The sequence below is a fragment of the Thalia democratica genome, chromosome 6 (assembly GCF_965202585.1).
Source record: "Thalia democratica chromosome 6, ktThaDemo2.hap1.1, whole genome shotgun sequence".
In the NCBI taxonomy this organism is placed as follows: domain Eukaryota; kingdom Metazoa; phylum Chordata; class Thaliacea; order Salpida; family Salpidae; genus Thalia; species Thalia democratica.
Window position 1 is genome coordinate 44,244,562 of NC_139170.1, and position 72,089 is coordinate 44,316,650.

The 72,089-nt window shown below is 24.2% G+C and overlaps 3 protein-coding genes across 3 annotated transcripts; all 3 read right to left on the bottom strand.

The window, feature by feature from the left end:
- Window positions 1-18,800: 18,800 nt before the first annotated feature.
- Window positions 18,801-44,629, bottom strand: LOC145839118 (uncharacterized). The gene is made up of 6 exons (XM_082946728.1): window positions 44,491-44,629; window positions 22,999-23,170; window positions 20,766-20,926; window positions 20,410-20,526; window positions 19,866-19,928; window positions 18,801-19,640 (listed from the first exon to the last, which is right to left on the bottom strand). Exons 1-6 carry the CDS (start codon window positions 44,627-44,629, stop codon window positions 18,955-18,957), a joined length of 1,338 nt encoding a protein of 445 aa, XP_082802854.1. The 3' UTR covers window positions 18,801-18,954.
- Window positions 44,630-45,128: 499 nt separating this feature from the next.
- On the bottom strand, window positions 45,129-49,368 carry LOC145839477 (acidic phospholipase A2-like). The gene is made up of 4 exons (XM_082947051.1): window positions 49,242-49,368; window positions 46,248-46,408; window positions 45,874-45,990; window positions 45,129-45,144 (listed from the first exon to the last, which is right to left on the bottom strand). Coding segments are annotated over exons 1-4 (405 nt in total). The 5' UTR covers window positions 49,367-49,368; the 3' UTR covers window positions 45,129-45,142.
- Window positions 49,369-63,815: 14,447 nt separating this feature from the next.
- Window positions 63,816-64,643, bottom strand: LOC145839119 (chymotrypsin-C-like). The gene has a single exon (XM_082946729.1). It carries the CDS (start codon window positions 64,641-64,643, stop codon window positions 63,816-63,818), a length of 828 nt encoding a protein of 275 aa, XP_082802855.1.
- Between the last annotated feature and the right edge of the window lie 7,446 nt (window positions 64,644-72,089).

Consider the following 72,089-nt stretch of genomic DNA (forward strand, 5'->3'; position numbering starts at 1 on the left):
AATGTTTGTTTTTAACTAAAACAAAAACGCAACCAAAAAAAAAAACTTGTGCAAAAAGATTAAGTGCTTAAAAAGCAAATTTTATACATAAGTGTTGATTTTAGCTCAAAGTTTTTTAGTTTTTGTATGATTCATCTCCTAATTATATTTACCAAAAACTAAGTTAAATTGTTTAACTCCAAAGTTTAGCTAATAATGTTCTAATAGTTGTAAATGATAATAAATACCCTTTCTAGCATACAGTATGCGAAATTGAAGCTTTGAAGAAACTGTTCTATACCAACAATATAACTTTTTTATTACTTAAATTTAAAAAACGTAATATTAAGAGGTAACTTGATAAAATTTGTATTAGAGAATAAACCATTATACATAATTTGAAAATTGAGTAGTACTTAAATTAAAATTGATGAAACTTATAAGAAAATATGTTGGTATTACATTTTACTGAAAGTAATTTTTAAAACTTTATACAATAACTTATATTAGGAGTTTTGTGCATCCTAAACTAAAAATTTAAGTTTATGTAATCAAACTCTTTCATTTGTAAGTATTTTTTTGAAAACTAGCAACATTTAACTCATACTTAATAAACGATAAAACACAGTTTGTATTTGTATTATAGTTTTCTTCTATATGTTAAGTCTCTTTTAACAATTAAGTTTTTAAACAATTTGTCCTTCTAAAGTGTGTTAAAGTTAACAAAATAAAATTCAGAAGTTCTAAAATTATAACAAGTAAGTGTGTTTTTTAAATCACAACATTATAGCTACTAAACATTTTTACATCGTCTTCTAAACAAGAAAAAGTAATTAAAACACTTCGCTAAAACATACTAGCTATAGTTTAACATATATTTCAAAACAAACTTCTACTTAAACTATTGCGCCTGCAACAGCTTTTTTTTTTTTAATAATTTTTATGACTCAAGGTGAAATTTTGTTACTTCCTTTAAGACTTTGATGTCAACTAATTAAAATATCTCGTTAACATGATACACTACATGGTTCATAAAACTTACATTTTCCACCTTTGTACATAGTAAAACTTTTAACTTTTTTTTTTGTTTTAAGTTCCAATATTTTGTTCTATATTAAAAAAAAACTTAAACTATTTTTCAGACTTCACAATTTAAACTTTATTACTCAAATCACTAATATATAGTTAGACTCAGTAAACTTATTTTTAATAAGCCAATAGTCATAACTTAGAAAAAAGCTTTTAGTAAGTTATTGAGTGTTCTCTTTTTCTCGATAAAGGCTTTATGTCTCAAACCTTGGTTACTTTATTTATTTTCTGATGTTTACTATTTAAATATTATATTTTACATTAAGCCTTACAAGTTTCATATTTATAAAACTTTATTGCAGCTGATTATATTATAAGTAGCAGATAGTATCTTACATATATTTTTTAAGCATTAAAAATAATACAAGAGTATTGGTCTAAATTATTAAAAAAAAATTTTTTTGAAACTTTTTTAGAAAATCATATACTTTGGTTTTAAGATGATAAAACCTTCGAGTTAACAAAGCGTTTCAACACCTTAAAAAATCTCTAATTTACTTAAAACATAGTTTTTAATTTGTATTTATTTAGTTGTACAAAGTTTGTTCTGAATTAAACAATTTTCTAACTTTTGTTATCGTATTGTGTATACTGCTTTACAACAACAAAAAAACAAAAACATTGTAATTATTTATTTTTGAAATCTTTTATTGATTTCTTTTTGGGATGTTGTTAAGGTCAGGTGAAAATAATTTCTGAACGCACATATTTAAAAATTTAAACAAAGCTTAACAAAGTATGTAATTACTCTACAAATATTATAACTTAAAGTCGTTCAAATAATCTTTCAACTTTTCGAAAAATAACCTACTTAAACTGTTTTTTAAAGTTTTAAGTTTTAAGGGTTTAAAACTCATATTTTATGTAAACTTTAAGATGAGTTTGAACACTATTTGTATTATATATAGTTAAGGATAAAATAAGGTCTAGACTTTAAAATCTAAAAATCTGGTCTGAACATTATTTCATAAAGTTATTTACAAAACTTAAAACTTACTATTAAGTTCACTTTTCACAGATACACTGGAAAAACTTAAATTTATACTTTCTCTGGTTTAATATGTTTCAGTAGTGTTTTTGTTTATCTTAATTGATTAAAAAGATAGATTAGGTTAACAACTCTGAAGTTTGACTAATACGTTACTGTTTTTCCTAATATGATATAGTGATTATAACCACATGTAAATTTTAAATTGCAGTTTACTTGAAAAATAAGGGTGTTTTTACAATAAAAAAAAAAAGGTTTACTTTAATAAATTTTTGATTAAAAAATTAATTGATATATCTTGCAATAAAAAAGTTATTTATACTCATTACAAACCTTAATGCTTACTTTGATTAAAACAAAGTCGAACAAGTTGAATTACTAATTTGTATTATATTTATGCACTGCCTGCTTATCAAAACAAAAAGGTGTGAATATTTCAAATATTTTATTAAACTCTGATTGCTCGCGGCTGTTCGAGTTTTGAATATCTCAATCAACAATGAACCTCAGGTAAATACTTAGCTTATTAAAAATAACAACACTGTAAACAGTATGTAAACTGCGAAGTTTATTCAACTAAACACGCATTTGTTTCAAAATTCTTATGCAAAGATTTAGTGCTACACTGTTACTAAAGTTCAACGGGAAACTGTTGATGAATCAAACTTTTAATTTTTTTTAATTGTTAACATAGAAAACTAAACCTACAAACTATTTTAAAAGTTTTAATCTACTACAAACCTTTTTTAGATACTTGTAAACTAAATTTACTTTAATAATTTGCTATACCATTATGTTGGTTGTGACTTAAATTACTTATCAAAGTTTTCAAGTAAATTTAAAAAACTTTTGTTTTTAAACTTTAAATTTTTGTAATTTTCTCCTTAAATATTTAACCATGTGCTAATAAAAGTAGTAGTACACTGAAAATATTTAAGAATAAAAAGTTATGACAGCTTAATGAAAAATTTCACTATACTAACATCAAAAAATAATAGAAAGAATATTTGATGTTTACCAAAAGCAAAAAAAAATATAATAAAACATAAACTAATCGCACTGTAGCGAAACTAAAAGCGTTAGAAAACCATGTAAAGTTATTAGTATGCTTCAGCAACATAAAACAAATTATTTTGTACTAAAAAGGTCTCACTAAAGTAACACACCTTTTTAAATACATTTCATCGAGCTATTATCAACGATCTAAAAATCTTGTGAAAGTCTTTTACGGTAGCTGTTGTTTTTATCTGATATTTTCAGTTAAAATAATTAAGCATAAACTTTGCTTTAAATATTTCTAATTAATTAAAAAGCTCAATTGTTGTATATTAAAATTAGTTCTAATAACTATCAAAAATAAATGTTGTTGTACTTTATCTAGTTATAACAAAACGAACAAAAACAAATTGTGTTTTACTCAAATTTGATTTTAAATTACTGAAAAAAAATACTTCAAAATATTTAAAACAAGATTTTTCAAGTTATATTGAATAACTTTTTGTAAAGGTAAATGAAAGTTACACAAGTTTTTAAAAGTACCTTTTTGCTTATATCATATTTCCTTTTACCATGTATTTAAGGAACAATAACTTCTCAATCAATACAGTTTTAATCTTTACTTTTAACCGTAAATAGCTAACAATTTGCTTCTATCTTAATTGATGTTAATCTATTAAACTACGATCACATTTGAACAATAACAAATAGCACGTTAAGTTAGAATCAATTTGAAATTAGTTTACAGTTTTATAATCTTCTAGCTTAACAACTAATTTGAAATCTTTTGTTTACAACAAACTTTATGTAATGTATTAAGTTTTTAATCGTCGTTTCCTATCCCTTACTTAACTTTTCAAACTTTTAAGAAAATTTACATTAAATAAGTAGATACTTAAAAAGTGTAACATCAATTTAGTTACACATAATTTATGTTTAACTTGAAAGTTGTTATTAAACATACTTTTGTTTAAAATTAAAAAACAATTAAAACTCACTTATAAGTAGATTCAATTATCACTTTCTTGGAAAAAAATACTTTATACTTGCTTAGTTAAAGATTTTGGAATACTTTCAAAAGTTTAAAACTTTTAAATACAAACATTTTATTAAAGCAGTATAAAACAGCTTTAAACGTTAGTCATCTATTTTAAAACTGTACTAATTTCAATCAAAGAATCAAAACTACTAATTATAAAAAAAAAAAATATTACTAGCTCATTTACTAGCTCATTTATTTATTATAGTATACTAACATAAAAGATTGATGATAATGTATTAACTTTGTTCCTTTACGCCTTAAATTATTATTATTATAGTATACTAACTCTTTTGACCATTTAATATTGCATAAAACAATTAAGCTCAAGAACTTTTTTAATTTACTTAAACTCAGGATATTACTCATATCGCATGTTTGCAACAAACTCAAAAAAGGTAACTGTAGCTCATTTAAAACATAAATATAGTGTTTCATTTTAACTGCAACTATTAAAAACTATCTTTTTAAGCTAAATGAACCTTTAATTGACCCGACGGGATACTTTTTGATGTGCTATACTTATTTAGATGAAAAAAAGCTTTTGTTATATGCTTTAAGCACTATGAGTTTGTTCAAAATTTTTATGTTATGTTTATTACATTATTAACAACATAAAAATGTTGTTTACTTGATTGCTATTGATGGTTACATAACAATTCAAACTAGGACAATTCAATTTCCGACAATTCAATTCCTAAAAAAATATTCAAAAGACTATTTCTCAAAAAGTAATAAAAATTTGAAAAAATAATAAATATATATGTTGATCTAATTGAAAAATACAAGCCTCTTTTTCTTTTTTGCAAAATCTTTAATATTTCTTAATATGTTTTTAAAAAACTAAAAATAACTTGGTTTTTTACTTTATTTAAGCCATATTTCGAAAAATACTTAATATTTTGCATAAAGAAAAAAATCGCTTGTAGATATCAATAGGACTTACATATATTTTTTATGATTGACAAATATACATTACTTCTTTAGTTGTGGCCCTTTCAAATTTTTTTTTAATTTGAATTGTCCGAAATTGAATAGTCGTGCACCCGTTATTGATAGTTTATTTGATATTAAGTGATAATTTGTACTTGACAGTTGAAAATAATGTCAGTGTATGCTGTTTCAAATAATGAATTCATTAATATAAACTTTGACAGATAAACATAACTAATAGATGCCCATCATCTTTATTTGCAAGTATGATTTAACTATAATGATTAATAAATACAGTTCAAACTGGTTTTAGTTAAAATAAACATAAAAAGTAACTGCTTTAAATGCTCTAATATTAATCTACTGTTACTTTAAAATAAAATAAATATACACCTGCAACTAATATTTTAAATTAAAATGTTTTAATTAAGTCAAAATTTCACTTAGATATTTAAAACCTAAGTTAACCAAAGAGCACCATTTGTAATTTTCAAGGTAAACAGAGCACATTTAAGGTGTAAGTATTGTTAAACTCTTTAGTTTGTTAGTCAAAAAATTTTTTATTAAACTTTTGGTTTAATGTCGTAATTTACACTATGTTATTAAACAAAATTTAGCTGGTATTGATCAAAAACATCTTTAAGTTTTATGCTTTATTAGTTTGTAAAAGGATAACACATTTTCTTTTACAAAATGTAAAAAGATATCAAAATTTTAGCTCTTAATGATAATTTTATAATTTATGCTTGTTTGTAAGGAATCTTAATCAATTGATCACTAATCTGTTTAATTAAATTAATCTTGATTAAACAAAAGACTATAAATAAATGCATGTGCTAATTAATTAAATTCCAATTTATTTTGATCTTTATTAGAAAAAGAATTATCAAAAAACTAAAATTTCATTACATTATATTAGTTTTCGGTAATGCAGTTATAAAGTTTCAAAACACGCATTAGTTAGATAAAAAACCAAAAAAAAAAGCTAGATTTCAACTAACGACTGCAACATGAAATAAAATTTAACTCAAAATACCTGACTTGACACTTAAACAATACTTGCAGCTTTTACAAAACCTTGAAAAACTGAAAAAAAATAAAAATAGCTTGCAATTTATACCTACTGTTGTTCACAGCTCTTTTTTCTTCAGAATGAAGGCGCGTAAATTTTTGTAAACTTATTTATGATACGTTACTTGAACTGCATGCAGACATCTGCATTTTGCTTGAAAACGCAGTTAAAAGTATCGGCTTTTATAACACTTTAAAGCACTTTAGTGTTTAAACTAAGCTTTTAACTGAAAATTTATCTAATTTTTGTAAGATTTAAATTTGTAAACAAAAATTATAACAAACATGTAAAATAGTTTTCACCACACTTTACTTATATGGTTACTTCTGGATTTAAACTACAGTTATGTTTAATTGTAGCTAATGAATACAAAAGATAGTAATTCATACAGCTAATCATGTTATATAATATCGTTTAACTGCTTTTATTTGATATAAAATAAAGTATTTTACTATATTAATTAAATAAAATCAAAACAAATTTTGATTTGTTTTCAATGTAGTATACTTGTTTTAATAGGTTAGTAACTATTTTGTTTTAATAGTTAGTGCTACAAAAAAGTTCTCAACTACCTTCTGTAATTAATAATGTATTTATCATTATTTTTATTTTGCTTGTATCAGCTTTTAGTCAAATATGAAGCTGTTGTAATAATAAAACAAAACAAAACAACACAAAATAAACAGCTACAAATAAATAAGTTGGCTAAAAAGTAGTTTACTATTTATTGTTACACTTCAAAATAAGGAGTATTTAACTTTTGCATTTTTCAAAAGCTAAAATTACTCTAAACAACTTTCATTAAATCAATTAATTAAAACTCCAAACAATCATGAAATTAAAAACATTAACAAATAGTTCCACTATTTCAAACCAATTCATATGATAATAAAAAAAATAAAATTAGCTTAAGACTTTAACACTTGTTGAAATGATACAAAACTACTTTAAATTTTTTTTCTTATTATATTTAAGATTCTATCTTGCTATTTAAAAAATATTTTCTATCTGAGAAGTGCTTGTAATTTGTTTGAATGCTTTAGAGTGGGTGTAACTTCTATAAAGTTTTGTATTTTATGATAGGTCAATTAGTGTAATTTACATTTATAATGCTCATAATATCTTATTTCAGATAATTTGAATAAAAAATTAACACTTTAAAAGCTTAGTTGTAGTTCTATAAGAATGTTCCCTAAAACAAAATGCATGTTATCTTTATATATTTTTAATAAAAAGTGTTTCTTGTTTTATTTTTTCCGAGTATTTTGTTGGTATTCCATAAACATACATTTTAAATAAAATAAATGCTTTCCATAACTTTTAAAATATATTAAGTTGTGCTTATGTAGGAGATAAAAATACAGTTGAAACTTACAACAGAAAAGTTAAATATACTTTAAATTATTTTTCTTATTAATACTAAACAAAAAATATCTTTGTTAATCCTTTTTAAGCAAACTTGTACTGCTTATTATAGAAATAAATTTTGTTTAAATTTTGCAATGCTTATTTGTGTTTGAAAACTCCTACAAAATTAAGCTTGCGGCTATACTTGAAGAACATAATTATAAATACGTCTCTATCAAACAACAAGTTTGTAAACAAGCAAAAAAATTTTGGTCAATGACTTGTTATCATAGCAGTTTTATAATGAAACAAAGCATTTCACACTTTTTTTTCTCATGTAAAACTATTCGAAAATAAAAACAGCCGGTCTAAAAATAAATTCTGTTAATAAAACATAACAAAACTTACTGATGAATTTATAAACTACATGCAGTTAAACTAAAAACAAAAATAAATTGAATCGTTGTAATGACAAGCGTTTTGTTGTAATTAAAAATATACTCTTAAACATTTTCAGATTTGATTTATTTTAGTTTTTACAAATCAAACACTTTTTAAATAGTAATTACTTTGCCTTCTATAGCTATCAGATCTCTAGAAAAACTAAACTTGTCATGAATATATCAGACATGTAAATTATTCAGTTTAAAATTAAAACTGAATTAATTAAAGCACATTTGTTACTAAATGTTCTTTTATAAATTTCTGTTTTCTTAACTATCGAAAGTCTTGATTTTTTCTGAAGTATTAAAATAGACCTTTGCTAGTGAGTTAATTATTTGAAAGTTTCAAACCCTTTCAAAAAGTATTTACATTTAAAAGATTTAATCTGAAACGTCATAAGCATTAAAAAGTCATTAATATTTATGTGCAAACTGTAGCTAGGCACAACTAAAGTTATATATTGTTTATTAACTTCTACTGCTTGCATTTCAAACTGACTGCGTTAAACTTTATAAACAAAAACAAAAAACAGCATAAAAGTTTAAAACAGCTTTTGCTATTAAACTAGAAAAAAAATACAAACGTAACTGTTAAGAAGAAAATATTCACCAGAATATTAAACTAATGAATAACTTAAAATATTGAGACTGCACCTTTTATTCGTATTCACTTAAAATTGTGTGCTTATTAAGTTCACTGTTTATACGAATGAAATTTGAAGTAAAATGTCAAACAAAACCTTTATCTTTAAAACAGCTCAATATAAGTTTATTTCGAACAAATAAACTTTACTAGTGTAAATTAATACTAAGCAAAATTCCAAAATTCTAATTCATATATTAATTCATTGCATTTTGCTGAATACGAAAGTTTTCAACTTGTCAAAATTACACTTCAAGGGTTTTAAACTTTATTTAAGTTTTAAATGTTTAACAACACATATTCATTTACAACTAGTAGTGATTATAAAATCAATTAAACTACTCTTCTTTGAAGTTCAACATATTGACTTTTTAATATATTGTATTAGATCCTCCTTTTCCGAGTTGTAACATAATTAACCTAATTAAAACTTAACTAAGTTAAGTTTAATACAATATGTTTCTTTCCTATTTTATACATTTTGTAAGTTACTGTTAATAAATCAACATATATATCAAAAACAGTTTTTAAACTTTCTTTAAAAATCATTTAAACAACAAACTTGCTTTAGAAACTTTTGAAGGTATCTGAAACATTTAAAATTTATTTAGTTATGGTAAAAAAACTGCGATAGCCAAAAATTTGCTTTTATATTAGTTTATTTACCTTTTGATTTTGAATTAATAATGAAAAAAAAAATTAAAAAGCACACTGGTGTTTTACTAAAAATAGAAACAAAAACTTTCTGAAATAAAGTACTAAACTATAAATATAAAAACATCAACTTTATATACCAAGGAAGTTAGTAAAGATCACGTTAACTTTGTAAAAAGTAACTTTAGCACATTGAGTAAAATATTTTGTTCTTTTCACAAGTGCAGTTTAATTATTACAATTTACAGCATACTGATTACATAAAGTATACTAAATAGTAAATATAAAGTATAATGATAAAAGTTGAAAGTATGAAACACTTTTAAAAGCTTTATGTTTCAATAGCATATTATTTGAAAACAAGTTTTCTTTATTAAACCAGTTTTGTACACTTTTTATCTGTTTTTTACATCCACTCATCTTCCTAAAGTTTATTTAACAAAGACTTTACACACATTTTTTTTTCGTAGGGAGCTCAAAATATATAATTTTAAACAGTGAAAAATTATACAAAAATAGTTCAAAGTATTAAGTTTAAGACCTAATCTAACAAAGTTTGAAATAGCTTATTATAAAATAAAAAGCTTTAGTTTAAAGAATACTACTTATATTTGTATAACTACAGAAACTTTTATAAAGTTGTAATTGCTGTTTTTTAATTTACCCTCTTAATGTATAAAAATTTCAACTAATTTTGAGTATTAATCATATAAATCAATAAAAAATCTTTTACATTTAGCAATAAAACTCAAGTAGTTGACAGGCTACAAATTAGAGATTTTAGCAAAATATTTCTGCTTAAAACAAAGCTGAACTAGTGAACAAAAAACTAAAGTTTAAATATAAAATTTACTACAAGCACATCTTTGAAACTGCAAGAAACTTACAGCTTAAACTTTAAAAAACGTGTTATAAATCACAGGATATTAACTAGCAGTTTACAGTTTACTTTAGCACACAGCTACCTGCTCAAGCGGAAGTGTTTTATGCCCACTTTTTTTATTAAAACATTAGTGGTTTTTCTTATTTAAGTACAATAACTATTTTTTAGATAATTGTTGAGACGGAGTGATGGATAAAAGTGTTTGTTAAAAAGAAGTATCTAAAGGGTAAAGTCTTTTAAATGTAGCTTGTTATAAATATTTGAAATAAAACAAAATAAAACGAGCAATAACATAAAAATGCATAATTATTTTACTATACCGTTTACAATGTACATTTTTGTTAATGGTAAGTTGTTTTTTTTTAAAGTTTATAAAAGTAGAACAACGTAAACTTGTAATTTGAACACACTGTTTTAATGACACAGATGCAAACCGTTAGATTATTTTTGTACTTAGTTGTAAAACATTACACACGTTTTTAGAAACATTCCCACGAGAAAACAAAATAGTTTTATGCAGAAAATATTTTCGTAGTTTTGGTGTGTTTATAGCGAAATTTATGCAAAGAACTTGTTATCTGTGTTAATATGTTAATAGATAATTACATGTAGTTTGTTATTACATCTAAAACAAATTAAACTTGTTTTTTGGTATTATTATAAATTTATAGTTTTCTTTTTTTAAATACAATAGTAATAAAATGCTTTTCTTAAGTAAGTTTTCCTAGATTTTAAAATGCAACTTTGGTGACTATGATTTAAACGAAAAACTTAAAATAAATTTTATGAATAAACTCATTATAATGTTTAACTATATCAAGTATTTTTACTACCTGTAAAATGTCAAATAAAACATATTTTTTGTATTACACATTTTTGATAAAGGGCACCAGTATACGTGATTGTATGTTAATGTATTATACTTAGACATATATACTACTTTTGTTAAAAGAATTTTTTTTTAAATAAATGTTTAAAATATTTTTGAAAGTAAAACTTATAAAGTTATTTTCTGAACAATTTAAAATGTTAAAACAAATTCCATCACTTTTTTATTCGTTAATAAGTTAATGTCAATAGCTGTTTAACGTTAATAAAAACATATGAAAGTAATGTAAAATAGTTGCATTCATGCAAAATATTTTACGTTTAAAATTAGTTAAGTAAATTCAAGGAAGACAATATGATTTAATTGATGTTAAAAAAATAAAAAAATAATTAACTATATTTTAAAAAGCTTTCAATTTATAATAAACCTGTTGAGTTTTAAAATTAGCTTTGCTGCAATGAGAATTTAAATTGTTTTTGTGATACAAACAAATATAGTTTGATGACAACTTTAAAAATTACTAATACTTTATTCTACTTAAACTTGTGTTGATGTGTTATTGAATTTTTCTTTCATTGTTTTTTCTCTTTCCTTCAATAGTATTTAAAATCTAATTGTAAATTTAGATGTAAGAAACAGACTGAAATTGAAATCTTTTTTATTTAAAAAAAATCTATAGTAAACGAAAAACACTAACAAAATATCTAAATTTTAAAACTTTAGATAAACTTAGAACACATAAAAAATTTGAAAAACAACTGTAAGTTTTTTTTTTATATAACTGAAAGCTCCTCTTGTATAAAGGTATTCTAGTTTAAAAACTTTAGCACTTAAAAATATGAAAAAGTGCACACGATACCATTAGTTAAAAAAATTCTATGAAAAGAATTTTTAATTTTTTATAAAACTTTCATAACATTCTATGGTACAAATAGCTATACATTATAACTTAATTTGATAGTGTATTTAGCTGTTAAACTGGATTTTGTACGTAAACAGTAGAAAAAAAAGTTTTTTAAATTAATTCTAGTTTAAAACTATGTATGAATATTTTTTTAAAGTTTTTAAGTAAATATATTGTTTTTATAAATTATACCAAAAAATACCACACAACTTTTGTTTTTTAAAGTTGTGAAATAATTTTTAAAACTTTTTTTTTACTAAAACAAAGTTTAATTCAGTTATAAAGATAAAAATACTCCCTATTTCACACCATTAAATACTATACTAATTAAAGTCGTTTGTTTTCAAGTTGATTAAATTATGTTACTGTTAATTATTTTAATTTACTATGTAACGATTCGGATCAAATCGATTATTAATTCTTTTAATCTACAAAGTGCTGTTCGAACAGCAGATTAAAAATAGTCATACGTTCCGATTTGGCCAAGCTTAGTAAAACTTAAAAAAAATAAAGTAAAAAACTTATAATAAAGTTTAAATGAAAGATATTCGAAGTATTTTTAATAAAGCTTGTTTTCTTTTGAATACTTTAACTAATTTTTTGGGCTTATTTTAGTTAATGTTTAAAACTTGAAGTTCTTAAATTTAATATATTTATCAAGAACTTTTTGTTAAACTTAAGCTTGAAAACTTAGTTTAATTTTAAAATGATTTATTTAATAGAAACAAAAAAAGTTTGTATATTTAAAACAAATTAACTTTTTTATATATTTTAGATATAATGGCTTTATAGAATAAGTGCAAAAATAGCATCACGACAAAGTTTATTCAACTTGAAAAATTATTACATCTTAAATTCTAAAGTATTTTGTACTTAACCTTTAAAAGTCAATAAACAGATAAATAAATGTGTAAGTAAACCTTTTACTTTCAAAAAAACTTTGATGTCGACTTATTAAATTACTTGACTCACAAATTTAATCAATGTTCCATAAAATGGTATAGTTTTGTTTACATGCTAATGATTCACTTTTAATTATGTGCGATTACAAATTTTGTAACGAAAATTAATATTTTTTATTTAAAAATCGTTGAAGTTGTTTAGGGTTTTTGTAAAATAAATGAAAAAAAAACTATTTTTATACAAAATTTTGACAACTAAACATCATCTAGTACTTAATTAGTCATTTTATCGTTATTACGTGTTATGAACCAATGTTTTTTGTACAACTAATATTATTATATTCCAAAGTTATAGTCATACTTTCAAAGGAACTTAGTTAAGCTTCACTACAGTAGACTACCGCTTAAGTACGCACTTTTTTTGGAACGCATCTCGCCTTAAGTACGCACTAACCTAGAAGGACAAAAAAAATTCAAAACTTTCTTAGACTTAGATTTTTTCTAAAGACTTGTGCCATAGAGTCATTTTCTGACGCTTTCCATCCGTTTTTCTAAGTTTCTCTAAAATTAAAACAAAAAACATTCAAAAACTTTCAGAAAATCTGCAAAATAAAGACTAATTTTAATGTGACATAATACAAAACTAGTTAACCACAAAAACTAGTTACAATTTTTTTAATTCAAAATAAACATATAAAAAGATGCAACAACAACAAAAACTAAAGTTAAAAAAAATTGATGAGCATCTTATCATTGTGCACTTATACTCTAAATGTTTCTACTGATATAAACTTTTTTACAAAAACAGTCCTAAAACGTTTTTCTTTCAAATAAAAAAATCAACACTTTTTAGCTAATGGAAAATTATAATAAATGTATTAACTAAACTAAACTTAGCCTTAATAACATTTTATAGAAACTTTTTATATAAAAAATAAATTATTTTAAAATCTATAAAAATTTTTGCAGATTAGAATTATGTATCAAATGATATTTAAAATAAATAGACTTGTTTATTTGGCTTAATTATTTGGTGGCTAGTTGTAAGAGAAGAAAAAAATCAACTAAAATTCATGTTATACTATGTCGTCAAAAAGTACGCACTACCCGTGCTAACTACGCACTTTTTGGTCGGGTTCAATTTGCGTACTTAAGCGGTAGTCTACTGTATTTAACTTTCGCAAGACTATTTTAATACTTCATTGATGTTGATTGATTCTTGTAAAATTATGATAATTGATTGATTTATACTTGACTGTGTTTGTAAAAAAAGTATTACTGAACAACAGGTTTTGAAATACTTAAGTTATTATTTACTTAAATTTTATTTTCTGCTAATTAACCGAAATGTAATATTTAAAGGCAATACTAATAATTTTACATAGTTTAATGTTGTAAAAGTTTAAAGTTTTATTAACTATAACCACAAAAACGTGCAGTAGTATAGTAACTGCAATAGTAAGTTACTTTAATGTCAAGTTTAATTGTGATTTTTTTTGAGTTAAAACATCTTTACTCTCTGCTTTAAATTTTTAGGAAAAGTAAAAATTTTGGTTTGTAAGCATTTAAATCCATTTCTTAAAATCTTGCTTGTATTAAAAAACTGTAGCAGTTTTGTTCAGTATAATTATTTATGCCTGTTTAAATGTTGCTAAAACTGTTTTAATGTAATACTTTATGTAATTTAATGTAAAACAAATAAAACTTTTATAAACAAATAGGTTACTTTACAAAACAAGCAATCACTAATCAGTATGAAACTAAGTTATCTTAACCAACATTCTCTAAATAACATAAAAAACCGCTTAAAATATATCTTGCATAGAGTAATGACTACAACTAAAACATAACAAGTAAAATTTATCTTTTAACTGAAATTACAAACTAATTGCTTCATTTTAAGTCCATAACAATCTAAAATGTAACAGTTATTTCTGCTGTATGACCTATCAACATGTAGTTGCCTTATTTGTAACTAAATAGTTCTGAACGTTTGCATCGGTAATGATACGTTACTTAAAACGCGCAAATGTTTCTGCATTGTATTACGTTTTACTGGATAGAAATATTTTTACTGGTCTTTTGTGTGTAGGATGCTATTTAGATTAAATTTAGTTGTTGCGGAAGCGTTTAGTAGCATAGCTGATACATTTTTAAAAATAAATTAAACGTAACGTAGATGGTAATGTATAATTTAAATGTTTTAGCTAATCTTATAAATGCATGTTAAAAATATTTTTTAAATAAGCTTCTATCTAAAAATAACAATAAACTGAGCCAAAAAACTATATTTAACTTTTAGTTTTAAAGCAATTACTAAAATTAATCTTTTATTGATTGCCATACATTTCATTATATAATTAAAATTATAAATCATTCAAATCAATGTTTACCTGGTTTTAGCCTTCCCGGTAATCAACTTAAGTTGTTTTGTAGTATCAACTTACTTTTCAACACTGATGAAGGTTTATACATAATTTATTGTTATTAATTGTTTGATCTGTTATTTGTTTCATAAGCTTGAGATTGTACTATTAGCTTTTTTTGAAATAAAAAAGAACAAACTACAAAACGCATCGCACTAATTTTTATATGCTACAAATTTACAAAGTTTACACTTTTTTACTTACTGTTTATATTTTCAGTTTTATTCATTTAAATATCCGAATTTAATATCTTATACTGGGTTTAGATTATTGAACAATACTAACATATTTTATGAAACTGGTATCAAAATATAAACACTTTTTGTATTACTTTTTATTTTTAAATAGCAAGTGTCTGAATTTAAGTTTTGTAAGCTTTAATCATTAAAAATTGATATAGTAAAGTAGTTTTTTTATATAGTTTTACAAATTTAAGGAAGTTTATGTTTGTATAAATTATAGCTTATCACTAAACTCAAAGGTAATTTTAATCAAAACTTTGTGTTTGTTTATAGAAAATATTCACAAATTTTTATTATTTGAATAAAACAAGTATCATGTACCTAAACTATTATGCTTTTGAAGCAGCTGCATAAAGATATTTTTGTACCCACTGTTTTTGGTTACACATATAATTACATATGTTGTTTAAATAAAAATTTAACTTATTAATTGGGAACATTAATTTTGTCTAGAAAGAATTATTTAATTTGTTTTGTAATAGTATGTAATTTTAAGTTCAAATCTACATTAAAAATGTCTTATAATTAGTTTTGAATTTATTTTATACTGAATTAGCAAGCACGAAATAGCAAATTAAAACTAAAGTATTGTTTGTTGCAACATTTTTTTTGATAAAAGAACTTTATTTTATGTAAACGATTTTAATCTAATCGATTTAAAGCGTTAAAACATACAAAGTTGCTTTTAGTTATAATAATAGCTAATTAGTTTTTAAATAAACTTAAACTTGCTTAGTGTAAGTAAGAAATGATTAATAACGTTTTTTCATTAAAATCTGAAGAATTTTTGCATATAAAAAATAAGGTTTTATTATTTTTAATTTATTAAAAATAAAGAATGAGTTACCAAAACACAAATACATATTTTAAAATCGTCGTCAATAACAAAACCAAATTTTTAAGCAAAATATCCTGAAGAAAAACATAGATTTAAAATGTACTTTATTGTTTAATTTAAAACTTTACTTTGGTTAGATTTTTTTTTTCTATATTAAGACTAAAATTTTGGTGTGTAATAATTGTCAAACTTTAAAAAAAATTTTATTTTTTTTTTTCTAAAAACTAACTATGTGATAACGTTTAATAATTGAATAAATACGTATTTACAACTTATTTCTACCGTTAATTATGTTAATGTTTCAAAAATAAACTATAAGTATGTATTTACTAATTTTCAGTTGTTTAGATTTGTTATTTTATGTCAAGTATTTTACGTTTTTACGGTAAATCTCAACAGTGTTAAAGTCATTGAAAATTATCATAGTTGGAAGTATAATTACTAAACTAACTTAAATTACTGTAAAACTTTTTAAAACATTTTTCTTGTTCTTGGTTATCTGTCATCTTGAAATTACATTTACTAATTAAAACCTGCTGTTTCAAGTCTGCTTTGCCAAAAGTTTTAATAATGTTTATTTAAATAAAAAACTAACTTAGTAACACTACGGTAATTCAACTGAAATAATAAAAAAAAGTATCAATTTAAAATATTTAGCTTTTTTTATTAAAAAATTATATTTATTTATTACAGTTCTTGTTCAAATTGTTTTGTTTTAAATTTAGTTTTGATAAAACTTTACTTATTTCCGAAATTAAACAAAAAATTATATTATTCTTAAACAAATTATAGTAAAATCTGTTAAGACAACTTAAAAAAGAATATAAAAGACTATTAGACGTTAAGTGAGATTTAAATATCACTTTTTGTAAAAAGCTTGAAAACGTTTACTATTTATTTCCATGATAAATTCAAAACAAAAAAATCATAATGTTTAAGTTTACTGAAACATTTTTGAGCTTAAGTGTTATTAACATTAAAGTTAATTGACAGTTTATCTAATTTAAACAGTTTGCTAACAATTAAATAAACTTAAATTTTAAGTTATTTAAATTGGCATGCTTTAAAAATTTAAAACTCTTCAGTGAAAAATGTTACATCGAAGTTAAATATGCTTAATTTTTAGATAAATCAGATTGTTTTTTCTTGTGTTAGTAATTTTTAAATGATAAAAATCTTTCGTACATTTGATAAAATCTTCTTTATCTAGAAGCAAAACAATTACAATTTTATGTAGTTATTTCATTTATAAAGCTCCCGGCAGTTTTATAACAATTAAATTAGTTTTCTGTTGTTTTGATTTCTACACAAACAAATTATTTGTCAAAAGATGCAATTAAGACAGTGGTTTGTTAAATTATATATTAAAATAAAACACTTTAAATTAAAAAAATGCAAGTTATGTGAATTAATATAAAACTGTGAAAATCAACTCCGAAATCATATCTGACTAACCATTAACTTTAATTAATAATAAATATTTGTTAAATTCAGACAGATTTGAGTTTCACCGGATTATCAAATTATGATTATAAAAAGAAATGTAACAAAATGACTAAATATGTAAAAAATGTAGTTAAATTTGTATAAAAAAAATTTATATAAATAAACCTTGTATATTCTTTGAATACTGAAAAATGATTAATTATGTTTTTTACAGAAACTAAGTTAAAAATAAAAAGGAATATCTAAATGAGTATTTTTGAAAAATAACTCAAAAATATTAAAACTTGCTATATTTTATTAAAAAAAAGTTTTTATAGTTCAGTTTAGAATTCTGTTACTACTTAGTACGAAAATAAGTTTGATTTAAAAAGATTATTTATAAAAAATTAAATGGTATAATGAACTGAACCATTTTGATTTGGATAAAATTAATACTTTCGTATAGAAAATTTTAACACTAAAAATAGAGTAAAAGCTATAACTAATAAAATTATAAAAATAAATATAAATTATATAGTAAAGCAGGAAAATAAGATTAATAAAACAATTTAACAGTGAGGATTGGTTCGATATTAACTTAAAGCAATAAAAACATTTGAAAAATGTTTTTCTATAATTTAATACTTATATGAAAATTAAGCACATTTAAAGGGCCACTGTTTATTAAAAAAATTAGAAAATAAAAGTATATGTAATTGATTTAAAAATATTATTTATAGCTCACATTCTAATATAAAAATACTTAAAGATTTTAGTAGAAAATTGCATCATTTAAAAAAAAAGTGTTTTGTTAAAAGCATTTATAGAAAATAATAGTAAACTAAATAACAAAACAAGTTAATCATTTTCATTAGATATTAACTCGATTCTTTTATTTGAAAAAAATAGTATAATATTATTAAGACAATAAAATAAATATATTTTTTTTATTTATTTAATACTTTTTGATATGCAGTTCAAATAATTGTATAAAATATTTAAGTTTTCAGAATATATCTTGTCCTGTGACCTTTTAAAAGCCGATCACTTAAATATGTTTTCTCGACATAATGGTTTCCTGAAACTTTTATTCCGCCTTTAAGGAAATAAAAAATATATGTCCTCCTTTGTCAAGATTTTTTAGAAAAAAACCATTATATAAAGCTAAGAAATATTTTTTGATCTTAAACCTCAACTCAAAATATCTAGTGTAATTTTCAAATGTAGGTCCAATGGCCCCTTTACTACTACTTAAAATTATCCTACAGCTTTTATCATTGTTTCAACGAAAACAACAGTTCCACCGCTACAATTATCTCCCTTCACACCTTTATTTCTTCGTACGAACTTTCAATCGGCGGTTTCTCGGTCAAAACTCCTTTGGTGAAGTCGGGATGGTTCTTGTGTGGGAAGAGGGGCAGCTTGGAATACCTCCACACGAAGAAGTAGCAGCAGTACAGGCAGAAAACGAGCAAGGCGACGACCATGTATATGAAGTTTCTTGAGTACTTTTCACGAGGTGTGCCCAGTTCGTTCTCACTTGTTGAGGTGTCAACGTTTGTTCCTCTGTCTTCATCTGCATTTTCAACAGTTCTCGGCGTCTGAGTTTGAATCACATCTTTTGAGGTGCTTTTTACTAGCGTGTTGGTGTTATTTCTATCAAGGTCTGTTTTGGAACCTAAGCCGTTGAGTACCTTTCTATTTTTGGTAGTTACTACTAAAGTATTTGAAATTGTACTAGTTGTTACGACTTCTGAAGTTCGATCTTTCGAAACTGTTAGATTTCTTTCAATAGGAGAGCTTGTATGTTGACTTGTGGAGACTGTCGGGTACACTTCAGTCTGTTTAGCATTATTGTCACCTTTTCCTGTTTCTATAGTGTGATCAGCATTGCTTGTTATAAACTTTGTTTTGTTCAACACTTCAGGCACTATAGTTGATTTTGAATAGTTTTCAGTTGTAGAATTACTATTTTCAATTAGCACACCTTCAGCAGTGATGAATATTTCTGAAAAAAAAACAGCTTTAACATATTAGATAATTACTTAGTAGCTAAATAAGAGTTTTTTATTAAAAAACTCTTGAGTTGTAAATTAGTTTTGATATTTGTAAAACCCTCTATATTTGCTTATTTTTCGAATTTTTTAGTAAACATCAGCTAACTGTTACAACAAATTATGTTTGTATTTTGAAAAAATAAAAATAAACTTACTCTGTAGAAAAATAAACTTACTCTGTTGCTTGATATGTTCAGGAACGGTATAATCCAATTTTGATCTATTGACAGTGCCATGGCCTTTAAAAATATATATTGTTATTTAAGTTGAAGTTTATTGACTGTAACCTAAATTAGTTGCTTTAAAAGCAATATAACTCTATACAGTTGGTAATTTTTACTTTAAATTGACAAAAACTATAAAAAATACATTGCTATTTGCACTACATATACTTGTTTTATGTATAGTTTGAATCTTTAAGTTTGTTTACGTTTTGTTTACGATCACCATACGAGTTTCACTAACTTTTCAAATTTTAGTTTTTTGTTAAAAATAGCTACAACAACTTTCTAAAAATTAACTGCTTTTATAAAAAGCTTTTATCACGGATGTTAACAAAACGAAAACAATTTAGTATGTATTTGTTTCATAAACATTTTTTTAATAAAATTATTCGTAAACTACTGTTTAAATAGTAGTACAACAATGTTGGTGTTGAGTTCACATTATTAAAAAAAGATGCTCTACTGACATTACAAAATACCAAAAGTTCAAACTAACAATAAGTTTCAGTGGATAAGTTTAGAAACTGAGGCCTGAAAGTGTGATAGTTTTTAGCAAAACAAATAGCAGCGTTTCTATCGCAATTGCACAATGCCTTGGCATGAGTGTCGTCAGCTGTGTGAAAACAAACTGACAATTATAAACAAATCTTGAAACTAAAATGAATAGAACACTAATCTAATGTAAACAAACCTACATGTATTATGTATTAAGCCAAATGCATTTATTTTTAGTTAAAAACTATCAAATAACCCAAACGCTAGTTCGAATAAACTAAGTCGAAAAATGTAGGATTTTGTTTCACTAGTGTTTTAATTCAACCATAAATAAGTCGGAATTATCAAATAACAAACTTTGGCAGAGGATGGTTCCGTTCGTGCATTCGTTTTGGTATCCGACCAGCATGTTGGATGTTTTTTCGTGGATGTAGTTGACGAACCTGCCCCACAACCCGCTTGGTTCGCGCTTATCCGCGTTCGCTCTTGCGTAACAAGCGTCATGGGTCTTGCAACAACTGTAGTGTTTGTACTTTTTTTTTTCGACAATTTAATTATTATTTGACAATTTGTTTTTTTTTTTCGGTTTTTAAAACACCGCAATTTGTTGTCTGACTGCAAATGTTTCTAGTGATGTTTTATCAGTTATAGTTAACATATTAAAAGTTTGACAACTGTGTGATTTTCAAAATGTACTGAGGATACAGTTGGTTGCATTTTATTTTAATTTGCATAAGTACTATAAAAAAACTTTATCTATCTCAAAATAACTCTTTTTTAATCTAATTAAAACATAATATATACAAGTAAATAAAAAATTACTTCTTTTTTAGACTTTTTTGTGATAAAAAAATCTTATTAGTCTTGTATGCACAGTGAATTAATTTAAGTAGAAAACTGTTCAGAGTTTTCAACTTATACAACAAATTTATCAACATAAATGTTTTTTCTGATTGTTCACTACGATAAAACTAGTTACATTAACAATTTAAAAAAACTTTTACGCATTTATAGTCGTTAAACAGTTCTAAGTAGATTATTTATACAACAAAGTTAAAAAAAAATTTATTATTTCTACTAAGTTAACGTGATATCAAACTTGTTTGTAAATATAATGTTATAAAAAAATAATTAGTTTTTAGTTAAGTCTGCTGTATTTAAGTATACTTTGCTTAATTGTGGTTCATTTTATGTAACTCAAAATCTGTTTATAAATAAACTTAATTAATGTTAAAAACAAATAAACAAAACTTTGGATGTAAACTACACCAAAATTTTATGAAAATTTTAACTTATTGTTTTAACAAAAGTTAGCAAGTAAGCTACCTTTTTATTTAGTTTAAATTGGCTTAAAAGCAGTTTTATAGTCAAATTTTTTCAAGATTAAACATAAAAAAACATTAAAATTCAAACGAATAAAAAAATAGATATAAGGTCGTTAAAATTTTGTTAAGTATTTCGTGCAGTTTAAAGAAGCAGTTAAAAAATAATAAAACGTATTTAATAAAAGCAACAATACTAAGCTTTACCGATAATCTTTTAAAAACGATCAGTCTTTTTTTATTACTTATATCTGTTTGTAAGGTTTAAACTTAGTATATTACGCACGAGTTTGTTTCATCAGTATTTTTTTATCAAAAGCTCTAAAGTACAATTTTACGCGTTATTAGCACAACAATGCAATTTTGATAAATGTAGATTTCGAACCCACGCGACGCTTTGAGCTGATAGTTTAATAATTCGCTATTACTAGCTTAAAAATCGATTACCAGTTTCATTATTACCGTAATCATATGTGCAAGCCCTAACTGTGAACTGTGCATTCGATTTTAGCTACTGGCAAATGTTTTGGCAAATGTTTTTACTTTTAAAGTTTATGTTAAGCTACTTAACCATAAACTTTGCATTAAACTTTTGATAAAGTGCTCATTTTTTAAAATGTCTACTTCACAGAGCTTAACGTTAGAGTGATAATTTGAACTTTTTTAACAAAAAGAAAAACGAATTAGTAACTTTTCAACAGAAAATAAATCTTTAAAATCAAATAAATTTAAATTATATTTCAGCTGTCTACCTTAAATACTTTAAAATAATTTTAAAATTACGTTCTGTCAACTTATGACATAAAAAAATCAGTAGATTAAAATTTGAATAATAAATAAAGTTACTAAGTTAGTTTATTGTATTGAAAACGTTAGACTTTAACTATATTTAGCTTATAAAGGGGATTCTTTTAACAAGTAATCTAAGAACTTTTTTGAACAAAGTTAAACACTGATATATAGTTTTGCTTATCTAAAATTAAAATATGCTTCACTTACAAACTTACAATTAAAGATTTAAAAATGAATAGTAATGCTTAGTTAATTAAAGACATTAATATTTTGATAAAAAATATTAATTAATTTTTTAAGTTTAGTAAAAACTGTAACAGTGTAAATTATACTTTAAGTACAATATAAAACTAGTTAGAACGAGCGTACTAAAATAAAAAAACATAACAAACTCAAAAGATTTATGTTAAGTTCTTTAAAAAAAACACTTGTTAATTATAAATTATACTTTTTAAACTTTATTTATCCAAACAAACTTGTCAGTTTCATCGATGGGTATTCCGTCACCGCTGGGGCCGCAAAAGCAGCCGTAGGTGGCGTAACTGGCCAGAACGTCCACTTCCCAATTGTAACACTTGATGGCGGTGTGGAAACCCAACATGGACCTCCTTTTGCGCGAATGTGCCTCATCGGAGGGAAAATTCCCCGCTGTGAGAAAAATAAGTGTTTTCGTTCAGCGTTGGCTAGAAACGTAAGAAACGTATACATAAATTCTTAGCTTAAAAAATAAGTTATATATAGAATAAAGAAAATTGAAATAAGATATAAACGTGTTATTTTATAGAAATGTTGTTTGTGTAATAACTAAGTATGTATTTATCAAAGTTTTTAATTTTCAATAGCTGATTAAATGTTTAACACATAAATTGACTATTACAAAATGCAATGTAGGCTGTCATTATTGTGATTTGAGTCTTACAAAAAGTTTTAATTATTTCACCTCACTAATTTTTTGATAAATTTAACCATAAAAGCGAGAAGTACTGCAGTGTTTATTTAATATTTTTTTTTAAGTTACTGGTGCAAAATTAAAATAAGTATAAGTTATTAAAAACATGTTACAAAAAAATAATGGAACACTTAACTGCCATTTTTTATAAAACTATATTCAAAATTAGTTCAAATGAAAAAGTGTTTAATTTAACACATTTAAATCCTGGTCAATTTGTATTTTTAATTATATACCTTTTTCAGTTTAACAAAAATATGTACTTCTACATGAATTGTTTAAAAGGCTACATTAACTTTCTTATCAAAATTAATATTTAGAAGTAACAACTGTTTGTTTATAAATTAAAGCAAGTTATTTTGTTAGTTAATACTGTGTACTTTATGTGATAAATATTTTGGAGTTTTAAAAAGTGTTTATTCAAAAATCCTGACTTTTAGTTTTATGTCAATAGTAGTTGTTATAAAAAAGCAATAAGGTTTTGTTTTATTTAAACAAAGTTAAAAAGTTTATACATACTTAATAATAGCTTTAAACGACAGACTATCTTGCTATAATATATGTAACTGTCAAAAGCTTAGTAATAATAACCTATAAATTTAATTTGTTAAGTTATTGTGGAAAGTTATATTAAATACAGAATAGTTAATGATAAACATACAATAAAGAAAAAACTGTTGTTTCTATGTTATGCGAACTACGTATCTAAAAATGTTAAGTTAAACATTTCAAAGTTAACTTCACTTAAAATGACTAATATCAAAGTTTTCATAAGTTTTTACTTTATACTTTTTTTAACTAAATAAAAGTTTAAGTAACAATGAAGTAACTAACCTTTGTATGCAAATGATCCTAAAATGAAAGTGGATATGTATATCCAGACAATGCAAAACATTATTAAACTCATAATAAAACGTCTGTAAAAATAAGAATTTATACCTATTTTAAATAAAACTCAAGGAAATACTGCTAAACAAATTATAATGTGTTTTTGTTTTTAACTAAAACAAAAATGCAAGCAAAATATTAATTGACAAACTTGTGCAAAACAATAAAATGCTTAAAAATCAAATTTTAGTATCAGTGTTACTTTAACTCAAAGTTTTTACTTTTTATAACGTTGATTTCCAAACTGTAGTTACTAAAAAATAAGTTACACTATTTCACTAATAAGTTAAGCTAATAGGGCTCCAATACTTATAAACGAAAATAAATACCTTTTCTAGCATATAAAAATTGAAGCTTTAAAGAAACTGTTTTATACAAACTAGACAACATTTTTAATACTTTAATTAAAAACACGTAACATTCAAAGATAATTTGACAAAATTTGTGTAAGTAAATAAAGCATCATATATAATTATAAATTAACTAATACTTAAAGTAAAACTGATGAAACCTAAAACCAAAGTTGTTGATATTTCATTCTACTAATAGTGATTTTTTTTTTTACCACATCTTATTGGAATAATTTTTTGCATCCTAAATAAATAATGTAAGTTTTTTAAATCTATCTCTTGTTTATAAACATTTTTCAAAATCTAACGAAACTTAACTTATAATTAGTAAACGATAAAACACAGTTTATGTTTGTATTCTAATTTTTTTTATAAATACCCGTTTCTTATTAATTATATTTTTAAACAAGTTGTACTTCTAAAAGGTCTTAATAAAACAAGTTTCAGAAGTTTTAAACCTATAAGCAAATTAGTTTTTTTAAACACAACATTACAGCTACTAAGCATTATAATACCTTTTTTTAAAGTAAGAAAAAGTAATAAAATCACTACACTAAAACATACTAACCATATTTTAACATTTATTTCAAGTCAAACCTCTATTTAAACTATTGCACCAGTAACAGTTTTTTTTCAAAGAAGTTTTAGGACTCAAGGTAAAATTTTGTTACTTCCTTTAAGACTTTAATGTCAACTAATTAAAATATCTCGTTAACATATTACATTCATGGTTCATAAAGCTTACATTTTCTATCTTTGTACATATTAAAACTTGAAATGTTTTTGTTTTCTGTTACCTTATTTTGTTTTATTAAAAAAAAAATTTAACAACTATTCAGACTCTAAAGTTTAAAATTGTATAATTTAAATCACTAAAATATAGTTAGACTCAGTAAACTATTTTTTAGTAAACCAGTATTCATAACTTTAAAATTAAGCTTTTTTAATTTATTGAGCTATTTTACTCATTTAAGATTTTTATCTCTCAAATATAGGTTACTTTATTTTTATTTTCTGACGTTTACTATTTAAATATATTTTTTATACATTAAGCCTTAAATGTTTTATTTTTGTAAAACACAATTGCAGCTAATTGTATTATAAGTAGCAGGTGGTATTTTACTTATATGTTTTAAAAACATTTAAAATAACAAAAGAGTATTAATCTAAATATTAAAAAACCGCTTCTTTGAAAACATACTTTTATTTTACGATGGTAGAACCTTCGAGTTAATATAGAGATTCAACACCATAAAGATTTTAACTTATGTAAAACAACATACTAAAAATATGTTTTAATTTTTTTTTTAGTTGTACAAAGGTTGTTCTAAATTAAACGATTTTCTCATTTTGTTATTGTAATGTGTTTACTGCTTTACAACAAAAAAAAAAAATTATAATTTTTATTTTCTGGATATCTATCATTGCTTTTCGTTGTGGGATGTTGTTAAGATCAGGTGAAAATAATTTTAAAACTCCCATGTTTACAAATTTAAACAAAGCTTAACAAATTATTTAATACTTTGCAATTTAAATAATTTAAAATCATTTAAAAAACCTTTTAACTTTTCTAAAAACCTAGTTAAACCGTTTTTAAAAGTTTAAAATTATAAGGCTTTAAAACTCATACTTTTTGTAAATTTTAATAATAAAGCTGAACACTATTTATATTATAATTAAAGAAAATATAATGTCTTTGTTTTAAAAGTTTAATAAAGCAATCTGAAAATTTCTTTGTAAATTTATCTATAAAACTTAAAACTTACTATTAAATTTACTTACTACAGTAACACTATTTAAAACTTAAATTAATATTTTCTCTAGTTTAACATATTTGAGTAATATTATTGTTTATTTTAGTTGTCTAAAAATATAGAATTTATTTGATATTCAATAGTTAGACTATTACATTACTGATTTCTCTAATGATTATATTAATATAAAGATTATAACCACATGTAAACTTTAAATACTCATAGTTCATTCTAAGTTGCAATTTACTTGAAAAATAAGGGTGTTTTTATAATAACAAAAAAGCTAAGTTTTAAAAATTTTATTTTAGTAAATACTTGTTTAAACAATTAACTAACCTATATTGCAATAAAAAAGTTATTTATACTGAATACAATCCTTAATGCTTACTTTGATCAAAGTCGAACAGATTAAACAACTATTTTTTTTCTGCACTGCCTGCTTATCAAAACAAAAAGACGTAAATATTTCAAATATTTTATTAAACTCTGATTGCTCGCGGCTGTTTAAGTTTTTGAATATCTCAATCAACAATGAACCTCAGCTAAATACTTAGCTTATTGAAAACAACAACACTGTAAACAGTATGTGCACTGCGAAGTTTATTCAGCTAAATACGCATTTGTTTTGAAATTTTTTAACAAAGTTTTAGTGCTACACTGTAACTAAAGTTCAACGGGAAATTGCTGATGAATCAAAATTCTAACTTTTTTTCTACCATAGAAAACTTAATCTACAATGTGTGTAAAAAGTTTTAATCTACTACAAACCTTTTTTAGGTAATTGTAAACTAAATTTTGATAATTTGTTTTACCATTGTGTGTGATGTGCACTAATGTAAAGATATTTAGATTACATGACAAAGTTTTCAAGTTTATTTAAAATACTTTTATTTTAAACTTCACAATTTTGTGATTCTCTTTCTAATTTTTTAAGCATGTGCTTAATAAAAATAGTAAAACTTCGAAACTATTTAAGAATATAAAATAAAGACAGCTTAATGAAAACTTTTATTTGACTAACATCAAAAAATAATAGAAAGAATATTTGATGTTTACCGAAAGTAAAAATAAAATTATAACAAAATGTAAATGGATCGCACTGTAGCGAAACTAAAAGCATTAGAAAATCATGTAAAGTTATTAGTATGCTTCAGCAACATAAAACAAATTATTTTGTACTAAAAAGGTCTCACCAAAGTCACACACCTTTTTAAACACATTTCATTGAGCTATTATTAAAGTTTTAAAAATTTTGTGAAAGTCTTAAACGGTAGCTGTTGTTTCTATCTGTTTATTTCAATCAAAATAGTTAAGCATAAACTTTGTGTTAAAAATTTCCAACTAAATAAAAAGCTCAGTTGTTGTGTATCAATGTTAGTTCTAATAACTCTAAATAATAATTCTTGTTGAACGTTTTCTAGTACTAACAAAACGAACAAAAACAAATTGTGTCTTACTCAAGTTTTATTTTCAATTACTGAAAAATAAATGTTTCAAAGTATTTAAAACAACATTTTTTAGTTTTGTTGAATAATTTTTCTAAAGGTTGTAAACGAAAGTTACAGAAGTTTTGAAAATACCTTTTTGCTTGTATTACATTTCCATTTACCATGTATTTAAGGAACAAAGACTTCTCAATGAATATAACTTTAATCTTTACTTTTAATCGTAAATAGCAAAACAACTTGTTTCTATCTTAATTGATGTTAATCTATTAATCTACAATCACATTTGAACAATAACAACTAGCACGTTTAGTTAGAACCAACTTGACATAATTTTAAAGTTTTATAATCTTCTAGCTTAAAAACTAATCCGATAACTTTTGTTTAAACTTCTTAAATGTTTACAACTAACCCATTGTAATCGATTAAGGTTTTAATCGTCGTTTCCTATCCTTTACTTATCTATTCAAACTTTTAAAAAAATTTATAATGTACAAGTAGATACTTAAAAAGTGTAACCTCAGTTTGTTTAAACAGTTTTATATATTTAACTTAAAAATTGTCATTAAATAAACTTCTGTTTAAAATAAAAAACAATTAAAACTCACTTATTATTGGATTGCTATCTTACTTTTTTGAAAAAAAAAACTAGTACTTGATTAATAAAAAGTTTTTGGGATGTTTTAAAAAGTATAAAAACTCAAAAAATCGAACATTTTATTGTAGCAGTACAAAAAAACTATAAGTTTTAGTCATCTTTTTTAAAACTGTACTATTTTGAAACAAAGAATCAAAATTACTAATCATAAATTAAAAGCTATTACTAGCTTATTTTCACCTTTAGTTATTAACTTTGCTCCTTTTGATTATTTAAAATAAAACAAGTAAGCTTAAAAACTTTTTTTAAATGTTCTTAAACTCAGGATATTACTCATATCGCATGTTTGCAACAAACTCAAAAAAGGTAACTGTAGCTCATTAAAAACATAAATATAATGTTTCATTTAACTGCAACTATTAAAAACTATCTTTTTAAGCTAAATGAACCTTTAATTTACCCGTCGGGATACTTTTTGATATATAGATGAAAATAAAATTGTTATATGCTTTGAGTATATGTTCATTTTGTTCAAGTACAATCTCTTCGTTGAAAACTTTTATGCTATATTTGTTACATCTTTACCAACATAAATTGTTTAGTTAATTGTTATTGATAGTTTGTACTTGATAATTAAAACAATTGCCAGTGTATGCAGTTGTATATGAAGTAAAACAAATTATAAACTTTTGTCAACAAATTTAATAAATTATTGACTATTGTCTTTATTTGCAAGAACTATTTAACCATAATGATTAATAAATACATTTCTAGCTGGTTTTAGTAAAAATAAACTTAAAAAGCAACTGTTTTAAATGGTCTTATATTAATTAACTGTTACTATAAAAATATAAAAAAATTAAACATCTGCAACTAAAATTTTGTATTAAAAATTTTTTAGTTAAGTCAAAAATTCACCAGATATTTAAAACATAAGTTAACCAAAGAGCATAATTTGTAACTTTCAAGGTTAATAGATCACATTCAAAATGCAAGCATTATTAAACTATTTAGTTTGTGAGTCAAAAACGTTTTTTATTAAACTTTTGTTTTAATATCCTAATTATATTATCTCGTTAAATAAAATTTAGCTGGTATTGATCAAAACGATCTTATAATTTATTTGCTTTACTAGTTTTAAAAGAATATAACATTTTTATTTACAAAATGTGAAAAGAAATCAAAATCTAAACTCTTAATAATCATTTTTAATCTAAACTTGTTTGTACAAGAATCTCACTCAATTGATCATTAATCTATTTAATCAAATTAATTTCGCTTAAACAATAGACTATAAGTAACTGCATGTGCTAAAAAGATAAATTCTGATTTATCTTGATAGTTGCTAAACAAAAATTAGCAGAAAATAAAATATTATAAGTTGTATTAGTTTTTAGTAATGCAGTTATAAAGTTTCAAAAAACGCATTAGTTACAAAAAAAAAAAAGCTAGATGTCAACTAACGACTGCAACATGAAATAAAATTTAACTCAAAATACCTGACTTGACAGTTAAACAAAACTTGCAGCCTTTACAAAACTTTGAAAAACTGAAGAAAGTTAAAAATAGCTTGCAATTTATACCTGCTGTTGTTCACAGCTCTTTTTTCTTCAGAGTGAAGGCGCGTAAATTATTGTAAACTTATTTAATGATACGTTACTTGAACTGCATGCATATATCTGCATTTTGCTTGAAACGCAGTTAAATGCTTCGGCTTTTATAACACTTTATACATTTTAGTGTTTAAACTAAGCTTTTAACTGAAAACTTGTCTCATTTTTGTATCATTTAAATTTTTAAATAAAAAATATAGTATACATGCAAAAGCATTTATTTAAAAAAAGTTTCTACCACACTCTAGTTATATAGTAATTTTTTTATTGAAACTACAGTTATGTTTAATTGTAGCTAATGAATACAAAAGATAGTAATTCATACAGCTAATCATGTTTTACAATTTCATTTAACTGTTTTTTGTAATACAAAATAAAGTAATTTATTACATTATTTAAATAAAAAAATAAATCTTTACTTGTTTTAAAAATAGTATACTTAATTTGACTGGTTAGTAACTAATTTTCTACAATTAGTTTAACTGAAAATTATTCATAGTGTCCCTACTGAAAAATATAACTTCGAAAGTAAAAATATGCACGGAGAGCATATTTGAAAATATAAGGTTATTATTTAAGTATCAAATAATTTTGTGCGTAGTTTCGGTTTAATTTGTAAAATAAGCTTTCAAGGTTTTACTTTAAAATAATTAAGTTATCTTGAAAATTGAAATTTCAATTGTTATGTAAGTGTTAACATTAACAAAAGGTACTGAACGTCTATCTAGATAATAAGTTAGCTTTGTAACAAATAACAAAATTCTAAAAACAAAAGGTAAAAATGAAGCTTAAACTGATGTATTATACAACATTTTCTATATAATGAAATACAATTAAATTTAATACAAAGAAAAGTTAAGACCACACGCTTAAAAAATTAAAAAGCCTGTTTTCCTTTGCTTCAAAATAGTTTATCAACCTCTCTTATTGCAAAGAATACTTGTATACTACTAATAAACAAGTACAAATAACTAATTTATTTCGTAGTATCAGCTTTAAATCAAACATAACGTTGTTGTAATAGTATGTATTACCTGAAAAACATACTAATAAATAAACAGCTACTACTTTATCAGTGGATGAAAAAGTAGTCTACTATTTATTATTTCATTTAAAACAAGCAGCTTATAACGCTTGCATTTTTCTAAAGCTAAAATTTCTCATTTCGATTTTCATTTAAACAATTACTTAAAACTCTAAATTGTAATGAAACTAAAACATTTTCAATGACATACTACTATGTTAAATTATTTCATAGATTATCAATAAAGATAAAACTATTTTCTCATTAGAGTAATAAAAAAATATGTTGAAATGATATAAAACAAAATTTTAATTTTTTTCTTGTCGTATTTAAGATTTTATCTTGCATATTATAAAATATTTTTTATTTGATTAAGCGCTTGTCATTTGTTTGAATGCTTTAGAATGGGTGTAGCTTCTGTAAAGTTTTGTATGTTATGATAGGTCAATTAGTGTAATATTATGTTTTTGATGCTCAGAGTACTTTATTTCAAATATTTGAATAAAAAATTAACGCTTTAAAAGCTTAGTTGTTGTTCTATAAAAAAGTACTTTAAAAAAAAAGCATACTATATTTTAATAGAAACTGTTTCTTGGTATTTTATTTGTAATCTATAAACAAACATTTTAGTTAAAGAAATACCTTCTATAATGTTTACAATATATTAAATTTTTTAAACATACGAGACTGAAACGACGTTAAAAGTTACGACAGAAAAGTAAAATAAACTTTAAACTGTTTTTCTTACTAAAACTAAAGAAAACAAAATTTACTTCTTTTTAATAAACTTATACTGCCTGTTGTAATTAAATTTTGCAATACTAATTTGTGTTCGAAAACTCCTACAAATTTAAGCTTGCGGCTATACTTGAAGAACATAATTATAAATACGTCTCTATCAAACAAAAAGTTTGTAAACAAGCAAAAAATTTTTAGTCAATGACTTACTATAATAGGAGATTTATAATAAAATAGAGCATTTTACACTTTTTTTTCTCATGTCAAACTAACCAAAAAAAAATTGCTGATCTAAAAATAGCTTATGGTTATAAAACATAACAAAACTAACTAGTAAATTAATAAAAAAAATAGAGTGTTAATTGTTGTAATGTCAAGTGTATAGTCTACAAAACTAAATAAAATCAACGCTGGTTTAACGTAATTAAAAACATACTCATGTTTTTAAAATTGATGTATTTTATTTTTTACAAATCAAACATCTTATAAATAATAACTACCCTGTCTTCTATATCTACCATATCTCTACAAAATTAAACTTGTCATTAATATATCAGACATATAAATTTTTCTGTTTACAAATAAAAGAACTAAATTAATTAAAACAAAGTTAAATTAATACTCTTTTAGAAACCTCTCTTTTCTTCACTATTTAAAATCTAGTTTTTTTTTAATATTGATATAGTACTTTGCTAGTGAGTTAATTTTTTGAAAATTTCAAACCGCTTCAAAAAGTATTTAAATTTATAAGACTTAATCTTAAACGTCATAAGCATTACGTTAAAGATTAATATGCAAACTGTAGCTAGGCACAACTAAAGTTATTTATTGTTTATTAACTTCTACTGCTTGCATTTGAAACTAACTGTTTAGGACTTTATTAACAAAAATAAAACAGCATAAAAGTTTAAAACAACGTTTGCTATTATATTTTTACTCAAAAAAATGCAAACGTAAATCTTAAGAGGTTAATGTTCATTAGGATATTAAACTGATGAATAATTTAAAGTATTGTGACTGCATTTTTTTCTGTATTCACCTAGAATAGTGTATTTGTAAAGTTCGTGATTAATACAACTTTATACAACGGAAAATCGAAGTAAAATGTCAAACGAAACTTTTTATTTTTAAAACAGCTCAATAAAAAATTACTTAAAAAAAAACTTTACTAGTTTTAATTATTACTTATTGAAGTTCTAAAATTCGAATTAGTATATTATTTTAATGCATTTTTGTTTAATACTAAAGTTTTTAATTTGTCGAAATTACACTTCGAGGGTATTAAACTTTATTTAAGTTTTAGTTGTTTAACACCACAGATTCATTTACAACTAGTGGTGATAATTCCTATCAATTAAATTAAGTATACTTTTCTTCTTTAAAGTTCAACATATTGACTTTTTAATGTCTTGTATTAGATCCTCCTTTTCCGAGTTGTAACATAATTAAACCAATTAAAACTTAACAGAGTTAAGTTTAATACAATATGTTTTTTTTTATTTTATATTTAGTACATTTTGTAAAGTTCCTTTTAATAAATCAAATCTTTATACCAATAAAAGCTTTTAAACTTTATAAGTTTTTTTTTAAGAAATTTGTTTTAGAAACTTTTAAAAGTTTATGAAACTCATAAGATTTTTTTAGTTATGGTAAAAAAGTTCGACAGACAAAAAAGTGTTTTTATATTAGTTTAATTTACACATTTTACCTTTTATTTTTTATTAATAATGTTAACATTTTAAAAAGTACAATCGTGTTCTACTAAAAACAGAAACAAAAATCTTCTGATAAAAAGTACTAAACTATAAATACAAAAATATCAACTTTATAAACCAAGGAAGGTAGTAAAGATCACGTTATTATAACTTTGTGAAAGGTAACTTTAGCACATTAAGTAAATCATGTTGTTCTTTTCACAAGTGAAGTTTAATTATTACAATTTACAGCATACTGTTGAAATATTAATTTTTACAATCATACTTATAATTTTTATATATCTGATTATAAAAGTATAAAGTATAAAAAACTTTTAAAAGTTTCGTATTTTAACAGCACTTTATTTGAAAACAAGTTTTCTTTATTAATACCAGTTTTGTATACTTTATCTCTGTTTTTACATTTCGACTCATCTTTCTAAAGTTTATTAAAACGAAGATTTTACATATATTATATATACTTTTTTTGTAGGTAGCTCAAAATATAAAAGATTTATACATAAAAAGTTCAAAGTATAAAATTTCAAGACCTAATCTAAAAAAGCTTGAAAAAGTTTATTATAAAATCAAAAGCTTGAATTTAAAGAACTGTTACATTTAGCAATAAAACTCAAGTAGTTGTCAGGCTACAAAATAAGAAAACAATTTTTTAGTGGCTAATGCAACACAAAACTTTTAGCAAAATAGTTGTGCTTAAAACAAAGCTGAACTAATGAACAAAAAAAAGATTATTTTGAAAATTTACTACTAGCACATCTTTAAAACTGCAAGTAACTTACAGCTTAAACTTTAAAAAACGTGTTATAAATCACAGGATATTGAACTAGCAGTTAAAAGTTTACTTTAGCACACAGCTACCTGCTCAAGCGGAAGTGTTTTATGCCCACTTTCTTCTATCAAACATTAGTGGTTTTTATTATTTAAGTACAGTAACTATTATTTTGATAATTGTTTAGGCGGAATGATTGATAAAAGTATATGTTTAGAAAATTTTTTCTAAAGGGTAAGGTCTTTTAAGTGCAGCTCGTTATAACTGTAAATACTTAAACTAAAACAGAATAAAACGAGCTATAACAAAAAAATGCATACATTTTTTACTATACCGTATACAATGTCTTTTTATTTAACGGTAATTAAATTTTTTGTTGAAGTTTTATATAAGTAGAACAATGTAAACTTGTAATTTGAACACAGTGTCTTAATGACACAGATGGAAATCATTAGATTATTTTGTATTTAGTTGTAAAACATTACACACATTTTTAGATACATTCCCAAGAAAAAACAAAATAGTTTTATGCAGAAAATATTTACCTAGTTCTGTTGTGTTTACAGCGAAATTTATGCAAAGAACTTGTTATTAGTGTTAAATGTTTATAAATAATCAGATGTAATGTGTTATTACATCAAAAAAGTAAATTAATTTAACTTACGTTTTGGTATTATAATAAATTTTTAAGATTTTTCTTTTTAAAAATTTAATTGTTAATAAAATGCTTTTGTTAAGTACGTTTTCCTGGATTTAAATATACGATTTTGGTGACTATTATTAAAAGGAAAAGTTTGAAATAATTTTTATGAATAAACTCATATAGTTGTTTAACTATATCAAGTATTTTTACTACCTATAAAATGTCAAACTTAACATATTTTTTGTATTACACATTTTTGATAAAGGGCACCAATATACGTGATTGTATGTTAATTTATTATACATAGACATTTTTACTACTTTATGTTGAAAGAATTTTTTGATAAAAATTAAATGTTTAAAATATTTTTGAACGCAAAAATGTTAAAGTTATTTTTTAAATAATTCAAAATATTTAGACAAATTCCATTCCTTTTTTGGTCATTAATAAATTCTTTTAATAGCTGTTTCACGTTCAAAAAAAAACTATATATTAAAACAATGTAGGATAGTCGCATTCGTGTAAAATGTTTTACGTTTAAAATTAGTTAAGTAAACTTAAGAAAAACAATATAATTTAAGAAAAAAAATTCTGAATTAACTTTATTTTGATAAGTTTACTATTTTGTACTAAACTTGGTAAGTTTTAAAATTAGCTTTGCTGCTATGAGAAGTTAAATCGTTTTTGTGATACAAACAAATATAGTTTGATAACGACTTTAAAACTAAAAGTACTTTATTCTACTTCAAGTTGTGTTGATGTGTTTTTAATTTTAGTTAATTTTTTTTGTGTCTTTTTTTCAAACTACTGCTTATAATATTTAAAGTCTAAATGTAAATTAAGATTTAAGAAATAGACTGAATAATTTTTTTTTTCAATATAGATCTAGAGTAACAAAAACACTAATAAATAATCTATACTTTATTATTTTAAATAAGCATAGAACACATACAAATTTTGAAAATATATTTTAAAAATTTTACTAGTATAAAACTAAGTTCATATTTCCTATAATGGTGTTTTTAATAAAAAAAACATTTACGCTTGAAAATGTAAAAAAATGCACACGATATGATTAGTTAAAAAAATCTCACGATAAAAGCTTTCGATATTTTATTTAACTTTTCACAACATTCTGTGGTACAAATAGCTTTAAACTATTATTTAATTAGATAGTGTTTTTAGCTGTAAAACTGGATTTTGTACGTAAACCATAAAATGAAAGTTTTATAGAATTCTAGTATAAAAATTGTATAAAAATTTTTTATAAAGATTATTTGTAAATATATTGTTTTTTTCAACTATGCTGAAAATTGTCACACAATTCAACTGTATTGTTTTACTGTATAAAACGAATATACGTAAAAAACACAATAAAGTATTATAATGTTAAAAGTATAAAGTAACCAACCGTTATAGCGCATGACATGCAAACAAAACTTATGTAGGGTCTGCGACTCGATGCGACTCTTTTCACTTGGTGCACCCAAGTCCTTGAACCAAAATTTATTTGAGCATCTTTGTATTTCGTTTTTGTTCAAAAAACTTCTAATACTTGTTTATATTTTGATAATTCGACCAGAAATATACTTTACATTAAACAAAATATTAAAAAGTTTACTCATCTACCTAAGAATTACTAAAGATTAATCAAAATATTTTAAACATATGTTTACTAAACAAAAATAAGCTAAAATAAAAACTCTGATTTAGAAAAAAGTAGGATTTTTAAAACAACATACATAAATCTGGTACAAAAGTCTACCTAAAAATTAAGAGTTCTTTTAGTAAAGTAAGTTTTTAGCTTTTGTTGAATTTTTATCACTGTGACACTGTTTTATACTTCTGAACAAAAAAAATAATGTGTACTCGTAAAGTTTTTGACTTTTGATTTTAAAGTTGTGAATTAGATTTTTAAAGCTATTTATTACTAAAACAAATTTAATTCAGTTAAAAAGATAAAAATACTCACTATTTCACACCCTTAAGCTGTTTTTAATACTATACTAATTAAAGTCATTTGCTTTCAAATTGATTAAATTATGTTACTGTTAAATATTTTAATTAACTATGTAACGATTCGGATCAAATCGATTATTAATTCTTTTAATCTACAAAGTGCTGTTCGAATAGCAGATTAAAAATAATCATACGTTCCGATTTGGCCAAGCTAGTAAAACTTTAAAAAAATCAAGTTTAAAACTTATAGTGAAATTTACATAAAAGATATTCGAAGTATTCTTAATAAAGCTTGTTTTATTTTCAAAAGTTTACATTAAGCAAATTAACCGTAAAAATATTGCTTCATTAGTGTTTGGAAAAGAAAATTATTTTTTTGGACTTATCTTTATTAATGTTTAAAACTTAAAATTCTTAAATTTGTTATACTTATCAATAACTTTTTGTTAAACTTATGCTTTAAAACTTAGTTTACTTTAAAGATGATTTAATTAATAGAAAAAAATAGCCTGTTTATTTAAAACAAATTATTATTTTATATATTTTAGAAATAACAGTAGAATAGAATAACTGCAAGAATAACATCACGACAAACTTTATTCAACTCCAAAAATTATTACATCTTACCTCTAAAGTATTTTGTCTTCACCTTTAAAAGTCAAAAAAACAGATAAAGAAATGTGTAAGTAAACCTTTTACTTTCAAAAACACTTTGATGTCAAATAATTAAATTACTTGACTCACAAATTTAATCAATGTTCCATAAAATGATGTAATTTTGTTTACATGCTAATGATTCACTTTTAATTACGTTGGATTACAAGTTTTGTAAAGAAAATTAATATTTTTTATTTAAAAATAGTTGAAGTTGTTTAGGGCTTTTGTAAAATAAAGGAAAAAATAAACTATTTTTATACAAAAAATTAGGCAACTAATCATTCTTTAGTACTTAATAAGTCATTTTATCGTTTTAATATGTTTATAACAACCAATGTTTTTGTACAACTAATATTACTATACTCAAAAGTTATAGCCGTATATTCAAAGATATTTAATTAAGCTTCACTGTTTAACTTTTGCAAAACTATTTTAATACTTCATCAATTATAATACATTGATGCTGATTGATAATTGTAAAAGTATGATAATTGATTGATTTATACTTAACTGTGCTTGTATAAAAAGTATAACTGAACAACAGGTTTTGCAATACTTAAATGCTTATCAATAAAACTAAAAAATACTTTGTAGAACATATGTTTTTTTTATTCTAATTAACTTTAATGTAATAGTAAGAGGCAATACTTTTAAATTTACATAGTTTAATGTTGTAAAAGTTTTAAGTTTTATTAACTATAAAGCACAAAAACATGCAGTCGTAGATGTAACTGCAATAGTAAGTTACTTTAATGTCAATTTTAATTGTGCTTTTTGTTTGAGTTCAAACAGGTTTACTCTCTGCTTTAAATCTTTTAAGAAGAGTACAATTTGTGTGTGATAAGCGTTTATATCCATATCTTAAACTTTTGTGTGTATTAAAAAATTGTAGCAGTTTTGTTCAGTCCAATTATTTATGCGTATTTAAATGTTGCTAAAACTGTTTTAACGTAAAACTACACGTAAAACAAATAAAACTTTTTTAAACAAATAGGTTACTTTACAACACAAGTAATTATTAATCATTGTTATTCAAAGTTATTATCACCATCAATCTCTAAATAACTTTAAATATATTTCAAATAGTGTAATGACTACAACCAAAACATAACAAGTACAAGTTTATCTTCAAACTGAAGTTACAAACTATTTGCTCCATTTTAAGCTCAAAACGACCAAAAAGTGACAGTTATTGCTATTGTTTGACCTATCAACATGTAGTTGCTTTTTTGTAGCTAAATAGTTCAAAATGTTTGCATCGGTAATGATACGTTACTTGAAACGCGCAAATGTTTCTGCATTGTATTACGTTTTACTGTATAGAAAACTTTTTACTGGTCTTTTGTGCGTAGAATGCTATTTAGATTAAATTTAATTGTTGCGGAAGCGTTTAGTAGCATAGTTGATAAAATTTTTTGACATAAATTAAACGTAATGTAGATGCTAATGTATAATTTAAATGTCTTAGCTAATCTTATAAATGCATGTTAAAACTTTTTTTGAAATAAGTTTATATTTGAAAACAACAACAAACTAAGCCATAAAACGAAATGAAATACAAAATTTAGTCGATTATAAATTGTCCTGCATTTCATTATTAACTAAAATTATAAAACATTCACATCGATGCTCTTCATGGTTTTTAGCCTTGCCGGTGATTAACATAAGTTGTTTTGTAATTGTTAGTATCAACTCACTTTTCAAAACTGATGAAGCTTTATGCATACTTGGTTGTTTTTTATTGTTTATTGTGTCATTTGTTTTAAAAGGTTCTTATTATATTATTAGCTATTTTTTACAATAAAAATGAACAAACTACGAAACGCATTGTACTGATTTTTATATCGTACAAACGTTTTTGAGTTTACACTTACTTACATACTTTTTATATTTTTCAGTTTTATTCTTTTAAGTATCTGAATCTGATATCTTATTTACACTTTAAATTATTTAATAATACTAAAAATTTTTTTAACCGGTAACAACGTAAAAACACTTCATGTGTTATTTTTAATTTCTAAATAACAAGTGTCTGATTTTAAACTTTGTAAGCTTTAATCATTAAAAAATAATATAGATAAGTAGTTTTTTTATTTAGTTTTACAAATTTAAGGAAGTTTATGTTTGAATACATTAGAGCTAATCAAAATTCATGGTAATTTTAATCAATTCTTAGTGTTTGTTTATTAAAAATATACACAAATTTTCATTATTTGAATAAAACAAATATCATGTACTTATACTATTATGTTTTTGAAGCAGTTGCATAAAGATGTTTTTGTACCCACTGTTTTTTGTTTTATATTTAAACATATGTTGTTTGAAAAAATGTACCTTATTAATTGGAGCATTAATTTTGATTAAAAAAATATTTAATTGTTTTTGTAATAGTATGTAATTTTAAGTGTAAATCTACATTAAAAAATTTCTTATAATTAGTTTTGAGTTTGTTTATAACTAGCAAGCACAAAACAGCAAGTTAAAACTAAAATATTGTTTGTTGCAACCTTTTGTTTTGAAAAAAGAACTTTATTTTTATGTAAACGATTTAATCTAATCGATATTAAGCGTTAAAACATACTAAATTGCTTTTAATTATTAATAAAAGGTAATTAATTTTTAAATAAAATTAAACTTGCCTAGTGTAAGTAATAAATAATATAATATATAACGTTTTTTTCGTTAAAATCTGAAGAGTTAAGGTTTTACTTTTTTTATTGTACTAAGAAAAAGACTGAAGAAGTAAAATACATATATAAAAATTGTCTTCAAATATAAAACCAAACCTTTAAGCAAAATATCCTGAAGAAAAACATAGGCATGTTTAAGAATGTACCTTATTGTTTAATTTTAATGTTTACTTTGGTTAGATATTTTTTTTCTATATTAAGACTAAAATTTTAGTGTGTAATTGTCAAACTTTAAAAAACTAACTGTTTTAATTTTTTTCAACAAACTAACCATGTGATTACGTTTAATAACTAAATTAATACTTAATTATAACTTTTCTACTTTTAATTATATTAAGGTTTCAACAATAAACTATAAGTATGTATTTAGTAATTTTCAGTTGTTTAGATTTATTATTTTAAGTCAAGTGTTTTTCTATTTCACGTTTGAATCTCAACAGTGTTAAAATATTTGAAGATTATCATAGTTAGAGGTATAACTACTCAACTAACGTAAGTTACTGTAAAACTTTTTAATACCTTTTTCTTATTCTTTATTACCTATCATCTTGAAATTAATTAATTAAAATCTGCTGTTTCATTTTTGTAATGCCAGAAGTTTTTTAATAATTTTTAATTAAATAAAAAACTAACTTGTCACACTAAGGTAATTTAACTGAAGTAAGAAAAAAAGGTATCAATTTAAAATATTAAGCTTTTTTTATTAGAAATATATATTTATTTATTACAACTGTTGTTCAGATTGTATTATTTTAAATTTAGTTTTGGTAAGACTTTATTTATTTCCGAAATTAAACAAAGAATTATAATACTCTTAAACAAATTTTAGTAAAATCTGTTAGCCCAACTTAAAAAAAATATAAAAGGACTATTAGCGTTAAACGAGGTTTAAATACTACTTATTGTAAAAAGCTTAAAAACGTTAATTATTTATTTCTATGATAAATTCAAAAAAAAGCACAAATCATAAAGTTTAAGTTTACTGAAACATTTTTTAAGTTAAAGATATTTTTTACATTAAGGTTAATCGACAGTTTATCTAATTTAAACAGCTTACTAACAATTTAGTATACTTACATTTAAGTATTTAAAGTTGGCATGTTTTAGAAACTGAAAACTCTTCAGTGCAAAATGTTACATCGAAGTTAAATATGTTTAATTTTTAGATAAAACCGATTTTTTTGTCTTGTAATAGTAACTTTTAAATGACAAATGTCTTTCGTACATTTTATAAGTTCTTTCTTTATCTTGAAGCAAAGCAACTTTAATTCTATGCAAATATTTCATTTATAAAGCTCGCGGCAATAACAATTAAATTATTTTTTGTTGTTATGATTTGTACACAAAAAAATAATTTTTTAAAAGATGCAACTAAGGCGGTGGTTTGTCAAATTATTAAAATAAAACACTTTAAATTTAAAAAATGTAAGTTATGTCAATTAAAATAAAACTGTAAATATCAATTCCAAAATCATATCTGGCTAACCATTAAGTTTTTTTTTTCTTTAAAACATATGATTAAATGTTCTATAAGACAAAATTAAGTTAATTAAACCTTTTTAGTATTCGAATACACAAGAATAAAAAAAGTCGGAAATAGAATATAAAACAAAATTAATTTTATAAATTTTTTAGCAAAACACATCTATAATAAAACAAATTATTAAAAAAAAAGTTTATCAATTCTTAAACGAAGTTCTAAGTGATAAACTTTCTGTAATACAAAAATATATTTGTTTTTATAAATTTTAAGTCTTCATAATTATATATTGTAATCAAAATATTAGACAACAGAAAGTTCGTTATTGTTAAACTTGATGTAAACGTTTTAATTCATAACATAAAACAATTGAAAACAAATTTTTACCTAAACATTATTCTATATCAGTTCAAATAAAACTCGTATTTGACATTTACATTTTTGTATATACTAAACAAATAAAAGTTTGTAGTTGTAAATATTTACACTAAAAAAAAACGATTCTTAATTCTGTTAACAAAACAACTAGAAAGTAATTTTTTTTTCAAAACAAGAAAAATGTGCTTGTATTTAGTGTTAGTTTTTACTAGTTACTTCTCTGATACAGTTTTTCTAAAAAAGTAAAAACACTTATATTTATTTCTGCTCTAAGCTAAAGTTTTTTCTTCTTTTTAGAATTGTTTTGTTAATGTTTATAATAGCTTTTAGTGTTGGACTAAAAATCCAAAATGACTTAATAAAGACCTCCTCTAACTTTAACTAAAATTTCAACTTCTTTTTACTATAAAATATAAATATAAAACTACAATGTTTATTTATTTAGTTAAAATTATCTGCACTTTTATAAAAAAACATCATGATTAAACCATCTAAAAGGAATAATATTTACACACACATACACTGGTATACATTTTATAACTTACTGAAGACTTAAAAGTCTTATACTAGTAAAAATTATCAAGGCTAAACAAAGTGTAATATTTTACTAGTTTTAAAGTATTTTCATGTACGAGTTTTCTGAGATATATTTTTAGGATAAAGTTTTATGATTTTTTACACTTAGTTAACAATTTTCTTGTTAAACATTAGGTTTTTCTGCTAACACAGTGTTTAGCTAGACAATCTTGAACCTTTGCGATTAATTTCTGCGTGTTGTAACAATTTATTTATCAACAGTGTTTTAACTTTGAATAATATTTTAATTTTATACAAAGTGTAGTAATTTACGGATTCAATTGGTTTATTTTGAAGCTAACTTAAATTATTTGTTTACTACAACCGATCTATATACTACTGAAAAAATAGTTTAATTTTCTATCACAAAAAAGATTTTTTTTGTACTTTTGTTTTTGAGTTCATGAATTTTGGTCCATAACTAAAACAACTGAAATTAATTTTAATTCTTAATATTTGTTATATAATTCAGGCAATTTTGAGTTTCACTGGATTATCAAACTATGATACTAAAAAAAATATTTTTTAAATATTTTTATTGAATTTTAGTTTTTTTTAAATACTTAAAAATGATTAATTTAATTATTTTACAGAAATTTAAAAATAAAAACGAATATAGTTAAAGGAGTATTTTTGAAAAATAATTCAGAAATATTAAAACTTGCTATATATAATTAACAAAAGTTTTTATAGTTTAGTTTAGAATTGTGTTACTAATTAATACGAAAATAATTTTGATTTTAAAATATTATTTATAAAAAACTTAAATGGTATAATGAACTGAACCATTTTGATTTGGATAAAATTAATACTTTCGTATAGAAAATTTTAACATTAAAAAACAATAAAAGCTTTCACTAGTAAAATCATAAAAATGTAAATAAATTATATAGTACAGCAGGAAAGTGAAAATAAATAAAATTATTTAACACTGAGGATTGGTACGACATTAATTTAAAGCAATAAAAACGTTTGAAAAACATTTATCAATAAATTAATAATTATATGAAAATTAGCACATTTAAAGGGCCACTATTTATTAAAAAATAAGAAAATAAAAGTAAACGTAATTGACTTGAAAATATTATTTATAGCTCACATTCTAATAAAAAAATGCTTAAAGATTTTAGTAGACAATTGCATCATTTTAAAAAAAGTATTTTGTTAAAAGCATTTATAGAAAATAATAGTAAACTCAATACAAAACAAGTATCATTTTCATTAGATATTAACTCGATTCTATTATTTGAAAAAAAAAGTATAATATTATTATTAAGACAATAAAATAAATATATTTATTTATTTATTTAATATTTTTTGATATGCAGTTCAAATAATTATATAAAATATTTAAGTTTTCAGAATATATCTTGTCCTGTGACCTTTTAAAAGCCGATCACTTAAATATATTTTCTCGACATAAAGGTTTCCTATAACTTTTATTCGGCCTTTAAGGAAATAAAAGATATATGGCCTTCTTTGTCAAGATTTCTTAGAAAAAAACCGTTATATAAACCTAAGAAATATTTTTTGATCTTAATCCTTAACTCAAAATATCTAGTGTAATTTTCAAATTTAGGTCCCATGGCCCCTTTACTACTACTTATAATTATCCTACAGCTTTTATCATTGTTTTAACGAAAACAACAACTCCACCGTTTCATAAAACTCCCATCACACCGTTAATACAACCGCTACACACCTTCCATCTTCCAATCACACCTTTATTTCTTCGTACGAACTTTCAATCGGCGGTTTCTCGGTCAAAACTCCTTTGGTGAAGCTGGGATGGTTTTTGTGTGGGAAGAGGGGCAGCTTGGAATACCTCCACACGAAGAAGTAGCAGCAGCACAGGCAGAAGACGAGCAAGGTGACGACCATGTATATGAAGTTTCTTGAGTACTTTTCACGAGGTGTGCCCAGTTCGTTCTCACTTGTTGAGGTGTCAACGTTTGTTTCTCTGTTTTTATCTGCATTTTCAACGGTTCTCGGCGTCTGAGTTGGAATCACATCTTTTGAGGTGCTTTTTACTTTAGTTTTATTTTTATCAAGGTCTGTTTTGGAACCTAAGCCATTGATTACATTTTTACTTTTGGTAGTTACTACTAAAGTATCTAAAGTTGTACTAATTGTTACGACTTGTGAAGTTTGGTCTTTCAAAACAGTGTTGTTTTTATCAATAGGAGCGCTTGTAAGTTGATTTGTGGTGACTGTAGGGTTGACTTCAGTCTGTTTTGCATTATTATCACCTTTTCTCGCTTCTATAGTGCGGTCAGCCGTGCTTGTTGTAAACTTTATTCTGTTCAACACTTCTGGCGCTATAGTTGATTTTGAATAGTTTTCAATTGTAGAATTACCATTCTCAATCAGCACACCTTCAGCAGTAATGAATATTTCTGAAAAAAAAATCGGCTTAAACATACTAGATAATTACTTAGTAGCTAAATATCATTTTTTTAATAAACAACTCTTGAGTTGTAAATTAGTTTTGATATTTTTAAAACCCTCTATAATAGTTTATTTTTCAATACCTTTTAGTAAACAGCAGCTAACTGTTACAACAAATTATGTTTGTATTTTGTAAAAACTTATTCTGTTGCTTGATATGTTCAGGAACGGTATAATCAAGTTTTGATCTATTGACAGTGTCATAGCCTTAAAAAAAATATTATTATTTAAGTTTAAAAAAATTAATTATAACATAAGTTAGTTGTTTTTAAACTAATATAAATCTATACAGTTGGTATTTTTTACTTCAAATTAACAAAAATTATAAAAATGCACTGCTATTTGCACCAAATATACTAGTTTTATGAATAGTTTAAGTTTTTAAGTTTGTTTACGTTTAGTTTACGATCACCATACAAATTTCACTAATTTTTCAAACTTAAGTTTTTTGTTAAAAGTACCTACAACAGCTTTCTAAAAATTAAATGCTTTTATAAAAAGCTTCAATCACGGATGTTACTAAAACGAAAACAGTTTAGTATGTATTTGTTTCATAAATATTTTTTTTAATAAAATTATTCGTAAACTACTGTTTAAATTGTAGTACAACAACGTTAGTGCTGAGTTTAGCAAAAATGCTCTACAGACATTACAAAATACCAAAAGTTCAAACTAACAATAAGTTTCAGTGGATATATTGAGAAACTGAGGCCTGAAAGTGTGATAGTTTTTAGCAAAACAAATTGCAACGTTTCTATCGCAATTGCACAATGCCTTGGCATGAGTGTCGTCAGCTGTGTGAAAATAAATTAGCAATTTTAAAAATAGCAAAACATGCTAACGTTAAACTAAGTAAAACTGTTTAAAATAAATTTATTGGGACTGCAGTTGTAAAAAAAAGTTGTTTGTAAAGTATGTAGATTAAAAAGTATACATATATATGCTTTTTAATTTAAAAGTTAAATAACCTACTAAGCTAAATATATGTGGGAAGTTGTTTTAATTGTTTTAATTCAACCATAAATAAGTCGGACTTTTGAAAACAACAAACTTTGGCAGAGGATGGTTCCGTTGGTGCATTCGTTTTGGTATCCGACCAGCATATTGGATGTTTTTTCGTGGATGTAGTTGACGAACCTGCCCCACAACCCGCTTGGTTCGCGCTTTTCCGTGTTCGCTCTTGCGTAACACGCGTCATGGGTCTTGCAACAACTGTAGTGTTTGTTTCGACAATTTAATTATTTTTTGACAAATTAGTTTTTTTTTTTTGTTTTAAAAAGCACCGCAAACTTGTTGTCTGATTGTGGACGTTCCAGTGATGTTTTATCAGTTATATTTGACATATTAAAAGTTTGACAACTGTGTGATTTTTAAAATGTACTGAGGATACAGTTGGTTGCATTTTATTTGAATTTGCATAAGTACTATAAAAAAAAAGTTATCTATCTCAAAATAACTCTTTTTTAATCTAATTAAAACATAATATATACAAGTAAATAAAAAATTACTTCTTTTTTAGACTTTTTTGTGATAAAAAATTGTTATTAGTCTTGTATGCACAGTGAATTAATTTAAGTAGAAAACTGTTCAGAGTTTTTAACTTATACAACAAATTTATCAACATAAATGTTTTTTCTGATTGTTCACTACGATAAAACTAGTTACATTAACAATTTAAAAAAACTTTTACGCATTTATAGTCGTTAAACAGTTCTAAGTAGATTATTTATACAACAAAGTTAAAAAAAAAATTATTATTTCTACTAAGTTAACGTGATATCAAACTTGTTTGTAAATATAATGTTATAAAAAAATAATTAGTTTTTAGTTAAGTCTGCTGTATTTAAGTATACTTTGCTTAATTGTGGTTCATTTTATGTAACTCAAAATCTGTTTATAAATAAACTTAATTAATTTTAAAAACAAATAAACAAAACTTTGGCTGTAAACTACACCAAAATTTTATAAAAATCTTAACTTATTGTTTTAACAAAAGTTAGCAAGTAAACTACCTTTTTATTTAGTTTAAATTGGATTAAAAGCAGTTTTGTAGTCAAATTTTTTCAAGATTAAACATAAAAAAACATTAAAATTCAAACGAATAAAAAAATAAATATAAGGTCCTTAAAGTTTTGTTAAGTATTTCGTGCAGTTTAAAGAAGCAGTTAAAAAATAATAAAACGTATTTAATAAAAGCAACAATACTAAGCTTTACCGATAATCTTTTAAAAACGATCAGTCTTTTTTATTACTTATATCTGTTTGTAAGGTTTAAACTTAGTGTATTACGCACGAGTTTGTTTCATCAGTATTTTTTTATCAAAAGCTCTAAAGTACAATTTTACGCGTTATTAGCACAACAATGCAATTTTAATAAATGTAGATTTCGAACCCACGCGACACTTTGAGCTGATGATTTAATAATTCCCAATTACCAGCTTAAAAATCGATTACCAGTTTCATTATTACCGTAATCATACCTGCAAGCCCTAACTGTGAACTGTGCATTCGATTTAAGCTTCTAGCAAATGTTTTTACTTCTAAAGTTTAGGTTAAGCTTTTTAACAATAAACTTTGCATTAAACGTTTGATAAAGTGCTCATTTTTAAAAAATATCTACCTCACAGATTTCATCACGAGTGTGATATTTTTTTTTACAAAAAAGCGATTTAGTAATTTATTAACAGCAAATTGATCTTTAAAATCGTATACAGTTACCTCTCGCATCTTTACGCACTCGTGACATTATGCACTCTCGTTTAGTTACGCATTTTAGAATTCTAAAAAATTCGAAAAATAAAAATTCTATTTTTTTAAATATTGCACAAACTAGGTTCATTGTATATTTTTAATTAAAAATACGTCTTTAAATGTTAACTCACCTCTCTATATCTTTAGACTTTGTAAACTTATGTTTTTTGACTAATTGATAAAAATTTATTTATACCTCAGTATATCAGAAATTTTGTTAACAATATTTTTATCAAACATTTTTCTTATGCTTTATTTATTCTTCTTTAAAAGAGAGATCCATTACAGCACCAAGTGCATATTTTTGTAAAAGACTATATAAACAAGTTTTATTATAGACACCACACCATTTCTTAGTTTTAAACAAATGCTTAATTATAAATTAAATTTGGAAAGTAAAATAAAATATAATTGTTAAATATCAAATAGATAACATACAAATAAAGATAAAATCAACTTATTATTAAAATTAGTAAATCTTTTCTACAATTATTATTATATTATATAAATTTTTTTTATATATGTATATTTTTATCTTTTTTTTTCATATTTATAAATAAAGTAAACAAATTGTAAAAAGTGGGAAAGTTCCCAGTCTGCTTTTAAGTAGATGCAATATCAAAAAACAGTCATTATAGTAAGTATATTTGGTACCTCTCGTATCTTTACGATCTCTCGTATCTCTTTACGCACTTTTTCTGTGGACACAATTTGCGTAAATAAGCGAGAGGTTACTGTAATTCTAAATTATATTTTAGCTGTCTATCATATATACTTTGAAATAATATTTAGAATGACGTTCCGTCAGAATGTAACTTAAAAAAATCAGTACATTAAAATAATATTAAGAGTTACTTAGTAAGTTTATTGTTTTGAAAACGTTAGACTTAAACTGTTTTTAGTTTATAAACGGGATTTTTTTATCAAGTAATTTAAGAACTTTTAAACAAAGTTAAACACTGCTATTAAGTTTTGCTTATCTAAAAATGAACTATGCTTCACTTACAAACTTAAAATTAGAAATATAAAAATGACTAAAAATGCTTAATTAATTAAAAACTAATGATGTTTATGTTTATGATAGATAATATAAATAAAGTTTTTAAGTTTATCAAAGACAGTAAGATAAAAATTAAACTTTTAAATTTAACATCCAACTAGTAAGAACTACTTGCGTACAAAAAAAAACATTAACAAACAATAGCTATTGTACTGTTAAAACTTTAAAAACACATAATTTAATATATAGTTAACTAAGCTTTTTATGTTTTATTTATACAAATTACAAACAAACTTGTCAGTTTCATCGATGGGTATTCCGTCACCGCTGGGGCCGCAAAAGCAGCCGTAGGTGGCGTAACTGGCCAGAACGTCCACTTCCCAATTGTAACACTTGATGGCGGTGTGGAAACCCAACATGGACCTCCTTTTGCGCGAATGTGCATCATCTGAGGGAAAATTCCCCGCTGTGAGAAAAATAAGTGTATCCATCAGTGTTGACTAGAAACGTAAGAAACGTATACATAAACTCTTAACTTACTTCTTAGTCTAGATATATCAAATAAAAAAAACTGGAATAAGATATAACAAGTTATTTTATAGAAATGTTGTTTCCGTTATTTAACTTAGTATGTATTTATCAAAGTTATTAACTTTCAATAGCTACTTAAATGCTTAACAAATAAATTGACTATCACAAAATGTAATGTAGGCTGTCATTATTGTAGTTTGAGTCTTACAAAAAAATTCACTAGTTTCACCTACATTAAGTTCTTGATAACTTAACCTTAAAAGCGAGATGTACTGCATTGTTTTTTTAAGTTTGAGAATTATTTTGAAAGTTAATGATGCAAAATTAGAATGATTTATAAATTGTGGAAATTTTTTTACAAAAAAAAAATGTAAATTGCTATTTTTTATAAAAATACGTTTAAAATTAGTTCAAATAAAAAACTGTTTAATTTAATACATTAAAATTCTGGTAAATTTATATGGTTAATCATATATGATTTTAAATTTAACAAAACTATGTACTTCTATATGAATTGCTTAATTTTCTATGTCGTAAAAGGCTAAGTTAACTTTTCTATTAACATTAAGATTTGAAAGTAGCAACTCTTTGTTTATAAGTTAAAGCAAGTTATTTTGTTAGTTAATACTGTGTACTTTATGTGATAAATAATTTGGAGTTTAAAAACTGAATTTTATTTAAATCATGACTTTTAGTTTTATGTCAGTAGTTGCTGTTATAAAATGCAATAAGGTTTTGTTTAACTTGAAACATTTAAAAAATTTCTACATACTTAATAGTAGTTTTAAGCGACAAACTAGTTTGCTATAATACTTTTAACTGTCAAAGACTGAATAATAGTAACCTAGAAGTCTAATTTATTAAATTATTCAAAAAAAAATATTTTAAAATACTGAATAGTTATTGATAAACAAACAACAAAATGTTATTTGAGATTAAAGTATGCAGATTGCGTAACTAATGCTATGTTAAACATTTCAAAATTAACTACTTAAAATATACAATACCAAAATTTTCATACAATTTCACCTTAATACTGTTGTTTTAAAATTAAATAAAAGTTTAAGTACTAATGAAGTAACTAACCTTTGTATGCAAATGATCCCAATATGAAAGTGGATATATATATCCAGACAATGGAAAACATTATAAAACTCACTACTAAAGCAAATGTCTGTAAAAATAAAATTTTATAGTTCTGTTAAATAAAACTCGAGCAAATACTGCTAAACAAGTTGAAATGTGTTTTTGTTTTTAACTAAAACAAAAACGCAAGCAAAAAAAAATTAACAAACTTGTGCAAAACAATAAAATGCTTAAAAAGCAAATTTTAGTATAAGTGTTGATTTTAGCTTAAAGTTTTTACTTTTTAAAACGTTCATTTCCAAACTATAGTTACTAACAAATAAGTTATATTATTTCACTACTAAGTTTAGCTAATAGTTTTGTAATACTTATAAATGATAACTAATACCTTTTCTAGCATACAGTTTGCGAAACTGAAGCTTTAAAGAATCTGTTTTATACTAACAAGATAACTTTTTTATTAATTAGTTAAAAAAACGTAATATTGAAAGAAGGTTTGATAAAGTTTGTATAAATAAGTAAACCTCATATATTATTCTCAAGTTAAGTAGTACTTAAAGTAAAATTAATGAAACCTAAAAACAAAAATTTTGATATTACATTCTACTAAAGTGATTTTTTTAGTTTTATACCATAACTTATAATTAATAGTTTTGTGCATCCTTAGCTAAAACTATAAGCTTTTTTTAATCAAGCTCTCCTCTTTTCTAAATACTATTTTGAAAACTAACAAAATTTAACTTATACAAAGTAAACGATAAAACACAGTTCTTGTTTATATTGTAATATTATTTTATATATTAACCGTCTTTTAATTATTCTATTTTTAAACAAGCTGTATTTTAAAAGTGTGTTAAGGTTGATAAACAAGATTCAGAAGTTTTAAAACTATAAGCAATTTTTTTTAACCACCACATTACAGCTACTAAACATTATTATACTGTTTTTTTAAAAAGAAAAAAAATAGTTAAACCACTTTGCTAAAACATACTGACTATATTTTAACATATATTTTAAACCAAACTTCTACAAAAACTATCGTGCCTATAGCAGGTTTTTTCTTAATTAGTTTTATGACTCAAGGTAAAATTGTGTTACTTACTTTAAAGCTTTGATGTCAACTAATTAAAATATCTCGTTAACATATTACTATCATGGTTCGTAAAGCTTACTTTTTCCACCTTTGTACATATTAAAATTTATCATATCACTATTTTGTTTTATTTTCTTTACTGTAAGCTTTATATTGAAAACAACTATTTAGACTTCATAATTTAAACTTATATTATTTAAATCTCTAAAATATAGTTAGACACAGTAAATTGTTTTCTAATAAGCCAGTAGTTATAATTTTGAAAAAAGCTTTTAGTAAACTATTAAGCTATTTACTCGATAAAGATTTTATTTACCAAACCTTGGTTACTCTATTTATTCTCTGATGTTTACTATTTAAATATTATTTTTTACATTAAGCCTTACACGTTTCATCTTTTTCAAAACTCTTTTGCAGCTAATTATATTATAAGTAGCAAGTGGAATTTGCACTTATGATTTTTAAACTTTAGAAATAATAAAAGAGTATTAATCTCAATTATCAAAAAACTTTTCTCCGAAACTTCTTTCTAAAAACATATATTCTTGTTTTGAAAGGATAAAACCTTCTAGTTAACAAAACGTTTCAAAACTTTAAATATTCTTTAAATTGTGTAATTTCAATGAAAAAAAATTAGTTTGCATTTTTTAGTTGTACCAAGTTTGTTTCAAATTAAACATTTTTCAAAATTTTGTTAATGTAATGAGTTTATTGCTATACATCAAAAAACCAAAACCAAAACGCTTTATCTTTTGTTTTTGAAACATTTTATTGCTTTTCAATGTTGTATGTTATTAAGATCAGGTGAACATAGTTTTTAAACTCACATGTTTAAAATTTAAACAAAGCTAAACAAAGTATGCATTTACAGTAAAGTAGAAACATTTTTAAATTATTTTAATAGTCTTTTAACTTTTATAAAAACCTAGTTAAACCGTTTTTAAAAGTTGTAAAGCTTAAGACTTTCGAACTCATCTTTTTGTAAACTTTAAGAATAAGTTTAAACACTGTTCATGTTATATATAGTTAAGAAAAAAAAAATGCTTTAATAGTTTATTAAACTAATCTGAAAATTGTTTTATTACTTTATTCAAAAAATTAAATCTTACTATTAAACTTACTTTATACAGTAACAATCTAAATAACTTATAGTTTATATTTTCTTTGGTTTAACATATTTTAGTAGTCTTATTGTGTATTTTTATTGCTTAAAAAGATAGATTAAATTAGATAAAAACTTTATAGGTACACTAACAAGTTACTGATTTTCCTAATATGGTAAAGCAATTCTATGTAAAAACTTTGATAACTCAAACATCATTCTAAATAGCTTAAAAAGTAAAAACAAATACAATAATTAAAAACTAAAAATTTCAAACTTAATTTACTAAATATATGTTCGAACAGTTAAATAACCTGTCTTGCAATAAAACTATTATTTATACTGACTACAAAACTTAATGCATACTTTGACCAAAAGTTGAAAAAATTAAGTAAATTATGTTTACTCTTTTTCTGCACTGCCTGCTTATCAAAACAAAAAGACGTAAATATTTCAAATATTTCATCAAACTCTGAGTGCTCGCAGCTATTTTGAATATCTCAATCAACAATGAACCTCAGCTAAATACTTAGCTTATTAAAAACAACAATACTGTAAACAGTATGTGTATTGCAAAGTTTGTTCAACTAAATAAGCATTTGTTTTAAAATTCATTAGTAAAATTTTAAAGCTTCACTGTAACTAAAGTTCAACGGAAAAGTGTTGATGAATCAAATTTCTAACTTTCTTTTCTCTATTGTTAACACAGGAAACTAAGTCTACAAAATGTGTAAAAAGTTTTAATCTACCACAAACCTTTTTTAGATACTTGTAAACTAAATCTTAATAATTTGTTTTACCATTATATTATGTGTGATGTGCACTAAAGCGAAGATATTAAGGTTACTCAACAAGGTTTTCACGTAAATTTAAACAACTTTTGTTTTCAAACTTAACAATTTTGTAACTCTCTCCATAAATTTTTAACCATGTGCTAATAAAAGTAGTAGTACTTCAAAAATATTTAATAATATAAAATGATTACAGCTTAAAGAAAACTTTCATTTGACTAACATCAAATAATAGAAAGAATACTTGATGTTTACCGAAAGTAAAAATAAAATTCTAACAAAATGTAAACTGATCGCACTGTAGCGAAACTAAAAGCATTAGAAAATCATGTCAAGTTATTAGTATGCTTCAGCAACATAAAACAAATTATTTTGTACTAAAAAGGTCTCACCAAAGTCACACACCTTTTTAAACACATTTTGTTGAGCTATTATTTAAGTTTTAAAAGTTTCGTGAAAATCTCAAACGGTTGCTGTTGTTTTTATCTGTTTATTTCAATTAAAATAGTTACGCACAAACTTTGCGTTAAAAATTTCTAATGAAATAAAAAGCTCAGTTGTTGTCTACTAAAATTAGTTCTAATACCTTTAAAAAAATAGTTCATATTGAACTTTTTCTAGTACTAACAAAACGAACAAAAACAAATTGTGTCTTACTCAAATTTTATTTTCAATTACTGAAAAATAGATGTTTCAAAATAATTAAAACCTCATTTTTTAGTTTTATTGAGTAATTTTTCTAAAGGTTGTAAACGAAAGTTACACAAGTTTTGAAAAGTAGCTTTTTACTAGTATTACATTTCCATTTACCATGTATTTAAGGAACAAAGATTCTCAATCAATATAACTTTAATCCTTACTTTTAATAGTAAATAGCTAAACAACTTGTTTCTATCTTAATTGATGTTAATCTATTAATCTACAATAACATTTGAACAATAACAACTAGCACGTTTAGTTAGAACCAACTTGACATAATTTTAAAGTTTTATAATCTTCTAGCTTAACAACTATTCCGATAACTTTTGTTTAAACTTCTTAAATGTTTACAACTAACCCAATGTAATCGATTAAGGTTTTAGTCGTCGTTTCCTATCCTTTACTTATTTTTTCAAACTTTTTAGAAAATTTATAATGTATAAGTAGATACTTAAAAAGTGTAACCTCAATTTGTTTAAACAGTTTTATATGTTTAACTTAAAAATTGTCATTAAATAAACTTCTGTTTAAAATTAAAAACTATTAAAACTCACTTATTATTAGATTGCTATCTTACTTTTTTGAAAAAAGTACTAGTACTTGCTTAATAAAAAAATTTTGGGATGTTTTAAAAAGTATAAAAACTTAAAAAATCAAACATTTTATTGTAGCAGTACAAAAAAACCATAAGTTTTAGTCATCTTTTTTAAAACTGTACTATTTTGAAACAAAGAATCAAAATTACTAATTATAAATTAAAAGCTATTACTAGCTTATTTTCACCTTTAGTTATTAACTTTGCTCCTTTTGATTATTTAAAATAAAACAAGTAAATTTAAAAACTTTTTTTAAATGTTTCTAAACTCAGGATAATACTCATATCGCATGTTTGCAACAAACTCTAAAAAGGTAACTGTAGCTCATTAAAAACATAAATATAGTGTTTCATTTAACTGCAACTATTAAAAACTATCTTTTTAAGCTAAATGAACCTTTAATTTACCCGTCGGGATACTTTTTGATATATAGATGAAAATAAAATTGTTATATGCTTTGAGTATATCTTCATTTTGTTCAAGTACAATCTCTTCGTTGAAAACTTTTATGCTATGTTTGTTACATCTTTAACAACATAAATTGTTTAATTAATTGTTATTGATAGTTTGTACTTGACAATTAAAAACAATGCCAGTGTATGCAGTTGTATATGAAGTAAAACAAATTATAAACTTTTATCAACAAATTTAATAAATTGATGACTATTGTCTTTATTTGCAAGAACTATTTAACCATAATGATTAATAAATACATTTCTAGCTGGTTTTAGTAAAAATAAACATAAAAAGCAACTGTTTTAAATGGTCTTATATTAATTAACTGTTACTATAAAAATATAAAAAAATTAAACATCTGCAACTAAAATTTTGTATTAAAAATGTTTTAGTTAAGTCAAAAATTCACCAGATATTTAAAACATAAGTTAACCAAAGAGCATAATTTGTAACTTTCAAGGTTAATAGATCACATTCAAAATGCAAGCATTATTAAACTATTTAGTTTGTGAGTCAAAAACGCTTTTTATTAAACTTTTGTTTCAATATCCTAATTATATTATCTCGTTAAATAAAATTTAGCTGGTATTGATCAAAACGATCTTATAACTTATTTGCTTTACTAGTTTTAAAAGAATATAACATTTTTATTTACAAAATGTGAAAAGAAATCAAAATCTAAACTCTTAATAATCATTTTTAATCTAAACTTGTTTGTATAAGAATCTCACTCAATTGATCATTAATCTATTTAATCTAATTAATTTCGCTTAAACAATAGACTATAAGTAACTGCATGTGCTAAATAGATAAATTTTGATTTATCTTGATAGTTGCTAAACAAAAATTAGCAGAAAATAAAATATTATAAGTTGTATTAGTTTTTAGTAATGCAGTTATCAAGTTTCAAAAAACGCATTAGTTACAAAACAAAAAAAAGCTAGATGTCAACTAACGACTGCAACATGAAATAAAATTTAACTCAAAATACCTGACTTGACAGTTAAACAAAACTTGCAGCCTTTACAAAACCTTGAAAAACTGAAGAAAGTTAAAAATAGCTTGCAATTTATACCTGCTGTTGTTCACAGCTCCTTTTTCTTCAGAGTGAAGGCGCGTAAATTATTGTAAACTTATTTAATGATACGTTACTTGAACTGCATGCATATATCTGCATTTTGCTTGAAACGCAGTTAAATGCTTCGGCTTTTATAACACTTTATACATTTTAGTGTTTAAACTAAGCTTTTAACTGAAAACTTGTCTCATTTTTGTATTATTTAAATTTTTAAATAAAAAATATAGTATACTTGCAAAAGCATTTATTTAAAAAAAGTTTCTACCACACTCTAGTTATATAGTATATATTTTTTATTGAAACTACAGTTATGTTTAATTGTAGCTAATGAATACAAAAGATAGTAATTCATACAGCTAATCATGTTTTACAATTTCATTTAACTGTTTTTTGTAATACAAAATAAAGTAATTTATTACATTATTTAAATAAAAAAATAAATCTTTACTTGTTTTAAAAATAGTATACTTAATTTGACTGGTTAGTAAATAATTTTCTACAATTAGTGTAACTGAAAAGTATTCATAGTGTCCCTGCTGAAGAGTATAACTTCGAAAGTAAAAATATGCACGGAGAGCATATTTGAAAATATAAGGTTATTATTTAAGTATCAAATAATTTTGTGCGTAGTTTCGGTTTAATTTGTGAAATAAGCTTTCAAGGTTTTACTTTAAAATAATTAAATTATCTTGAAAATTGAAATTTCAATTGTTATGTAAGTGTTAACATTAACAAAAGGTACTGAACGTCTATCTAGATCAGGGTTTCCCAAACTCATTTACTAAATCGCCCCCTTTTCAGAAATTTGAAAAAAAAATCGCCCCCCGTGATTTTATAAAGTATTTTTTTCTCATGAGTACGCACTTTTTAGCCAAAAAGTTGTATCTGAAATGTAATTTAGACTGGAACTTCTTATGCACGCACACGCTGTGTTAAAAAAAAATTACAGGGCTCAAAAAATAGTTTACAGTTATTTTCTACTAAGCCAAGTTAAATGCATTAAAATACTTAATTATTAAAAAGCTTTGTGTAATCTGTAATCATTTCTGTTTAAAAATGAATTGTTTTGAAGTTAATGAAACTTTTAGGTTAGTGGTGGACAACTTTTGTAGTCAGCAAGTTATTTTTACTAAAAAATTCTTTCTAGTGTCGACTTGTTAAAAAAATGTACTTGCGGGCTGCATAATTTAAAATACTAACATATAAGAAAATTAAAAATCTCGAGCAAAGTTGTAATAAATTGATTTAGTATTATTGTGATCTAGAAAGTACTATTGTGAGCTGGAAACCAAATTAAAAGCATATTTCAAAATATTAAGTATCAAAAAACTAAATTTTATTTGTTATGCACAAGTAGTTTTTAAGTTATTCAGCGGGCCGAAATTTGATTGGAGCTGGACCTTACGTTACCCATCTAAAATCTTAACTGAAACCTGACATTATAATAATCTCTTATAGAACGAATTTCGGACATTTAGAAGTGAATGCTAAGTAACTTATTTAAGTCGCACAATATACTTAAATTTTATAAATTTATAAAATTACTATACCATAGGTTAAAAAAATACATAAAAGTGATTAGCTTATTTTACATATAATAAAATAAATATCAAAACATAATTGCTGATCTATTTTGAGTAAGTTTGATAGACTGGTTGATTATCTCACATGAAAAGTAGTTTTATTAATAGCTTTAATGCAGTAAAATTAAAGTTTTATTTACCATTTTATTAAAAATCTACCTCCTCCTACAGTTTTTAAGCAATCTTATTCAAATTTTCACAGTTTACACTTTACTAAATTTTTAGTCACTTGAGTGTAGGAAATTTTTTTGTATATTTCAACACTCATAAGCTTTTTAACTGTGTAAGGAATATTTTTTTTTGAAAATTTGAGGTACCTAGCTTAAAAAACCTAGGAGGAAATAGATTTTTAGTGAAATGGATATTTCGGCGTTTTTAGCTTGCGGCTTCCATTAGGTCCCTATGGAACTATCCGGCTTTGACCGCTTATATCTCAAAAACTACTTTGAATTTTGTAAAGCTATAAAAAGCATTTGGTAGCTAAGATAGTATTCTATTAAATAAGATTAACTTGTAAAAAAAGTATTTATCCCCCCTATAGCCTTAATTGTAAACATTACTTAAAATACTCAACCTTGTGGTTAGCTGTTCTACTGATTATTAGCTTGAAGTAATTAATTTTTGGTTTTCCAAAACCTCATTCTGACTCAGGAAAGTTTATAATCACTCAGGTTAGTTTTTTTGAATCAAAGAGTGGCAACCCTGATATTAGCTAAAATTAGGTGATATTCTGGTTGCCAAAAATCATGGAAAGTTTATAAGTTTAGCAAAAAATATATTTTAGTGTTTTTTATTGTTCTTTCAATTTGAAGTTTTTTTTACTGTTCTTTCAATTTTAATAAAATTTAAATGTAAGTATTGTTCAGAAAATTAGCAAACATACCAGCTACTATTTTTAATGTTAATTTTAACTAGACCTTAATAACATATCATATACTTTCTTATTATTCAATTATTTTAGCAGCACATTAATACTTTTAGTCTAAATTCTTTTTTAACTATAATTTTTCAAAATTCAAAAGTATGTAGTTAGATATAACACATAAAAGATAAACTTCACATAATTATACTTAGTTAGTATAGTTAGTTATATAAAATTGCATTATCGTACATAGAAATTTTTATACTACTTACATTACTAATAACTTAGAGTATTAAGAATCCGGTTCTGGATCCGGCCGGTTTTTAATTTGAAAAAAATATCTGGGTCCGGTTCCGGACGGATATTAATTTGAAAAAAAAATCCGAATCCGGTTCCGGCCGGATTCTAATTTGAAAAAAAGTCCGGATCCGGTTCCGGCCGGACCCGAAATTGTGGGTCCGATACGTCACTAATTGTCATACATCTAATTATAAAAGTAAAATTATAAAAAAATCATATTGATTCTCTTCATAGTTTTTTGCCTTGCCGCTAATTAACAAAAGTTGTTTTGTAGCTGTTAGTAACAACTCACATTGAAGTTTTATACATACATTATTGTTATTTATTGTTTGATCTGTTATTTGTTTGAAAAGCTTCTAACTATATTATTAGCTATGTTTTAAACAAAAACAAATAAACTACAAAACGAATCGAACTGAATTTTATATCCTACAAACTTTTTTTAGTTTACACTTTTTTACATACTGTTTATACTTTTAGTTTTATTCTTTTAAACGCCTGATATCTTATACTGAATTTAGATTTTTAAATAATACTAATATTTTATATGAAACTGGTAACAACGTATAAACACTTTTTGTGTTACTTTTAATTTCTAAATAGTAAGTGTCTGATTTTAATTTTTTTAAGTTTTAATCAGTAAAAACTAATACAGATAAGTAATTTTTTATGTAGTTTTACAGACTTAAGAAAGTTTACGTTAAAATAAATTATAGCTTATCACTAAAATCAATGGTATTTTTTATTAAAACTTAATGTCTTCTATTAAAACACAAAGTTGCATTAACTAAAATAAAACAAATATCATGTACCTTAATTATTATGTTTTTGATGCAGCTGCAAAAGATATTTTTGTACCCACTATTTTTTGTTTCATATTTAAACATATGTTGATAAAAAAAATTACCTTATTAGTTGGGAACATTAATTTTATCTGAAAAGAGATTATCTGAATTATTTCGCAATAGTATGTAATCCAAAGTTTAAAGCTATAATAACAAATTTCTTATAATTAGTTTTGAGTTTGTTTTATACTGAACTAGCAAGTACAAAAACTTAAATAAAAACTAAAATGTTGTTTTTTGCAAAATTATTTGAAAAAAGAACTTTATTTTTATGTAAATGATCTTAATTTAATCGATTTAAAGCGTTGAAACATAAAAATTTGCTTTTAATTAAGTTGTCAAACAAACTTAAACTTGCCTAGTATAAGTAATAAATGATCTATCTATAACTTTTTTTCGCCAAAATCACAGAGCTTTCGCTTATAAAAAATAAGGTTTTACTATTTTTTAATGTGTTAGCAATAAAGACTGGGGAACTAAAATGCATATAAAAATCGTCGTCAAATACAAAACCAATTCTTTAAGCAAAATATCCTGAAGAAAAAGTTTTAAGAATGTACTTTATTGTTTACTCATAGTTAGATATTCTTCTACATTAAGAGTAAAATTTTAGTGTGCAATTGTCAAACTTTAAAAAATAATTATTTTAATTTTGTTCAACCGACTAAGTATTTATATACGTTTAATGATTGAAAAAACATAAATTATAACTTTTTCTACCTTCAATTGTGTTAAGGTTTCAACAATAAACTATAAATAATAATGTGTTTAATAAATTTTAGCTGTTTAGATTTATAATTTTATGTCAAGTGTTTTTCTTATTCACGTAGAAATCTCAACATAGTGAAAGTTATAGAAGGTTATGATATTTTTAGGCATAACTACTCAACTAACTTAATTACTGTAAAACTTTTTCACACCTTTTTTATATTCTTGATCATCTGTCATCTGATTATTTGCTCAATCATCTTGAAGTTATATTTATTACTTAAAATCTACTGTTTCATTTCTGTAATGCAAGAAGATTTTGCTGTTTATTTAAATAAAAAACTAATTTAGTCACACTAATTTAACAAAAATCTAAAATAAATAAAGTATTAATTCAAATTATTAAGCTTTTTTAAATATACATACAAATGTATTACAGCTGTTGTTCAAATTGTTTTGTTTTAATAAGTACTTTACTTACTTTCTAAATTAAACAAAAAAATATATTATTTTAGAAAGAAAAAGCAAAGCCTGTTTGCACAACTTAAAAAAGGAAAAATAAAGTTAAACAGGATTAATAAACATTAAGTAAGATTTAAATAATATTTTTTGTTGAAAGCTTGAAAACGTTTACTATCTGTTGCTATGATAAAAATATTTAGTTAAAAAAACTAAATAATTAAAAATTAAGTTTACTGAAACATTTTCAAGCTCAAGATGTTTTTAGATTAAGATTAATTGACACTTTATCTTTTCAATTTAGAGATTTTTCAAACAATTGAGTATACTTTATTTTTAAGTGTTTAAAATTTGCACATTGAAAACTTTTTATTGCAAAATGTTACATGTAAATTAAAGAGATTAAATTTTAGATATATGTTGTCCTATAAAAGTAAATTTTAAATGATAAATATCTTTCGTACATTTGATAAAATCTTATTTTATCTAAAAGCAAAACAATTACAATTTTATATACATATTTCATATATAAAGCTTGCGGCAATTTTGTAACAATTAAATTAGGTTTTTCTTGATATTATTTGTACACAAACAAATCATTTGTCAAAAGATGAAACTAAGGCGGTGGTCTGTCAAATTGAACATTAAAATAAAATGCTTTAATTTAAATCTAATGCAAGTTATGTCAATAATAATAAAATTGTGATAATCAACTCCGAAATTATATACATTTTTACGTATATGTACAACTTGAACAACTATAATTCTATACAAAAAAGTAGGAAATTCCCTAGACTGTATTTTATATTCCAAATGCACAATAAAAGAAAACTAGTTCATTATAAATATTTGCACAATTATGTTGGGAACACAATGTGCGAAAATATGCGAGAGGTGAATGTACATAAAACTGCAGCATTCTGAGACTTCACCTAATCTGTGTTTATCGTTTGTATATAGTAGTTTGTGTTTGAAGTATATTTATTACATGAGTGTATATTTTAAATTTACTACAATTTTTTTTACTAACAAGCATCTTAACACTTCTTAGAATAATGCGACGAAAATAATTAATTAAGCTTGAGTACACAAAATCTAAGTTCCACATGAATATTTAAACTCGTGTGTTTAATGTTTACTGCAATTTACTTTAAATTCTTCTGAGAATGATTTTTGAATTCCATACTCCATTTCAATTTAAAAATGCTTCAACGCATATAAGTCTAAAGTATAAAAATTACTTAATAAAAAATTAAGAAATACTAAAAATTGTTACAGGTTAACTTATAGGCGTACAAGTGAATACAAATTTAAAGAAAATTGTTGCATATAATGTTAGTAGTTTTTAAAAACTTTTTTTAATCTTAATTCATTTATGGGCAAATTATAAACAACTTGAATTAAAAGTTTTTGCAGATCAATTAACTTTCAAAGTACCTTTTAAAGTTTTACTTAAAAATAACAAGTACTACATTTCCATTAGTTTAATGAAATATTAGTAAAGATAACTCTATTTAAAAAGTTTTTTAGTTAGCTGTATTTGTTTTTAAATTAGTAGTTAGCATAAGTATTTTACCGTCGAAAGTAACATGATAATATGATATTTAGGCGGTTTAGTTCTGTTCTTTTGGTTCAGTTTTATATTAGAGTGGAAACAAAAGTATAAGTTTTTATAAAATGAGTTTGAAACAATTAGTCGATAAAGATTGATCAATGGCTTTTTAAGCAACCTAAACATGTTTCTGCTACCAAAATAATATTTACTTGATCTATAAGAGGGGTCGGCAAACTGCGGCCCGCGAGGCAAAATTTATCAAATAACATACTTTCTTAAAACCATTAAATTAGGTTTTGTAATAAAAAATTAGAATGAGTATCTTATTTCAATAAAAACTAGTTGATAATGATTTATTATTGCTTATTTTGTTAAAACAAATTTAGAAAAGTATTTTTATACTTATTATTACAATTATTTTTTAATAACTGCGGCCCGCGAGCAATAATTTGTAGTAAAATTGGCTCGCGAATTACAAAAGGCTGCCGACCCCTGATCTTTAAGTTACTGCTTTGGTAGCTTCAGTCTGTAATTTTTATTCTGAGTTTTATTTAGTTAAAATTACGCAATAAACCAATAAATATAGCTGCAAGCAAAGCTACTACAGTATTTAGAAGCGATTAGTGGACGCATGTTTGGTTAGTTTTATTTTATTCTGAAAGTTCTTACTTGATATAAAAATGCGATAATACTATAAAGAATATATTTTGAAAGTTGTTGTTATCTAACCAAACTAGTTAATTTTAAAAGTTTGAATGAATTAGAAAAAAAATGTTTCAAGCTGTTTTATCAATTTTACAACTTTTTAAGATCAGGTTTCAAAATAAAAAACTACTTACTTAAAAAATATGTTTCAATATAAAAGTACATAAAACGATTAAAATAATACTACGCGTCTTTTTTGAACAATGTAACAGTTTAAACCGTGTTAAAAAGTATTTTTTTATACTTTTAAAATAAATTTTCATATCGAAACTAATAGTAATATTTAAGTTCTGTTTGAAACACAAGTATAGCCTTTACTCCTCAACTACAACACTGAAAACAAAATTATTCACCATTATACTTTCTTATTTATTGTTTGCAGTCGCGACTACCGCTATTACAATAAGCCCTAGGCTTTGCTAGTCAAAAAAAGGAATATTTTCCGTGTGATTTACGTTCTGAACTTCTTCTGTTCCTGAAACTTCTTTTATCTTATCGTCGATCCACTTTTTGAAGAACTCCAGCCTCACGTACATCGCGAGATTGTCCTCAATATTTCCGCCCTTGTACCACCCGAACAACTTCTGCTTCCCGTCCCCATTGTGGCAGACCAGCGGGCTGCCGGAGTCTCCTTTCAGCGGTCGGACACGGCTGCCGTCCCTTCTCAGATTGTTGAAGAAAATGGCTTCCTCGAATATATGCGGCACTTTCAGCTCTCCGTATCTGAGAACTTTCGAATCTTCAGACTGACGTTCCGTCCTAAAATTAACTCTAGTTCTTCCCCAGCCCATCAGCGTGCATCGGTGTCCGATTTTGAGTCCATCCGACGATCCAAACCTGATGATGTTGACGTGGGAGCTGTTGAAAGGCTTCGTGATGAAGAGCAAGGCAGCATCATACCACTTCATTTTTCTTTCGTATTTACTGTGAGCGTGGACTTGCACGTGATCAGGCTCGATTTCCACCCTGTTCCTGCTACTCGGCTCCTGTCGCTTCTTGTAGACGTCTGCCGCCACGATGCCGACTCTGCGGTTCCTCCCGTTCTCCCTGACGCAGTGGGCCGCTGTTAAAACCCACTGGGCTCCGATGATGCTTCCGCCGCAATCGCAACGGTCGCCGATGCAGTTTTCCCTGTGGATTTGGACCGCGAACGGAAACTGCCCCTGCGCGGCCACCTCGCCTCCAAACATCTGCCCACTGCAAGCTTGAAAAAGCAAGTGGAACAGAATTAAAACCAGAAGCTTCATTTCAAACAACTGTCAAGTTATAAAGAAATATTTTTGTGTATTTCTACTTTTATACTTATTTTTTGGAAGCATTATGACGTAGGTTGCTGTAAACATTTGTAGTTTGTTGATTGTATAAATTTTATTTGAACACCGAAGAAGGATAGGATTTTTTATAGAGTATCTTTTGTGAGGCATCTTTATTGGAGCCTTTTTAAAGCCATTAATTGCAATAAATTTCCAAAAAAGTTCCCAATATTTAAATGACTTCGTACCCTTATTTTCGTTAGTTTATACATTGAAGAAACAGAGAAATTACACAAAAAGTATATCATGTAAAGAAAGTTAAACAATTTAACATAACTTGCATCAGAAAAAGTTCTACTGATTAGAAAAAGCTCAACTTTTGTAAACATACAAGAAAAAGATCTAGTCGTAGCCTTTAATAAAACGCGGGCCTGTTTTTTCTATAAATAAAAATTATTCTTTAGTTTCTCGGGCCGTACTGTTTAGAAAACATTTTCCGCGCGCCGTTAATACTTTTAAATAATTTAAGAAAATAACATTTAAACAATATTCAATTCAACACGTAATTAAATAAGCAAAAACGGAACACTAGTAATCAGTGCTATTTAGCTCAGGAGTCTAATTGTGTTAGATTTTACTTCAAAAACTTATCTAAATGCATTACTTATAGGCTTAGACGTTTTTACTTTTATATTTACTAAAGTTGAGGTCATAAAATTACCAGAAGAACTTTTTATAATGTAGTTTGTTAAAGCAATATTTTAAATTTAAATATTAAATAAGTGTACTCTTATTTACAAAGCTGGGACAATTAGCGATTTCAGCACAAATCGACATAACTTCTTATTCACAACTAACTTTCATGAGAACTAATACACTGCCACGAACAAGATGACAAGTGATTTTAAGTTTTTGTTGTATCAGTAATGGGACATCCGTGGGAAATTTTTGATTCGAAAACACGTTGTGAATTGCAACTCAACACATTGCGTTAATTTTTACTTCAAAAACTTGTGAATAAACATTCTTTTAAACTTTTGCTTATCTTTCAAAAAAACATAAATTTTCGCAGTTAAGAAATAATTCTAAAATGAGAACATTTGTGTTTTAGTAATAAGTGTTTCAATTTTTAGTATAATGCTAAGTTGCGTGTTTAAAGGATAAAAAATATTGTTCTGATTAATAACTTTAGAAAATAAATAAACTTAATACCGGTTTTGTAGTATTTTCTGAAAAATTTAGTGGCTGTATATATTTCAATAGAATAAAAATAACTATTATTGCATTGAATAAAGAACATATTAAAAAACGAGAAAAAAAATAGTTTTTGACTGAAATGGTTTATTTTGTGTAAAAATCTATTGATTAGCAAATTCTAATTATTAACTTTTTGTTAAGTAGTTTTAAAATAAACCAAGTATGACAAAAAACTAATAAAGACTTTACAGTTAGAGATTCAATGTAACCATTATTCCGTTATTGTTAAATAAAAATTACTTTCAAACTGGTACTTCGAGTATATTGAAACGTTAATATAGTTCAATAAAATAGTTATTAACTAATTTAGTGGTTTCAATATATCAATAAACTGAACAGTTCTATGAAATAACAACATCAATGCACCACAATACAGTGTTTGAAACTTCTCACCTTGTTAACTATCTGTATCCACCTAAATGAATTTTACGACGTAAGTCTTTTAAAAAATAAATTGTTATGAACAAACACTGAGTCAAAATACAAATATTGGTGAGTTTCCAATCAAAATTTTATACACACATAATAAGATTTGCAAAAGTCTTATTTTACTGTAGTATTTTCCAGGCTTGACAATGAAGTTTTACTTTTTGACTAAAAAAGGATTTACAAAATGTATATATTTCAACTTTTAATTTTGCCTGTAAATTTTCAACTTAATCATTTAGTGAATTCTACTGTGGTTATATTTAATAAATTATTTACATAAAAACAAACTTTTTAATTTTTTTTACTACATATAAATGATATATAAGTATGTTTATCACAGAGTTTACCCTTTTTTAAACTTTATAAAAGATTATCTCTAATATATTATAACTATAAGTTGTTCTGAAATCTAGTATTAGTTAAAGTTTTTATAGTATGCCCTATGTGAATTTTGTCAATAATAAACTTAAATATTTCCAACATTGTCTGTTTTTCACAGTAATTGACTGCAGGGGCGTCGCGTGGGGTGTTGCACTGCCGCAATTGCACCACTTTAATACTTTGTAAGAAAAAATTAAGTATCTTTAACGTTTTCGTTATTTTTTATAACAAAATCTCTTATTAAACTCCAATTAAGAAAACGACCATTTTGCTCACTTCACTGCCGCAAACTCTTAGCTGACTGCCGCAAATGAACTCAAAACAGCAAATTTTCTTCAGGAATTACCGCAGAATCAATATCTTGCGGTAACTAATCGAAGTTGAAAATTCCATGAAACAGTAGAGGTTTAAGTATCATTCCACAAGTTGTTGTAAACAAAAAATAAAAGCAAATCTAAGCAGAGCACAGGCGATTCAAGCAGAGGCAACTCGAGCAAAAGCATTTCAAGCAGAGGCAACTCGAGAAGAAGCACTTCGAGAAGAGGCAACTCGAGAAGAGGCAACTCGAGAAGAGGCAACTAGAGAAGAAGCAACTCGAGAAGAGGCAACTAGAGAAGAATCAACTCGAGAAGAGGCAACTCGAGAAGAGGCAACTAGAGAAGAAGCAACTCAAAAGAAGCAATTCGAGAATAGGCAACTCGTGAAGAAGCAACTCGATCAAAAGCAACTCGAGAAGAAGCAACTCTAGCAGAGGCAACTCGAGCAGAGACAACTCAAGTAAGGGCAAATCGATCACCTTCAACTCGGATTTTTTTTTCTGCACCACCTAAGAAAAATATCACGCGACGCTACTGATTGACTGTAAATATTCTCAAAAAAAAAACAAATAAAACCCGACAGTTTTGCGGGTTAAAAACGTTCTTTTGAATTTGTTTCAAAACTTTCATAACAAACCACTAATAATAATCAATCGACTTAATTATTAACTAAAAATACTAAAAACACTAAGAACATGGTTTGTTACAAACATTTTCGTGTTTCAAATTTTCCATTATGTTTTGTAACAAACCACTGATAATAATAAAACGACTTAAATATTAATTTAAAGCACTAAGAACATGAGTTGTTACAAATACTTTCGTGTTTTAACTTTTCGATTTGACCAAAGGTTTAAAAAGTTTATCAAAGTTCGTTATTTTCTAATCGCACGTTTTACTGTATATATATATTCCGCATTTAGAATTAAAAGTATCAGAATTTCTGAAATCAAATCTCATTAACGCAAATAAAATAAAAACATTTACATGGTATTTTTTATTTTTTTATTTTTTTTTTACGATGTACTTATAAAAACAGATTAAACTTTAAACGAAGAAAAACAAATGTGGTACCAATGGTAAAAAGAGTGTATATGAGTATTATTATTTTCAACATACGTTAAAAATATAAACCTTAAATGACGGTTTCGGTACATTGCCTATCCTATTTTTGAACTACGCAAATAAAGTACAAAACGTTATGTCAACTGTTTTCTTTTTGAGTGTAATATTAATAAATGTATGCCGTTTAATTTAATCCAGTTTTTCAGCTTAAATACGATAAGTTGTCAAAAAAATGATATATTTTGTTGGTCCACATTTATTAAATCGAATTAGTTCTCAACAATGATAGAAGTTAATAGTGTTTTTTCAGATCATGTTCGACAGTTATTTTTTCCTTTTAATTTTGTTTATGCGATTCACTGGAGTTGTAAACGTGATAAAAGTTTAGATTGAAGTTTTTGAAATCTCTTAACATTTGATCGCTTAATATAGTGGATTTAAAAAAGAGATCAAAACTTTTCAATAAATATTTTAGTAATATAATTTAAAAATACTTTTTACTCAACAAAAAGGTAGGAGATTTTTGTGTTCTTACCTGTTTTATCATATTAAAATATATTTCCTACTACTGCATACTTGAACAATAACAAAATAAGCAAGAGCCCCTTCTCTAACATCTGTTTGTAATATTGTTTTCTTTTAAATTTTGGCTAATGTTTAAAGAAACAAAAATTATACTAAGTGTATACACAGAAAGTTCAAATGTTTATGTTATTGCAACTTACTTTAAATGTTGTGAAACACGAATTAACTTGGCATTTTAACTAAATATTAAGTTTATTTTAATAAAAAAGTATAACTTTTCGATAAATTTCAGAAACAAAACAACTTACCATGACTAGCTTTAAATTACCAAAATATAGTTTTTAGATTATCTAAGATCTATATAACAATATATATTACTTATAAACTCATGTTAAATATTTATAATATTGCTTTTTATAACGGAATACAATTTTATACTATTTTTAAGTAATTAGTACATATATACTTGGAATAAAAAAAATTTTTTTTTCTAAAACAAACTACGTGTAAATAATTTTATTTCAAATTTTAAAGCGTTTTTAAATATGAACTTAAAATAATTTGTTTATTTAGAACTGGTTAATCACCGAAAAACTTTTATGAAGAGTTTGAGTACTTAAGCGGTCATTAGCGCTTATAAAAACGATGTCAGAAATTTGTTTACATAACATTTTTTTTGGTTTGAATGGTCTTAGAAGCAACTATGTTTTAAGAAGTCAAGTCCTAAATTTTTATGTTAATTAGATTTTGATTGTCAGCTAATATACATACGACATTTTTATTAGATGAAAATAAATCTATTGTATAAACAATATCCAGTTTTTCTGGTTGTAAAATTTATATTTGATAAATCATCTTTAAGTCTTGTAAACCAAACTTCTAAAATTAGTTAAACTAGACAACTGTATTTTTAAAACTGTTTGTTAAACTATTTGACTTACAAACGTCTACAAATTAACTAGGCTTTACTGTTCGTTCAACTTTACTTATTAACTTTTACTGTGTTTGTCTTTTTGACACCCATTGTAATATTTACTTATTTATAATTCACTATTTATCAGATAAATGTAGTCTTGAGGTTCAAAGTTTAATGTACAACAAGAATAGTGTCATATTGAGTAGCAAAACTCGTATATGATAAATAATCAAAATATGAACTCGTATGTATATAATAATCTATTAATATAATTAACCTTACTTTTAATCTGTAATATATTTAGTCGTTTTATTAACTAGAAAGTTAAAAAATACTCATATGATTTTTCTTTTGAAGGTTTTAAAACGAAAAAACAAAAATAATACACAGCACACACAACATAATATTCTACATCATAAGTCCTAAATTTTGAAGAGCTTTAAAAAAATAGTAAAAAAGTTTACATAAACATTTTTATTTACAAATAAAATAGTTACGTTTTTAGATTTATGAAACTAGTACTATGAGAGCTGTAAATAAAATGCTTCAAATTAATGTTAGCAAAAAAGGTTTTTTTTATGTAGTTTATTCTTTTTTTATCTAGAGGTTTTAAATAATAATATATTGTTACAGGAGTATAAATCTCTTTTATTAGTTTTGAAGTCATTAAGGATTCATCATTGAAATTGATAGGCTGAAAATATAAATGTTTCTTTAAAGAAGTTTTGATTTTAAAGCACAATTTTATAAATTGTTATGAAAATAACAAAATAAATTTTACATAAGACTACTTTTACTTTTGTAAAACAACTATAAACAAAAACTGAAGTAACAATAGCAGACTAAGACAGAAAAAAAATGTATTACTTTTACAAATTGAACACTAAAAGACGAAAATTATAAAAAAAAAGAAACAAAAACCATTTAGTAAAATAAAATTGTTCTTAATTGGATTTTAGAACTTACAATACTTCTTTTTTTTTACTTTAACTTAAACATTTTTAGTTTAAAAAAAAATAGAATTATTAAGTGGGAAAAGTTTTTTCCTCAGAACTTTAATTAACTTTTACTGATCGCTTTTGTCTTTTATTAATCTCTTGATTACTTTATGATTGCTTGATTACTTGTGTATTATATAGGTGTGTAAAATCTTATTATTTGTTGTCATTGTACTCTACTAAAGAGAATTGATCGTAATATATTTAGTGTTTTTGAAAGTGTTTGTCTTGTATAACTTATTTTAATATACTAGTCACTTATGTTCCAATATCAGTAAAAATAATTAAGGTTAAACATGACGTTTTATTTTGCTATTTGAAAAGTATTTTCACGTACGAGTTTTCTGAGATATATTTTTAGGATAAAGTTACATGTTTTTTTACTAAAAATTTTCTTGTTAAATATTTGGTTTTTCTGCTAACACAGTGTTTAGCTACACAACCCTGAACCTTTGCGACCAGTTTCTGCGTGTTATAACAACTTATTTATCAACAGTATTTTAACTTTAAGTAATATTTTAACTTTATACGAAGTGCAGTAATTTCGGATTCAACTGGTTTATTTTGAAGCTAACTCAAATTATTTATTTACAACAACAGATCTATATACCACTGAAAAATAGTTTGATTTTCTATGAAAAAAAGAACTTTACTTTTGTTGTTGATCGCATATATTTTGGTCCATAACTGAATCAATTGAAATTAATTTTAATTAATAATAAATATTTGTTAAATAATTCAGACAGTTTTGAGTTTCACCGGATTATCAAATTATGATTCTAAAATAAATGTAACAAAATGACTAAATATGTAAAAAATGTAAAAAATGTAGTTAAATTTATTTAATAAAATTTTATATAAAAATACGTTGTATATTCTTTTAATACTGAAAAATGATTAATTGTGTTTTTTACAGAAACTAAGTTAAAATCAAAACCGAGTATGGCTAAATGAGTATTTTTGAAAATAACTCAGAAATATTAAAACTTGTTATGTTTTACTAAAAAAAAGTTTTTATGATTTAGTTTAGAATTGTGTTACTATTTAGAACAAAAAAAATTTGATTTAAAAAGATTATTTATAAAAAATTAAATGGTATAATAAACTGAAACATTTTGATTTGGATAAAATTAATACTTTCGTATAGAAAATTTTAACACTAAAAAAGGAGTAAAAGCTATAACTAATAAAATCATAAAAATAAAATAAATTATATAGTAAAGCAGGAAAATAAAAATTTAAAAAACAATTTAACAGTTAGGATTGGTACGACATTAACTTAAAGCAATAAAAACATTTGAAAAATGTTTTTCTATAAGTTAATACTTATATGAAAATTAAGCACATTTAAAGGGCCACTGTTTATTAAAAAAATTAGAAAATAAAATTAAATGTAATTGACTTGAAAATATTATTTATAGCTCACATTCTAATAAACAAATGCTTAAAGATTTTAGTAGACAATTGCATCATTTAAAAAAAAAGTATTTTGTTAAAAGCATTTATAGAAAATAGTAGTAAACTCAATAACAAAACAAGTATCATTTTCATT

Excerpts from the sequence above, each read along its gene's own strand:
- LOC145839118 (XM_082946728.1), bottom strand. The coding sequence starts at position 44,629 with ATGGTCGTCACCTTGCTCGTCTTCTGCCTGTGCTGCTGCTACTTCTTC. Across the intron at positions 23,171-44,490 it reads CGAGAAACCGCCGATTGAAA|CGGGGAATTTTCCCTCCGAT; the intron begins GTTCGTACGAAG and ends TTTTTCTCACAG. Across the intron at positions 20,927-22,998 it reads CCCATCGATGAAACTGACAA|TTGTTGCAAGACCCATGACG; the intron begins GTTTGTTTGGAT and ends CAAACACTACAG.
- LOC145839119 (XM_082946729.1), bottom strand. The coding sequence starts at position 64,643 with ATGAAGCTTCTGGTTTTAATTCTGTTCCACTTGCTTTTTCAAGCTTGC.
- LOC145839477 (XM_082947051.1), bottom strand. The coding sequence starts at position 49,366 with ATGTTGGGTTTCCACACCGCCATCAAGTGTTACAATTGGGAAGTGGAC. Across the intron at positions 46,409-49,241 it reads CCCATCGATGAAACTGACAA|TTGTTGCAAGACCCATGACG; the intron begins GTTTGTTTGTAA and ends CAAACACTACAG. Across the intron at positions 45,991-46,247 it reads CGGAACCATCCTCTGCCAAA|CTGACGACACTCATGCCAAG; the intron begins GTTTGTTGTTTT and ends ATTTTCACACAG.